This window comes from Schistocerca piceifrons, chromosome 6 (genome assembly GCF_021461385.2).
Source record: "Schistocerca piceifrons isolate TAMUIC-IGC-003096 chromosome 6, iqSchPice1.1, whole genome shotgun sequence".
Classification (NCBI taxonomy): domain Eukaryota; kingdom Metazoa; phylum Arthropoda; class Insecta; order Orthoptera; family Acrididae; genus Schistocerca; species Schistocerca piceifrons.
In genome coordinates this window covers 171427659-171499747 of record NC_060143.1, presented here as the reverse complement: position 1 = coordinate 171499747, position 72089 = coordinate 171427659, and positions in this window count along the sequence as shown.

Genomic DNA, 72089 nt, shown 5'->3' with positions numbered 1-72089 from the left:
AGACCGACACAGTAGAAAGGAACTATCACTTATCTCTGAAATCTCATGGGATGTTTGGAAATTGCTTTCCTCCTTTTTGCTGAATGTGCGATACTACAACTGTTTCCATGTGTTGAAACAAGCAAATTTTGGCAGATGTGATAAAACTTAGAGTATATGAAATAAAACGTGACAAGACATATTAATAACCATTCTTGCCTGGAATTTATTTTATAATTTAAAACATATTTTAAATCAACCAAACGAACGTTTATCGAGTTTTGCATAATAAGTTGGTACACGACGTAGACGCTAATGTGCGGCTCTAAATGAAGTGATCTCTGTAAGTTACATGAGAAACCAGTTTCACTCGTCTTGCTTAGCTGCTATCAGATTGTTAAACAATAATCTACTAAGAATCAAAACTATTTGAGAAACTGTCAGACAGGTGATAAGCTCACGTCGCGTAGGAGGTGAGATTACACGAATGGGCAAGAAACTGTGTTGCAATAGGAAGTAACAGAGAGTCTAAACTGCAGCTAAACCCAACGTCCTAATAGAGCATTACGCATAAGTAAAATGAATGATGTAAAAATAAAAATTTCTCCTAGAAATGGCACAGAAAATAAAGAAATTACGAGAAACCATAATAATTCACGCAATTTTTAGTAAAAATGCCAGTGATTATCTCAAGAACATGCTATACTGAATTCAAGGCGGGAGCCTACATTGGCCAAACCACGCACTGGAGGCTGACCACTTGATGTACAACACAACACAACACATGTTACGGGCTTCGTCGCTTTGCAGCGTGAAATAACCTTACGTAAGTACTCCACACAGAAGTATGTGCGGCTAGATATACTATTCAACTCTCATCCAGACACAGACTCGGTTTAAGCCATTGCTTTTTATGAGTGTTTGATGTACGTGTTTTCGAAATTAATTAGAGACAATGTTATACGAACCGTAGAGATTTCTAAATCTTGTCTTTTAAGATAAGAAAACAGTGGTCAGAAATAAATACTTAAGGAGGTACGAGGGCTTGAATGGACAGTGCGAGTGGGGCACATGTTTAGCCACGCGGTCTGAGGCGCCTTGTCACGGTCCGCGCTCCTCCCCCCGTCGGAAGTTGGAGTCCTCCCTCGGGCATGGGTATGTGTGTTGTCCTTAGAGTAACTTAGTTTAAGTTAGATTCAGTAGTGTGTAAGATTAGGGACCGATGACCTCAGGAGTTTGGTCCCACAGGATCTTACCACAAATTTCCAAAATAATTTCCAAATTACACATGTTTATAAACTGCTTATGTCTCCTGATAAAGAACACCTTAAACGCTGACATTCAACAGATCTTTGAAATCTGGCACACTGGGACCAAAATGCTTGTGCAATGAGCTGCACATGCTTTCGAACACTTATTCCTAAATCTTATACTGTAGCTGTGGCACGTCTGTGGTGATGATACACATTTCCATAGATGGCCGAGAAGGATTTATGTACCTATTTAATATTCACACTCTTTATCGTGAAATGGCTGAACTAAAAGTTATAAGACAAGGTGGTTAAACTGCAAATTTATAGTTAGCCATCTGTGTTCTAACAATATTCTTACTACTAACAAAAACAGTTGTTGTGACCACCAAATACACCTTGTGGCAAACATATAAGTGTGGCAGGAAGAGAAACCCCTACCATCGAAAGTACTTGCTATTATGACGTAGTTTGCTTGCAGGCAGCAACTGTACAACTTCGTCACATGACTAAATGGGATTAGGCAACAGATTAGGCAAATCGATGGAAACACGCGTAGCAACAGTTTACAATAATTTAGTAATAGAAACTTCATAATATTTAGCTGTGGTATGACGACAGTGTGTGGCAATGGTTCACTGTTCACCTGCACTGATCTATCTCCGGTCTAGTCCAGAATCCAGTGAATGACAACCACAATCCCTTCCAGCCTGTCCAGTTGGCTCTTCTTGGCTACTACTTAGACACGATGCTGTGTTGAGGAGCTGCTGATACTGTTTTGATAGTGTCTCGGGTAAAGCCGTGTGTCGTTTTGATCCACGTTTGGTGGATGGACGTTCACTAGGGGGGCTGTGTGTGTGATGTAAGGTGGAAACCTAAAAAAGGTCTTACCTTGTGTGGCTCTATTGCAGGCTAGCCATATCTCAACCTGATTAACAGGCAGCTGGGCGCTCTTTTGCGTGTAGCAGTATTCCATATCTTCAGTTGGACCTAGGTGAGACCTGTGTGCAATGAGCATAGGAACAAAGAGGGCAATTTGTTATAAATAAATATATATTTAAAAGTAGAGTAACGTAATTTCACTAAGGGAAGGAATTCATATGTTGGTAAGGCCAGCTGAATTTTCAAGCTCGCGGCTCGTCACACTTCCGGCAGAGCATAGCATGTGTGCTTGAACCTCGTTTGTCGCAATATTTCCATGAAATGAAAACATTTCTGCGGGAAGAACATATTGTCCAGGGAAGTCAAAAGCTATAAGCATGAATGTAGGAAGTTTGAAAATGGTATTGAACCATTGACATTTGATCATACATGTACTTGTAAGTATATTACGTATTAAGTTTTGCACATTATATGTAAGGGGGCACATTGGCTAATGGATGATAGGGGCACAGTGGGAATTATTCCCAATGTGCCCCGCTATCATTACAATTATTGTTCTGTAGTCTTATCCTCTTTTCTCTCTCATGTTTCAAGAAACATTGTTCGGAATAGGAAAAGGAAAATTAATATCGGCATAACACTTGACGGCAGCATGAAAGTGGCTGTCTAAGCTGTCCTAAAAGATGGTTATATTCTGCTTGCAGCATCTAAAGAATATGTGACGAGGAAACTGCAAGAAAGTGCTACACCCACCCCTTCAAGAGAAGATACCAGTAGAGCGTCATGCTTGTCTGTAGCCCTTCAAGAAATTAGTTCAGTCCCAAAGATACCGCCAAAGAAAAGTGTAACTGCCAGAAGGAAAATGGGCAAAACAGGAATCTTGATAGGCACCCGAGAAAAACATGTACATGTAGAACAAAATCAGGAGGGGGTAGAGACAACTGTGAACCAAACAGTCAGATTCTAAACGCAGCTTGCTTTTGGAAGTGGTGACTCTGATGCAGAAATGCAAGTTGAGATGGATGACACAGAGACGACACTGCTTTCTACAGTCGTAATGAAGCGCACGATGTATTCACATTGCTCACTGAAGATCTCAAAAAATATAATTATGTAGTGGTGAAAGTGAAGATGCTGCACTTAGTTACTACAGGGTGCACCGAATAAAAGTGGCCTAGACAATTGGATAGAATTGTAGGTGAATGCAAGCATGTAACTACATCCCTATAGTTACTTCCAAAAGGGGGAAGCAACTGTCCACACAACCGGCCGAATCCTCGAGAACATTTATACAATCCTCACCGCCGGCCTAAGTGGCCGAGCGGTTCTAGGCGCTACAGTCTGGAACCGCGCGACCGCTACGGTCGCAGGTTCAAATCCTGCCTCGGCCATGGATGTGTGTTATGTCCTTAAGTTAGTTAGGTTTAAGTAGTTCTAAGTTCTAGGGGCTGATGACCTCAGAGGTTAAGTCTCATAGTGCTCAGAGCCATTTTGAACCAATCCTCACCCCTGACACAGTATTTAGCAGAAGCCAGTCTGGTCGCGGCCCTACATGGCCACTCAAGTCATCGGATAAGTCAGTGTGTGATCACTCTGTGTGGGGAGCTCTCAGTGCTAAGGTATATCGCAACAATCCCCATAGTCTTCAAGATCTGCAGCAGATGAGATTGCAGCAATTCAAGCAGACCAGCTCCGATCCGCGTTCAGCAACTTGCTGACCAGGGCCCAGAAGTGCCAACAGATGAATGGTGGTCACTTTCAACGTCTTCTGTAGTCTGGTTAGTACCGCATTTCTTTTCCTCTACTTTGTTTCTCTATGGCGCTTTTATTTGCCCCACCCTTTCTAACCAGTTCTGCCGAATAAAAAAAAACCGAAGAAGTGGCGTATCTGAAGGAATCACGTAAAAATGAAAACCATTCCTTTACGCCGAATAATAAAAAGTGACCCCCACTTTTGTGACATGGTGTGCAAACTACCGAAGCTCCAGGCTGCTGGAGGCTCTAAGCGTTTGTACCGCGGACCGCTGAGGAACGTGCAGGAAGAGAGTCAGTGAGGTTCTGGAAGGTACCGACTGCGCCAGGTTTCTCTTTAGAGGATCCATGGCGCGGCCACGCTGATCGAGGTGGCCTCACAGATTCTCGATCTGATTTACATCCAGAGATTTTGGTGGCCAAGGGAGTACGGTAACCACGCCCGAACGCAGCGAGCTGTGTCACACACTGCATTGCCCTGCTCGTAGATGCCATCATATCGAGGAAAAGAAATGCATGTAGGGGTGGACTTGGTCCCAAAATACACGCACACTTGTGTGGATCTTTTGTGCCTTCCAGAATGACGAGGTCACGAAAACATTTCCCATACCATAAAGCCCATCTTGATTGTAGGGTGTTTGCTTTCGGACATTTCACGCTCTACACGCCAACGGCGATCTGTACAAGGGAGCATAGAACGTGAATCGTCTAAAAAAGCCACTCGATCGTCCCACAATGGACGTCCGGTTTCGGTACTGGGGTGACAATTTCAGCGTTTGTCGCTGATGGACAGCAGTCAGCATGGGTGCATGACCCAGTCGCCACCTGCGGAGGTCCAGACGAAGTAACGTTGGCTGATCGATCATTGAGGAAACACTTTTGGTAGGCCCTTGGTTCATCTAGGCGGTAAGTTGCTCAACAGATATATGACTGTTCAGCTGTACACATGTCCACAGTCGTCGTTGACCCTTGTCGTCTACGGTCCGAGGAGAACCACAGTTGCCTTCTATATCCTTATCTACATCTAAATCTACATCTACATGGATGCTCTGCAAATCACAGTTAAGTGCCTGGCAGAGGGTTCATCGAACCACCTTCACAATTCTCTATCATTCCAATCTCGTATAGCGTGCGGAAAGAATGAACACCTACATCTTTCCGCACGAGCTCTGATTTCCCTTATTTTATCGTGGTGATCGTTCCTCCCTATGTAGGTCGTTGTCAGCAAAATATTTTCGCATTCGGAGGAGAAAATTGGTGATTGGAATTTCGCAAAGAAAAACGCCTTTCTTGTAATGATTTCCAGCCCAAGTCCTGTATCATATCTGTGACACTCTCTCCCATATTTCGCCATAATACAAAACGTGATGCCTTGGTGCTAGTTTTGGATAGCGCCATTTTGTCAAGCGCAGTTCAGATTAACGACAGCGACACTTTAACAGTTTAAAAACTTAACGTTTTGGATATCCTTTCACCCTTAGCACAAAAGCGAATTTTCATGTCCATTTGGACGTCAGATAAATCTCTCCATTCCCACATTACGACAACAACTGCACATTTTTCCGCGTCGCCCGAAATGCTTTATATACCCTCCACTGCTAGTGCTGCCACATACTGCCTGTGCTTGGCTATTTCACTTTGATATAGAACATAGGCAGTGGTCACACCAATGTATCTGGACCGTGTATTATAAAAATCAACCCACTTTGTGCCTACAGCTAAATATGACACAGGCATTATAACGAAGACGACTGACAAGAGCCTGTGGGACCTAAAACTACAGAATACTGTTGTGTTGATCTCCTGCAGAGTATTTCCTCAGTCTCTCGTAAAATATTGATAACTCATAAGTGAGCCATTAGATAATAATAAGAACAAAATTTCTTCCATTCCGTCGTTACAGTTGATATAGCAACCAACGTGAAATTTGAAATAAAAATACAGTCTTGGTTGCGGAGGTTTTTATTTTCAAATTTAAATGACGCGTCTCGTCTGTGGCAGGCATCTCTAGATTATCTAAAATCCAAAAAATTACAAAAATAGATATTAGCAAACCACCAGATCTTATCTTGTGTGAGAACGTACTCTGTGGGAAAAGTTTTTATGCAAACTTACAGCTGGTCACGCCGCACACCGTCCATAAAGGAACCTACACGATGCGAATGCATTGGTAAAAACCGTTTAGGATATCAAAAAGTGCAAAATCACGAATGCCTGGCAAGTGGATTCCTGAAAAGGACCGGAACGATGAAAGACTGCGCGAAAATATTTTAAGATTTGATGTAATGGAATTAATGAAATTTGAAAATGGTGACTAAGTAGAGTGTGAAAATAAATGTCGAAAAACCCTTTGATTGCCTTACTCGTTGCGATGCGTAAAGGACGCTGGGCAAGTTAGGAACAAATGCGCAGCAGACCTTCATGGAGAGCACACGTGTGTGCGGGCCAACGGACAAACATGGAACGCCGAGAAGTATAGTAATCGGCCCTGGAGTGCAAGTAGTGCAGTGGAATTAAACCGATGGCGTTGGTTAGTCCGTACGTTATCCACTGCTCAAGACCGTATTCACACACAGAACATGAAACAGCCTTATAAATCAAAACGTACATAATTTCTACAATGACAGCCCTAAAAATAAGAGTAAAATTAACTGCTACCTATCGGATAAGTATACCTCATGAAAAGATTGCCACAAATATAAAATAACAATAGTTAAATTATGCCTGAAAGATAAGGGAGTAAAACGAATAACAAAGGAGATACAGCTTGTTTCACAGCAACGGTGCTAAGCTTATTTAAAAATTGACATCATGACATCAAAAAATTATTGACTTTTGCTGATCAACTTATCATTGAAGAGGCCATCAACACCAAAAAACGTGCGCCCAGCGATCTCAATTTCCCAAAGTAAACTGAGTTTCCGTCCCTCATGCGCGAAATGTAAAATTTGCGTATTATTGATAGTAGGCTGGCAATAGCCAGAGCCCTTCAAACGTTCTGCAAATGGCGAGTGTTGTTTTATGTGCCCTCTTTTTGCGATCAGGTGTTCCTGAAATATGTGGTTTTAAACATTCTTCCCGTTCGCCCAATATATTCAGCGCTGTATGAGGTGCATTCTAACCTGTAAACCCCTGACATCATAAATGCACTTCTGTGCCTGTTTGTTATGAAGAAGTTGCTGTACACTGGCACCGCCACTGGAAGCTATAGCTGCTTTTTTACGCCGAAAAAGCTTGGCTGGTTCATAAGACATGTTGTCTAGGAACAGAGGGTAGTCCATTTTACCTCAGTTTTAAGGTGTTCAGTTGTAGACGAAGCACTCAGTTTTCTTTTCTTTGTACAACTTCTGGATCTAGAAATATTGTAGCTGTTTCTGCTTGCTATCAATTCTAAGTTATCCAGTTATTGACTTACGGCATCTTCAACGACAGATAGACCAAGAATGCCATCAGACATTGGTCTGAAGAAACACAGTTTACAACGCTGTGGTCGACAAGATGGAGCAGTATGATTGAATAGCTACTGGTGGGCTCTCTGTAGACATAAAAAGTAACTTGATTATTAATCTACTGTATTTGGGTACATAAGTAATTTAGTTTACACGACTCATCCACGACCTCAGACATTTTCGGCATTAAATTCATTGTCAAGTGGCTGTAGAAGAGCTGCCACTGAAAAGAGTAAATGTGTCGTCAACGTAAAGTTTGTAAACAAAACTTTTCTTGCACAGGGTTGATATACTCCTGAAATAATTTTGTTCAATGTATTGGCGAAAACACCTACCTGGGATACAACTCCCCATTGCTAATCCGTCGTCTTCTTTGTAAAGAGAGTTATTGAAAGGGAAATAATTATAAGAAGTGACGTAAAAATTTAAGTTATTTCATTTTTATCTAGGCGGCCTTGCGTGAAAAAATTTTCTTGAATAATTGAAATAGTTTCCTCTAAAGGCACATTTGTGTAGAGATTCTTTATGTCCAGATATAGAAGAGAGGAACATTCCGGAAAAGAACGTCTATGTAATAGGTCTACTAGCTGCCTCCTATTACGAACAGACTAATTAATTTTAAAACAAATTCTTTTTTTTTCAAACTATGTAAATTAAATTTGACGCAAGGGTTAAAATTCATGGTGAAAGGTTATCAATGGTAAGATTCGCTGATGATATTGCTATCCTCAGTTAAATCGAAGAAGAATTGCAGGATCTGTTGAATGATATGAACAGCATAATGAGTATAGAATATGTACTAAGAGTAAATCGAAGAAAGACGAAAGTAATGAGCAGTAGCAGCAGTAACAACAGTGAGAAACGGAATTTATTGGTGAGGTTAAGAAATTCAGCAGCGTAGTCAGCAAGAAACCCCATGATGGACGGGGCAAGGAGGACAAGAAAAGAAGACTAGCACTGGCTAAACGGCCATTTATGACCAAGAAAAATCTTCTAGTATCAAACATGGGCCTCAATTTGAGAAAGAAATTTCTGGGAATGTGCATGTGGAGCACAGCACTGTGTGGTACGGAAACATGAACTCAGTCATTAAGCGGCCCCATTGTTCCTATATTGGATTTGCTGCTCTACTAATCAGCAAAGACAATAATAATAGAGTAATGACATCACTTCAGAAATGTCGATCTCAGAAGGAAAGTGTTAAACACCTCGTACAACCATCCAGCACAGCGACATCCAGCACAGCGACAGAACTGAAACCAATGTTTGTAAATAGGTAATCTCTGTTTTCGTCTTCTTGGTAATTGTACGTCCGTTACATGCATTAGATGGACTCTGTCGACGAATAATGCTTCTTATTACTTTTTTAAACTACCACTCGTATGTTATTTGTCACTGTCACTTATTCTGAAATGTGTTCACTCACTGCAGATTAAGCTAAATATCGTCTATACACAAATCAGATCGCTAATAGTTTACAGTGGTAAGAACATTAATTGTAAGGTACTGTGAGATTAATACAGATTTATCAGACTATTAGACCCTCTTACAGCAAGTTGACGTGTCACCACTGATTTCTCACGTGGAGCTGAACAGCTGCATGACAACACAGATTGCCTGAGGAATGTCGGACCTCTGAAAATGATTGACACAGCTTCAGGCGAAACGCCAGAAACGAGACAGTAACCCTTTGAATCACTGTTTTCTTAGAATGATATGTATGTCAATAATTTTGATTCTTGCTGTGAAAGCCATAAACCATCACTGAAGGAAATTTGATCAATACTAGAAATTTATACGACAATTGGTTTATATTTACAGAGTTATTCCTCTAAAGAGACAGTTGGGTCATTTCAAGTATAACAGCATGTGATTGAAATCCTTATTAATTACTACTGTGAAACAATGTTCGCTTCTGCTCATGGTGTGGGCAGCTAAAAATAACGGTAAAAATGCACTCAATCAGAGTCCTGATGTCGGCGAAATTTACCAGATAACACAATTGTTCTGCGTATCACTCGAATTCACGGGCTTGCTCTGTTTACGAGATTACATCTCACTCAATTTAACTGAAATACAGGACGCTAAAATCCGATGTTACATTTAATATGGCACTGCTCTCACCTCTGCCCATTTGATGCTCTCTTTTCACACACGTTAATTACATGTATACGTCGCCGCACGTATTGAAGCACGGTTAATCAAACTATAGGTTTGCGTGTCGTCGGTATTCAGTCGTTTAAAGCAAAATTAATGTAGGCAGCATCTGCGCGAAATTCGGAATACTGTACATTATTTATAAAGCCAGCTACTGGTGTCATTTCTTTTCGTTCCACTGCAGCACTGATTTTCTCAAATAAGAACTCATTAACAAACAGCAATAACTGCGGAAAAATAAAATGAGAGCATAGCGTGCTGTTACTACAGGGGACCAGCACGTATAAACCAACGACTTAGGACTTTGCAATGTATGTACGTAAAAGACGACTGGCTGACTGACAGCTAAAGAACAGCTGCTACCGCGACAATTCGATTAGTATCTACTATGAATGGCATCCAGGCATGATTCGTCAGCCCATTTTCTACGGAAAGTTATAAACTTCTTCTGGATAATTCCTACTATTTCATATGTGTACTTTATCTAAAAAGAGGTTGCTTGTAAAAACATAGTATTTAAGATCACTTTTACATGTCCATTAAAAGGATTCATTCAACCCCATTTCGATATAAAAACCGTTCAGATGAGCTATGGTCATGTAACTGCGTACCTAATCAACTAGCCGACTGATAGACACTCAGACTCAGCCAGCTGCTTATGTACTCGTTATTCTATTGTCCATAGATTGTAACAAAAAAATTTAAGCCTATTATATTCCTTCAGTAGGATGATCATGGACTATGATGCATGCCGAAGATGTTTATTCATGGTTATGTATTACAATCTGTGGTCTACCTAACGATTATGGTGTACGTATTGGCATGTTTCAGGAGTCCCTGAGCATGTAGAAACACTTTCGTTAACTTGGAACTGTCTATTTACTTTTGCTTCACTCCCTCATGAGAGCTTCCCTCAACATTGCTTCAGTGATTAGATCGAAACAATTACATTATGAGCCAATGAAAACGGTAATCTTCTCGCAATGGAATGGCGACTTGTAGGCAAACCGGTATTGGAAAGTAACTTAATGGAGGGCGTGTGGCATTCTGACATGCTGCACATAATTCACTTGCTACATGACTTACTATCCAACCTCACATATATTTTTTCGTGTCACAAGTTGTGATGTGAGGAAAATCTCGGAAATGTTCTGAACTTTGCGAATAAATGGAGAAATTCTTCCGTACTTTACAATGAAAATTTGTTACTTATGTCAAATGGTTCAGCGCCCATTTACTATAGAAACTGAATGGTTCTCTAACACGCAGTGGTTTAAAGTTCAGTTAAAATGTTAAAAAATGCACTGATGGAGAAGAACTGAGGTAATATTTCGTAATGAAAAACGATATTACTGTCTTCATTCAACGCAGATACTCATGGAAAGCATACCTTTCTGTTAATTACCGTTAATTACGGCAAAACAATGGTTGCAGATTGGGGAAATAGCACTGAGTAACTTGAAACTGAAAGCCTGCGAAATTATTACTACATCCAGGAATCAGTGTGAAATGGGATAACAATACAAAACGCATCACTGTCCTACGTGGGCTAAAGTAAACATAATCGAAAACGATAAAACACAAAACCAAAACGTTCTGATAACTTTTTCCAGAGACCAGATGATATTGCTCCAATGAGCGCATCTGCTCACTTACCCATTCGCTTCGTTGAATGGGATGTTTTTGCCCATCCAGCTAAACGACTCCTCCGTTCTTAAGAGTTGGGAGAGAAGATCGTTGATTCTGAAGTGGACAACCAAACTCTCTCGCTCCCATCCTAGGTTTCTCATCCTTGTCCGAGACTGTCTCCATCTCTGTTGTGTCTACAACCACACTATCCAAAGGGAGGTTCGTTGGTTTCGAAATGTACAACCTCATCTCCTCCTGCAGGCTTCACATTTTCATCCTTCTCATGGGATTTTCTGCTCTCTGTTGTAAGTGAAACAACGTTCTCTAGAGAAGGGTTCCTCTGCTTAAATGTAGAGAGAGAAGGGAAGGCGAGAGATTCGTGAAATTCCCGACCAAATATCTCACCCCATGCCTGTCATGGGCTGTTCCCTTCTTTGTCTCCATTCTGCATTAATTTTCAAACACCCGCACAATCACTCAACGTTAATCACTCAGGGGCATACAGGATACAAGAAATTAAAATAGCATTGAAATGAAAATGAAATAATCGTATGGGACTAATGGCTGTGAGTCCTCAACTAGGGAAGTCCGGCCGCCGGTTACAAGTCTTTTCTCTTGACACCAGAATGAGCAACTTGCGTGTCGATGATTAAGATATGATGGTGACAACAACCAGTTCCCGCACGAAGAAAATCTCCGACCCGACTGGGAATCGAGCCAGGATCCGCTGCATGAGAGTCACACGCGCCGACAGCTCAGTTAAGGTGGGGAACAATAGCATTCTTAGGAATAAATGAAATAAAACACCTCTTCCACAAAGGTTTAGTGTAGTGTTGCCCAGGGTAAAATTTTGCCTGACAGACTCGATTATGATGCGACAAACATGGGCACATTTCAATGTATGTACTATTTTGTATTAGTATTCTTGTTCATCAGTGGCTCACTTCTGTAAGTGTATTATATATATATATATATATATATATATATATATATATATATATATATATATATATATCCCGTCATTCGCCTCAAGCTCAAGTAATTAGTAATTTAGCGAAATCACGGATATAATAAATCAGACTGTACGTAAGGAGATTGGAACCGCATCCTTCTGTATATAAGGCCAGTCTGATCAATAAAGCGGTTTTCCTTAGTTTGCGATACTTTTCTGTTTATATGTATGTTTCCAGAGAAGTTATTTCATAATTTATAAAGCTTTCACTAAACAGCTCATTTATTTCTCAATCTCAGTCGCTGCAGTCTCTACAGACACAATACCCACTGTTGTCCGCTAGCATCAGCCCCATGACGTAGACTTTTTTTCAGTTTTGTATACTGTAGCTTCTTAAGCGTTTGCTTCAAAAACTATCTGATACTGAGATATAAAGCTAAGAAAGAAAATAACAGTATCTGAAATAAAAGTAAACGCTCTAGTATTACAGTGTGATGTGAAACAACACGGTTTTTCTATCATAGTTTAACTGTGATGCGTTTTTTTATGAATCCTTTGTCGTACAGAACACAAGAGTTATTCGGAAAATAAGATCCGATAGGTCGCTAAATGGAAACGACAGTGAAAATCCCATGAAGATTTCCACAGATGGGTTGAGCAATGTCTCTAGGATGCCTGTCGATCACTTCATGTCGTTGTTTTCAGTTCTGAGCACACAGTGACCACGTACAGATGTCTAGAACGATACTATCTCCCACCAAGTAAGGGTGTCCGCCGATTTCATGCAACCCCACATATCCTACATGTCACTCATTTCCTTGTTTATGACAGTTCTCGGCAGCACACCGTAGGGTAGTGAAGACGACCCTGTAGCTTTGTCGATGGGAATTGTTTCACCACCCGCCATACAGCCCGAACTTGGCTCCCTCTGACGTTCATCTCTGTTCACGGAAACAGCTGGCTATGAAGACAAAATTTTGGTACAGACAACGAACTGCACAGCGGGGCAGAGAAGTGGTGGAAAACACATGCATCTGCCTTCTATGACGAGGGTATTGGGAAGTTCGTACACCGCTACGACAAATCTCTAAGTTGGAGAGCCGAGAAGTAGCTGGAAAGCGTAGCAAACTGTTTAAAATAAAAGAAAAAAATGGCTCTGAGCACTATGGGACTTAACTTCTGAGGTCATCAGGGGTAGAACTTAGAACTACTTAAATCTAACTAACCTAAGGACATCACACACATCCATGCCCGAAGCAGGATTCCAACCTGTAACCGTAGCGGTCGCGCGGTTCCAGACTGAAGCGCCTAGAACCGCTCGGCCACCCCGGCTGGCACAAATAAAACATTTTTGATATTTAATGTGGTTTCCATTTTGCGACTGATCGGAATTAACAGATACTTTTACCTCCATTTTTAGCTAAGTTTGTATTAAAAATTCTAACTTCTTCAGGCAGTTTACTGTATCGGTTTAGACCTATGTCAATAGCAGAGACTGAGGTTCACGTCTTCCACTAAAGTCGTGAGGATTTTCTTTTTTCCTACGTTCGACGAGCAAGTAAACTGTTAAATTTTTGTATCACATGTTTTTTCATGTATCACTCCCAAACTGAGATAGATTCTTTGGCTGATATTGGCTATCAACAATAAACTCTCAATTACACAGACCATAATAAAGAACGTTGAAGTAAGATTATCTGTGTCACATCCACGCATAGTTTTTGTGGTTACACCATTCGCTTTAATCTTCTCTAATGCTGAATGAGATTTTCACTCTGCAGCGGAGTGTGCGCTGATATGAAACTTCCTGGCAGATTAAAACTGTGTGCCCGACCGAGACTCGAACTCGGGACCTTTGCCTTTCGCGGGCAAGTGCTCTACCATCTGAGCTACCGAAGCACGACTCACACCCGGTACTCACAGCTTTACGTCTGCCAGTATCTCGTCTCCTACCTTCCAAACTTTACAGAAGCTCTCCTGCGAACCTTGCAGAACTAGCGCTCCTGAAAGAAAGGATATTGCGGAGACATGGCTTAGCCACAGCCTGGGGGATGTTTCCAGAATGAGATTTTCACTCTGCAGCGGAGTGTGCGCTTCATGAAAGCGTGACTCTTTGACCTGTCCTGCAACTCCACGTACAATTTTGAAGCTTACAGAAACACACCAGCTACTAGATAAGCTAGACAAACAACATAATCGGTACACATGACACTCCACCTTTAATTCATACATATTGTTTCCACATGAGTTGAGGTAACTACATTCAAACTTGTGCCTTGCGCCTTCATAATTCGAACGTCAGGGGCGCTGTATATTATAAAGAAATGTCTCCGATTACAATTTCGGGTGACGGCCAATCTACTTTACTGTTCAGTGATTCACAGTGAAAAAAAATCCATCTGAAAGTGCCAGCTCAAAGCGCATTGGAAACGCACTGATTGAACTGACTTGCCGTGAGTGTGGTATAGTGTTAGAAACATAAAACATACACAGAAAGTTTACCATCTTACTAAATTAAAAATTAATTGCAGTCGATTTTGTGCTGTTTTGAGCTGTACTGGCTTATTAAAAAAGTCTTTCGAACTGGATACGAATCCGTCTACTTTCATTCCGCGCGCAATGCCTTTACCTACTTCGATTTCCAGGCACGAGTCAAGACCATTCTGCACAGTTTCAATCTGTCAGTATATCTCATCTGCTCTCGAAACTTCGCAGAAGCTATCCTGCATTCTATACAGAACGCTTCATGATAATGATATATGTGAGAAATGACCAGTTCACTAATTACCGCTCGCCAGAGCAGGACCTTATCGTTGTGCTCACAAACGTGTACAAATAACTGTAATCAATGGACAACCACAATTGAAACCTCCCCAGAACATGAAAAATGAAAGTAATGAATGACCAAAGTGCGCAAGGAAATAGTGGCTGTCATGTACGTATTTAGCAGGTACAATAAGCCACTATTTATACAAAGTGGTTCAGTTGTTACAAACAGTACAGTTGATAGGGTACCCAAAGTTTAGGGTCAAAATTATACAGGTCGTAGATAATTCCGAACTGCGTCTTTTGAGATAAGGAACCAGCGGTCAGAAATAAATACTTCAGATGGCACTCATTGTTCTCAGAGTAACAAATTCAATCCCTGTCACTGCCACTACACCTTCACGTATATGAAAAGGAACGCTCAGGACAATTTCGCGGAAGTGACCTGGACGCACCGGAAGAATACATCTCTTTCGCGTAGATTATTTTATGGTAAGACAGGTTTAGAAATCAGATTTTAAACTGCAAAACATTTTCAGGGGCTTATTAGGATTCTGATCATAATTTATTGGTTATGAACGGCAGATTAAAACTGAAGAAATTGTGAATGGCACGAAATTATGACGGTGCCTGGATGAACTGAAAGATTCAGAGATTGTTGAGAGTTTCAAAAGTAGCTTTAGGCAACGATTAGCTGAAATAGGGGAAAATAATAAAAGAGAGGACAAATGGGTAGCTCCGACGGATTAACGAGCCCCAGTGTACTATCCAGCCTGGACGTGGCTTTTAGGTGGCTTTTCACATTCCACTAGATGAATACCACGCTGGTGCCGATGTCCAATGTAAAATACACGATACGCAAATATTTGAAAAACTTTCTCACACTTCCATATAGATTGTACTCTCGACGCCGACTGATGGGGATCAGATAGAAAGGTAAGACACAATACAAATCCATCGACATGACACGAGACACTGAATTTCATTGACCAAAGAAAGAAAACATAGAAATATGAGTCTATTTGTTCAGGAAGAGTTTATTGACATTCATCTATGTAGTTAACACATATCTTCAGAAAATCCTTATTGCACGTTCCTCGTTGTCTGTGGAAGTCATTACATGTTTATAATAATATTTCACACCTCGCATCAATATACAGGGTTATTACAAATGATTGAAGCGGTTTCACAGCTCTACAATAACTTTTTTATTTGAGATATTTTCACAATGCTTTGCACACACATACAAAAACTCAAAAAGTTTTTTTAGGCATTCACAAATGTTCGATATGTGCCCCTTTAGTGATTCGGCAGACATCAAGCCGATAATCAAGTTCCTCCCACACTCGGCGCAGCATGTCCACATCAATGAATTCGAAAGCATCGTTGATGCGAGCTCGCAGTTCTGGCACGTTTCTTGGTAGAGGAGGTTTAAACACTGACTCTTTCATATAACCCCACAGAAAGAAATCGCATGGGGTTAAGTCGGGAGAGCGTGGAGGCCATGACATGAATTGCTGTTCATGATCTCCAGCACGACCGATCCATCGGTTTTCCAATCTCCTGTTTAAGAAATGCCGAACATCATGATGGAAGTGCGGTGGAGCACCATCCTGTTGAAAGATGAAGTCGGCGCTGTCGGTCTCCAGTTGTGGCATGAGCCAATTTTCCAGCATGTCCAGATACACGTGTCCTGTAACGTTTTTTTCGCAGAAGAAAAAGGGGCCGTAAACTTTAAACCGTGAGATTGAACAAAACACGTTAACTTTTGGTGAATTGCGAATTTGCTGCACGAATGCGTGAGGATTCTCTACCGCCCAGATACGCACATTGTGTCTGTTCACTTCACCATTAAGAAAAAATGTTGCTTCATCACTGAAAACAAGTTTCGCACTGAACGCATCCTCTTCCATGAGCTGTTGCAACCGCGCCGAAAATTCAAAGCGTTTGACTTTGTCATCGGGTGTCAGGGTTTGTAGCAATTCTAAACGGTAAGGCTTCTGCTTTAGCCTTTTCCGTAAGATTTTCCAAACCGTCGACTGTGGTACGTTTAGCTCCCTGCTTGCTTTATTCGTCGACTTCCGCGGGCTACGCGTGAAACTTGCCCGCACGCGTTCAACCGTTTCTTCGCTCACTGCAGGCCGACCCGTTGATTTCCACTTACAGTGGCATCCAGAAGCTTTAAACTGCGCTTACCATCGCCGAATGGAGTTAGCAGTTGGTGGATCTTTGTTGAACTTTGTCCTGAAGTGTCGTTGCACTGTTATGACTGACTGATGTGAGTGCATTTCAAGCACGACATACGCTTTCTCGGCTCCTGTCGCCATTTTGTCTCACTGCGCTCTCGAGCGCACTGGCGGCAGAAACCTGAAGTGCAGCTTCAGCCGAACAAAACTTTATGAGCTTTTCTACGTATCTGTAGTGTGTCGTGACCATATGTCAATGAATGGAGCTACAGTGAATTTATGAAATCGCTTCAATCATTTGTAATAGCCCTGTACAAGAAACGAGTACCAAAATACAAAGACAGAAAGATCAGGCAAAAATGCTTCTATAATTTTATGTAGTAATGTTAAAATTAAATTTCCTGGTCCCAGATTGAGGTTACTAGTAATATTTCAAGGTAGTGTATTTAGCTTGAAACATTAATCGCTCGTTTTCATCATCATCAGCCACGTGTGGGACAAACTGCACGTTTTTCAGGTGTATCGTCCTTTATGCTGCACTTCTTTGTTCAGTCCTCTATCCCGCAGAGAGGTTGCAAGAGCCTTGTGCCTTTAGCGCACATGATATGGCAGCACTTACTTCCCCAGCCGCATCCGCAAGAACATTGCTGTTGTTATCGAGGGCATCTCCGCGTCTATTACAGCCCTTGCCTCTGGCATCTCATATGTGAGTGGAGGGAGGACGACGAGGCAAAATTGCGGCTACAGACGAACGTCGCGTGCCTCCATGTCGCCTCGATGGGTAGGCTTCCTGCGAAACAAGGCTGCTACTGTAGCCCCCGGGTAAAATGTAGCCGAGGCCTACCGAAGGATTATTCAATCGCAATTGTGTGGCTGGTCTACGAGAAGGTCCTGATATCAGACACTGTTTATTTGTGCTATTATGCCAGGTATGTAATGTGGCAGTGACTACAATTATTACTTACGTACCAATAGTTTTATAAAATTTTATCGTTTATTTGCCACACCCGGGTCTCAGATAGGTCCAGGAGACGAACATGTTCGTAGTAGATTAAACTGATACTTTTGTATAATAATCACTGACACCATTGAATTCCATCAGTAAAGGTGAACAGATTATAGTTTTAACGTCCGCCACTCGTGGTCTCGCGGTAGCGTTCTCGCTTCTCGAGCACGGGGTCCCGGGTTCGATTCCCGGCGGGGTCAGGGATTTTCACCTGCCTCGAGATGACTGGGTGTTTGTGTTGTCTTCATCATTTCATCATCATCCAGGAAAGTGGCGACATTGGACTGAGCAAAGATTGGGTAATTGTACGGGCGCTGATAACCACGCAGTTGAGCGCCCCACAAACCAAACGTCATCATCATCATAGTTTTAACTTGAGTAATACTTCATCCGACTGTGGGTTGCGACTTTTCCACCTTCTTGTTTCATTTCCTAGCTGCTATAGCAGTGTCCTTGCTTCAGTGGTTTGCACAAGAAGGAGTAGGATTTCTTATTCATTTCCTAGAAGGAATGTAACATTACATCTCTTACTTTATATTTTAAAATGGATTTGATTCTGTCTGCTGTGAATTACTGACGTCTCTTGATCATATTTTAAGTTAAGCATTTTAGATGCAGGCACAAAATTTACCACAAAAAAAATGGCTCAAATGGCTCTGAGCACCATGGGACATCTTAGGTCATCAGTACCCTAGAACTTAGAACTACTTAAACCTAACTAACCTAAGGACCTCACACGCACCCATGCCCGAGGCAGGATTCGAACATGCGACCGTAGCAGTCCCGCGGTTCCCGACTGCAGCGCCTAGAACCGCACGGCCACCGCGGCTGGCAAAATTTACCACAAGAATAGTGTACCAACACTTATTCAATCTTCAAATTTCGTAAACTGTTTGATGGGCAGTTTAGTCATAGAAAAATCTTAAAATTCTACAAATTCCCTTGCCATCTCCAACCTCTACTCAAGGGTGCCCACACCTGTGGGACAAACCTAATATGCGCTGTACCTTATCACCTTATGTGATCAGGCTTAAATCTTATGAATAATCCCACTTATGAACACGACAAAAGGTAATGTTTCGATTCTTTACACAAGAGTTAAGATAACGATTTTTATTTTTAGCGCCCATTTAAAGTTTATTTTTCTTATTTTAAAATCGGGAAATGGTGTTCTGTTTTCTCTCTCTCTCTCTCTCTCTCTCTCTCTCTCTCTCTCTCTCTGAGACATCAGTCTGTTGACTGGTTTGATGTGGCCCACCACGAATTCCTCTCCTGCGTCAATCTTTTCATCTCAATTTCAATATAGCAATTTCAACGTACTTCCTCAATTATTCGCTGCACATACTCCCATCTCTGCTTTCCTCTACAGTTTTTACCCTCTATAGCTAACTCTCTTACCATGGAAGTCATTCCCTGATGTCTTAACACATGTCCTATCATCTTGTCCCTTTTTCTTGTCAGCGGTTTTCCTTTCCTCGCCAACTCTAAGAAGAACGTGCTGATTCCTTACCTTTTCACTGATTTTCAACATTATTCTGTAGCATCTCAAATGCTTCTATTCTCTTCTTTTCTAATTTCCCCACAGTCAAAGTTTCATTACTATACAATGATGTGCCCCAAACATACATTCTCAGAAATTTGCCCTCGAATTAAGGTCTATGTTTGATACTAGATAACTTCTCTTGGAAGGAACGCTCTTTTTGTCAGTACTAGTCTGCTTTCGATGTCCTTACTCCGCCCGTCATGGGTTATTTTGCAACTTAAGAATCACAATTTCTTAACTTCGTCTACTTCCTGATCCCAAATTCTGATAAGTTTCTCGCTGATCTCATTTCTGTAACGTCTCATTACTTTCGTCTTTCTTCAATTTATTCCTATTATGTTCTACATTCATTAGACTGTTCATTCCATTCAGCACATCCTGTAATTCTTCTTCACTTTCACTGAAGATAGCAATGTTATCTGCGAATCTTGTCATTAATATCTTTTCACCCTGAAATTTAATTCCACTCTTGAGCCTGTGTTTTACTTCCGTCATTACTCCTTCGAAGTATAGACTGAACAGTAGGAGCTAAAGACTGCACCGGCCAACAATACCATACGATCATTTCGTTTCCGCGTAACTGCCGGGATTGTTGTCTCCTTCCTTGGTTAGAATTCTAAGCCTCTCTTAATCTTAGCTGTGAACGGGACGTAAAACACCAACCATTCTTCTTTCTTCCTGTGTCAGAATATTAAATTAGCGCAATTAAACCGAATCGTTCTTGTGAACAGCTGCCAACTCCACAAATTATAATCGGATTGTGGCATGTTATGTGTTTACGTTATGCGCAGCCTGCTAATGCCACGCGACAGCAGGGTGGAGCGGTATAGACTTCCAGCCGCTCAATGGCACATGATATTGGTCATTTTCAACATTCAAAACAAAATACTGGCCAGCTTTTCAACTCTTATTTCATTCTCCACTGGTTGACTTTGACGACTAACGAGTGCAACGCATGATGCTCCCGATAATTTCCATCTGATCTTGGTCTATCGAGCTGCGTTCGCGGTCCACTGCCACGCTGCCAACAGCGACAGGTGGGTCGCTACTCATGTGTTGGGAAGGGCTGTATTATAATATACAATTTTGTCATTTACACAACTCGCCATAGAGAAACATCTTTAATCAATGGTTCGACATTTTGAAAGGTTCAACTGCCCAAAAACAAAAAAAAGAAAGAAAAGATCCACTGAGATCCACAGATCAAAACTGTATAGCTCAGTTCCGATCCGGCCACAAACGCAGCAGGACACGTGCGGCTGCGTTCACTCCCATGGATAAAGACTGCTGCGCGCTATCGGGGTCTGTGGTGCTTTAATGAATATATCTGATTCATCAAAGAACAATCATTGTCAAAGTCTGATATTCGCTGTGATAGGTAACGACCTAAAGTACCTGATTTAGATACCTGTTTCTAAGGGAAGTTACCTTCGAGTTATGGCACAGTTTCTTGGTTATGGCAGGACTGAACTGGTAATGCATTTTTATGTTGAAGACTAAGATAAAGGCGTTTGCACAAATTTTATTGAAATGACGGGCGGAACAAGTCACAGTGTAATATCTAGGGGAGAAACCGCGACTCATCATTATCCGTGTGCGCTTAGGACTACAAAGTACGTATTCGAAGTTTCCCTGAAATTAGTTTAGAATAAAACACAATCCATCCTTAATATGGAGATGTTTTGCAAATATAGGTGGACTATTGACACACAGAAACCTCTATAATGTGGATAATGATATTGGACAAGTCAGAATAGATCAATATATATATATATATATATTCATATACAATGAGTCAGATCTTTCAGTTTTTCATTGAGTGCAATGGTGAATCCCCGAATCCTGGAAGGGGCATACTAACGCACTCGACTAATTGGAGGGTGTACATTGTTCTGGCGTAACCACATGCTCCGGAACTAAGACGAACAGAACACCAAAGACGGCAATGAAGAAACATCAGCCAATGGTGCGCAGAATTAGACAGCGGACAATTGCGAGTGTAAACCACCCACTACCAACTGCTCCCGTTGCAACATCAAGTGAAAAATTAACTCGACATCCACGAAAAAATATAGGTGCATTAGGAATAACAGACTGTGCAGTGCCATTTCCTCCAAGTTTATTTTCCAAGCTAATAATATGTTTGTACACTGGCATGCGGTGGCGGCGATGACAATACACACGTCGACGAGGCATAGTGCTTCAATGCTGTTGCAGATAGAGCTCACAGCGGAATGATCCCGCTGGCGTGCACTGCCCGCTTATTTAGAGAACGCGTGACCTTCGTTACGTAATGCGCTGATAACGGACTTAGACTCTGCGGGCACCAGCGAGAAAGCAAAATAGCGTACGCGCGCTGTAGTCTTACTAACAGCGCGCGTCTGCTGGTGCGCCGGCCTAGCGCCGAGCCATGCGGGTTGCGTAACCAGCTGGCTAAGCGCCCAGCGGACAGTGCGGCACTATGCTTTGTTAATTTTTTAAAATTGTTGCATCCTTGAGCCCCCGATTACAGTACTAAAATCGTGTGTCTGGCCTTAACCTCATTACCAAGGATAAAAAATCTAAGATCTTAAATTAAGTCCAGTCCCGAGGCCTTTACTTCTAAGTTAACTGTCCAGTCACCTCACTAGCTTAATACCTTAGACTATCACTGGTTCCGTAATTAGTCTTCAGTCAACATCTACTAACTATCCAAAAGAAACTACACAACAGACTAAAACTACTGAAATGTCGAAATGGGGACTAAATTCCCAAACCATCCATTATATCTACCCCGAAAGTCATACATCCAATTGTGACCTATGTCAAACTTCTTTGGAACTCCCACCTTTCAAAATCTACCCATTTCTCCAAATCCTACATTGCCATGCAGTCCACCTTGCCTTTCTCTTTCTTATCCGTCTACCACTCCCTAACCTTCACCTTTACCACTTAACCAAATTTCCACGTCTCCAACACGTAGAACTACATCTTTCGTTCACAAACGTCCAACCTCCCCCTGGTTCACCCCATCCTTGACAACCTTGACTGGCTGCCGCGTCTCTGTCGACAGGTTCTACCTCACCTTCACCTCCTTGAACAGAATGTCCCTAAGGGAATGTCTATCACCTTCAACCTCCCAAATCGCTATTCTTGTTTCACTCTGACCTATGAAATCAAGGCTGAAGAGTGGCAAAATGTTTGGCGTGAACCCAACCGCCACTATCAGGGGAAATAACTTTAAAGATAAACAAATAGTTCAGCACATAATTGTGAGTGGTTGTTCACTGGACTAGCAAAGGATTTCTGCAACTTTATAACACACTCGATTGAAATACATTCCTAAATTAAATTTAAAAATTTTACCACATATGCTTCGACATTGGCTAAGAGAGGGCAGTTACACTTAGATTAGCTTCTTTTCTCCCATAAAAATATAAAACATCTTCGGTTAAAATGTAGTGTATGCTATTTATATACCAGTGATTGTGATCTAGAGGTAGCGTCCTTGAATAGTAACAAAAACGTCTTCAGTACAAGTTCAAAACCCGCCACTGCTTAAACTTTGAATCAGCAAAAGCGGTCGAAGACTTCCGCATAAGTCACCGTCGTTCCGCTAACGTCCTTGTCAAAGAGGGCGGACGAGCGGACAAGAGTTTAGGGCACTTTCTTGCCATTTGAGTGGGAAACTGCTGCTAAAGGCGATAAAATCAGCGCGACGGAATGTCATACGTAACGGCCCGGGTTCGATTCCCAGCTGGGTCGGATATTTTCTCCTCTCAGAGACTGGGTGTTTTGTTGTCCTTATCATTATTCCTGCTTAAGGGAAGTCTCTCTAACAAAGAAACCACTTTCTACAAAGATAGGGTATCCGATTAATGAGGGAATTAGTATATTTCATCAAAATATACAAGGTATTAGAGATAAAGTTAGTGAACTGCTTATAGATGTTGACTCTGAAATTATTGGTATATCTTAAATAAGGAGATAATTCAGAGGCTTCCTTTACCAGGATACAGGTTGGCTGGCAGCTTTTCTAGGAGCTCTTTGCGGTGTGGGGGAGTAGTCATGTATGTGAAAAACGGCATCCCATTTGAGTCAATTGATGTTTCAAAGTACTGCACTGAAAAGGTGTTTGAATGTTGTGCAGGTGTGGTTAAATTTAGTGGAGCTAAACTTCTTACTGTTGTTATTTGTAGATCCCCAGACTCCGATTTCACAACATTTTTGCTAAAGCTAGAGGAGATTCTTGGTTCACTTTATAGGAAATACAAAAAGTTAGTTATATGTGGTGACTTCAATATTAATTGTATAAGTGATTGTGCAAGGAAAAGGATGCTGGTAGACCTCCTTAATTCATATAATCTTATGCAAACCATATTCTTTCCAACGAGAGTGCAAGGGAACAGTAGAACAACCATAGACAATATTTTTGTTCATTCGTCATTATTAGAAGGGCATTCTGTTAGCAAAAAGGTGAATGGCCTTTCAGATCATGATGCACAAATTTTAAGTCTAAAAGATTTTTGTGCTGCAACACATGTTAAATATAGTTACCAACTTTTTAGGAAAGCTGATCCAGTTGCTGTACAGACTTTTGTAAACCTTATCAAGGAACAAGAGTGGCAAGATGTTTATAGTGCTGATACAGTAGACGATAAATATAATGCCTTCCCCAAGACTTTTCTCGTGCTCTTTGAAAGTTGCTTTCCGTTAGAACGTTCAAAACAGGGTACTAGCACAAACAGGCAGCCTGGGTGGCTGACTGAAGGGATAAGAATATCTTGTAGAACAAAGTGGCAATTATATCAAAACGTTAGAAACAGTCAAAATCTAAATGCAGCAGCCCATTACAAACAGTATTGTAAGGTGCTTAAAAAAGGTATTAGGAAGGCAAAAAGTATGTGGTATGCAGATAGAATAGCTAAGTCTCAGGATAAAATTAAAACCATATGGTCAGTCGTAAAGGAAGTGGCTGGTCTGCAGAGACAGGTCGAGAATATAGAATCAGTGCGTAGTGGGGATGTCCGTGTTACTGATAAGTCGCATATATGTACAGTACTTAATAATCACTTTCTGAATATAGCAGGTGAACTAAATAGAAACCTAGTCCCAACAGGGAATCATATAGCGCTCTTAGAAAAAAGTGTTCCGAGACTGTTACCTGAAATGCTCCTCCATGATACTGACAAGAGGGAGATTGAGTTAATAATTAAATCACTAAAGACCAAGAACTCTCATGGATATGACGGGGTATCTAGCAGAATACTGAAGTATTGTTCCACGTATGTTAGCTCAGTACTTAGCCATATCTGTAACTTTCCCTTTAGGAGTGGTCGGTTTCCTGACCGATTAAAGTACTCGGTAGTGAAGCCACTTTATAAAAAGGGAGACAGGGATAATGTTGATAATTATAGACCTATTTCTATGCCATCGGTGTTTGCTAAAGTTATTGAGAGGGTTGTATATACAAGGTTACTGCAGCATTTAAATTCACATAATTTGCTGTCAAATATACAGTTTGGTTTTAGAAATGGCTTAACAACTGAAAATGCTATAGTCTCTTTTATCTGTGAGGTTTTGGACGGATTAAATAAAAGGTTGCGAACGTTAGGTGTTTTCTTTGATTTAACGAAGGCTTTTGACTGTGTTGACCACAAAATATTACTGCAGAAGTTGGAACATTATGGAGTAAGGGGAGTAGCTTACAATTGGTTCGCCTCCTACTTTAAGAACAGAAAGCAGAAGGTAATCCTCCGCAATATTGAGAGTGGTAATGATGTTCAGTCCCAATGGGGCACTGTTAAATGGGGCGTTCCCCAAGGGTCGGTGCTGGGGCCACTGCTGTTTCTTATTTATGTAAATGATATGCCTTCTAGTATTACAGGTGATTCAAAAATATTTCTGTTTGCTGACGACACCACCTTGGTAGTGAAGGATCTTGTGTGTAATATTGAAACATTATCAAATAATGTAGTTCATGATATAAGTTCGTGGCTTGTGGAAAATAATTTGATGCTAAATCACAGTAAGACTCAGTTTTTATAGTTTCTAACCCACAATTCAACAAGAACTGACATTTTAATCAGACAGAATGGGCATGTTATAAGCGAGACGGAACAGTTCAAGTTCCTAGGCGTACCGATAGATAGTAAGCTGTTGTGGAAAGCCCATGTTCAGGATCTTGTTCAGAAACTAAATGCCGCTTTATTTACCAGTATCTGAAATAAGTGACATTTCAACACGAAAAGTAGTATACTTCGCATATTTTCATACGCTTATGTCATATGGTATTATTTTTTGGGGTAATTCTTCTGATTCAAAAAGGGTATTTTTGGCTCAAAAACGGGCTGTTCGAGCTATGTATAGTGTAAGTTCGAAAACCTCTTGTCGACCCCTATTCAATAGTCTGGGAATTTTGACATTGCCCTCACAGTATGTATTTTCTTTAATATCGTTTGTTGTTAGCAATATTAGCTTATTCCCAAGAGTTAGCAGCTTTCACTCAGTTAATACTAGGCAGAAATCAAATCTGCATGTGGAATGCACTTCCTTGACTCTTGTGCAGAAAGGAGTGCACTATTCTGCTGCATCCATTTTCAATAAGCTACCACAAGAACTCAAAAATCTTAGCAGTAGCCCAAACACTTTTAAGTCTAAACTGAAGAGTTTCCTCATGGCTCACTCCTTCTATTCTGTCGAGGAGCTCCTGGAAGAGCTAAAAAATTAAGCAAATTCCTGTGTTACATTCTTGATTTTCTTTATTTAAACAAACGACTTGTCGCCTGAATATGTTTCTTATATTTCATTTTATCTGTTTCTACAATCGTGTTATAATTTCATGTATTGACTCGTTCCATGACCATGGAGACTTCTCCTAAATGTGGTCCCACGGAACAATAAATAAATAAATAAAAATAAAAAATACACCCGGGTTTATGGTCTGAGGTGTGATTTTGCAAGACAGCGGGAGCACTGTCGAGGCTATCCCACGCACCATTGGTGCAAATTTGTACTTCTGTCTGATGATTCGACTGGTGACGCTAGCTAGTGTGACACCGTCTGTCAGCAGCTGGTGTTACTTTGGAGTCACCACTGGTTCTCCCTTCATGGGAACAACCTCCGGCTTATTAAGACTCTTCCAGCGGCTTGGACGCGAGGAAGTCTTTTTAACTTGTTTGCTTATTGGGCACTGTCTTTCTTAGCCATCACTATTTTTTACGTGGTGCCCCCCCCCCCCCCCCGCCTCCCCCTTTGTGCACACTGCGCCCAAGTTTTAACTGTCCACCATTTCCTTTTTTGAACTGCTTTTGTGTTTGCCATCTGAGTTACCGGTCGTGTTGGTGAACGGTCCGCGTTTTACTTTTTATACGTCGTAGCAGTGTGTCGAAGGCCAGTTTTTAGTTCTGGACTTCCGTTTCTCTATGGAGTATTTTATAAACGCTTCTCCACGTTCCTGTTTTTAGTTGTCTTCTCTTCTGTCGATTAGAATTGACGTGCTGTCATTTTTAACTACTCTCTTTGTCTTTGTGTTTTACAGTTTTGATACTAGCACATATGACCCTAGTTGCTTTTGCGCCCTAAAACAGAAACAAATAAAACAAAAACAAAAATCTCTTGTGCTGCCATTCATGAACAAAATTCCAAGGAGTGTTTTCAAGCAGGATAACGCTCACCCACATGCCGCTGTTGTAACCCAACATGCTCTACAGATCACCAGCTCTGTCTTCAATCGAGCACTTTTGGAACATCGTCTGACAACTCGAGCTTCATCAACAAACAGCATTAGCCATTCCTGTACTTACGGATCAAGTGCAATGGAACTCCATCCCATAAACTGACATCCTGTACCTGTACAACACAATGCAAGAGCGTTTGCACGTTTGCATTCAACATTCTGGCGTTACACTAGTTAGTAATATACCAGCATTTCACGTTTTCAGTGGCTTATCTCGCTGTTACATTAACCTGTGATCTTACAATGTGTATCATTTAAATAGGTTTCCTGGACAAATATATTCCCCAAATTTCGTTATTCTACGTTAATTATTTTTTGTTGTTGCGATGTTTCTTTTCCGTCAGTGTATAACAGTGACATCCTTCTATTCAAGTACAAACATTAGGCCATAAACGTAATTTCCCCGCTGAGTAGTCTTCCGCAGCTCCATTACTGCAGCTACTGGTGTGAATCGCTCGGCAGTAACTTTCCCTCGCGGCTCGGCCGCCCATTTACACAGGGGAATTCCCGGCCGGCTCGGGTTAATCGCTGCGGCTGCCGGCAGGCTTCACCTGTTACTTGCCATACCGGCTGGCTGCTCGCCGTAATGGGCGCGGTAAAGCTAGGGCCGACTGCGTCTGGAAATAGCCACAACTGGCAGCTGCCACCAGTCGATAAACCATTACGGAAGATAAACGGCGAGTTCCGCCGGATTACCGGCCAAAATAATCGCATCGCGCGCAGTGACCTGTGAACGGGCCGTGCTGTCTCTCCAACCGCGATGACGCTGACAGCGACGATAATAGCGCTGACCCGGACACTGTACAGTTATTTCAGGAACTGTAACGATTCCAGGGAGGTACGCTTTCCAACGAACACCGTAATCTGCGGGCACGCGCGCTGTATTATGCACGACAGGTCTAACGTAGGAATAAAACATCAACACGACTTTTCAGATTTTCGATCACGTAAAATATCCTGCTCGGTGGTTAAACTGACCGTCCCACCTTCGAGCAACATACAGCCACCACATACTGGAAGTATTTTCGCCTGCCACGGTATCGTGAGGTATTCAAAAATGGTTCAAATGGCTCTAAGCACTATGGGACTTAACATCTGAGATCATCAGTCCCAGCTGGCCAGGGTGGCCGAGCGGCTCAAGGATATTGATGACCTCAGAAGTTAAGTCTCATAGTGCACAGAGCCATCTGAAACATCATCAGTCCCCTAGACTTTGAACTACTTAAACCTATCTAACCTAAGGACATCACACACAACCATGCCCGAGGCAGGATTCGAACCTGCGACCGTAGCATCAGCGCGGTTCCGGACTGAAGCGCCTAGAACTGCTCGGCCACAGCGGTCAGGGTGACGTATTCGCTAATATGTAAAGCTTCTATTTCGTCATCAAAGCACCGGTTGAGTTAACTGATCCTCGTGGAATTCTCGTCATGCTCCCATTTCAGGCGCAGTGTTACACAGTTTATTCTTGTGGCCCTGTTCCGCCTCTCTTTTTCCTTCTTTTTATTATTATAGTAGCAATTTGTAAGGTTTCAAAAACATAAATAAAATGAAAGGAAAAAATAATTAAAAGAATAAAACAATCTCAGAATCATGTGAGGGTCCAGCACAGTGACAGTCGGCGGGGAGGTGAGGCGGAGGGGGGGGAGTCATCTCGGCCAGACCTCATCGTCGGAATTCCACCCCTGCCCACATTGTTTCCACCCACCCTGAAGCTGGTTGTGTCCGTTCTTTCCTGCCGGTACAATCATTTTCTCTATCGTAAAAGTAAATAAATAAATAAAGCGGTGACCAACAGACTGGTAATTCGGTGACTTGAGTTCGATTCCTGCTGTTTCTAATTTTTTTTTACTTATTTCGTTTCACGCATTATTGAACTTCTAATTACGAAATGTAAATATGTTTAGACAGTTCCAGCTATAGACATAATATTAATATATTCGAATTACTTACGATCAGTGCCTTTGTAAATCAGAAGGCTACACTGTTGGTAAAACAAGGGATTATATGAGGAAATTAATTATGAAACAAGAAAAAGGTTGTAATGTGCCAAAACGCGAATCCATAGGTCTATAGTTCGATCCCCAGTGAGTCCCATAATTTTCATCTATAACTTTTCATTAATTCCACTTCGGGGAGTGTCTGTAATGTGATAAAGGACAAGCTGTAACGCGATTCGAAATTCACGTCAAACAGTAAGTCCCACTATAACTTCTTGTGTAAATCACCAAGTCACTTCACAAGTCGGAGAAAGACAGTACCGCACTACCTCCTTTACGACCAATGTGGCGTTCAAACCAACCTTTGAGTTGATACAGCTTTACTTAGTTTGAAGTTTACCTCAACAGGAAGGGCTGGTTTAAGATCCACAGTTTTTTGTTGGCATCGTCCATTGTAGGACATATGACTTATCCTGCGTCAGTATACCCAATCTTCTTACCCTGACACTTACCTGGGGTACCTTCAGTTAAACGCTACATACGAATCACGATGCATTTAGCACTTTTTTCATTTCCATGACTAAATTATATTTTCGTGAGTATGAAAGGGAAAGGCCTTCTTGATCATCTGCAACTTGACAATTCACTCGTGTCCCAAGAAACTAACTGATGCAACACACTTATGTTTTGCAGATTGTTAAAGTCACCTTAAATATAACTTTAGCATTCATCATATCCAGGCAGAAGCGCGTCGGAGATACGTAGAAAGGAACGACCACATTGCGTTGCTCTAGGTTTACGTGTTTCTTGCGCTGATAGCACGACGTGATGCTTAGATAGATATGTAGTAGTGTGTCCCCAGAAGTGATACTGTACAGTGGTGAAAAGATGTCAAAGACGATGTCATCCTTAGTGAAAGTGCAGAATACTTTCAGGGCCTGGAACGAACAGCCTAATGAGTACAGAATATGGATTCAGATGAAACCGAAGAAAGACAAAAGTAACTAGGAGTAGCGGAAACGAGATACCAAAATTGGTGACCATGCTGTAGACGACGTCAAGAATGTAACACTTGACGGACAAAGTAAGGAGGAAATAAAAAGCATATTAGCACAGGACAAGAGAGAATTCCCGTCCAATAGAAATCTACTAGCATCAAACAAGTGCCTTAATTTCAGAAAGAAACTTCTCAGAACGTACGATTCAGCATAGCATCGTAATGCAATGTAGCATGGAAAAGAAGGGGATCGAAGCGTTTGAGATGTGGTACTATAGAGGAATGTTGAAAATTAGGTGAATGGATAAGAAATGAGGAGCTTGTCCACGGAAACAGTGAAGAGAGTAAAATGGCTCTGAGCACTATGGGACTTAACTACTATGGTCATCAGTCCCCTAGAACATAGAACTACTTAAACCTAACTAACATAAGGACATCACACACATCCATGCCCGAGGCAGGATTCGAACCTGCGACCGTAGCAGTCGCGCGGTTCCGGACTGCGCGCCTAGAACCGCTAGACCACCGCGGCCGGCTGAAGAGTGTAACATATGGAAAGAGCTGACCACAAAAAAAGAGCTACGTTGATAGGATGTGTGTTAAGACAACGGGTAATATCTTCCATGGTACCCTAGAAAGAGGTGCAGTGGAGGAAAACAGTAGGGGAAGACAGAATTACAATACATTCCTCAAATGATAATGTATTAAGGATGGGTCTTACTTTTTGCAAGTACATGAGTAATTATTTTGCCTTAAGAAGCAAACGTATTTCACCACAGTTGTGGCATCCTCAGAGTTTTTTATCCGTTTTATTTACCTGAAAGACATACATACTGATTATGTTAAGGTTAGGAAATACACTCCTGGAAATTGAAATAAGAACACCGTGAATTCATTGTCCCAGGAAGGGGAAACTTTATTGACACATTCCTGGGGTCAGATACATCACATGATCACACTGACAGAACCACAGGCACATAGACACAGGCAACAGAGCATGCACAATGTCGGCACTAGTACAGTGTATATCCACCTTTCGCAGCAATGCAGGCTGCTATTCTCCCATGGAGACGATCGTAGAGATGCTGGATGTAGTCCTGTGGAACGGCTTGCCATGCCATTTCCACCTGGCGCCTCAGTTGGACCAGCGTTCGTGCTGGACATGCAGACCGCGTGAGACGACGCTTCATCCAGTCCCAAACATGCTCAATGGGGGACAGATCCGGAGATCTTGCTGGCCAGGGTAGTTGACTTACACCTTCTAGAGCACGTTGGGTGGCACGGGATACATGCGGACGTGCATTGTCCTGTTGGAACAGCAAGTTCCCTTGCCGGTCTAGGAATGGTAGAACGATGGGTTCGATGACGGTTTGGATGTACCGTGCACTATTCAGTGTCCCCTCGACGATCACCAGTGGTGTACGGCCAGTGTAGGAGATCGCTCCCCACACCATGATGCCGGGTGTTGGCCCTGTGTGCCTCGGTCGTATGCAGTCCTGATTGTGGCGCTCACCTGCACGGCGCCAAACACGCATACGACCATCATTGGCACCAAGGCAGAAGCGACTCTCATCGCTGAAGACGACAGGTCTCCATTCGTCCCTCCATTCGCGCCTGTCCCGACACCACTGGAGGCGGGCTGCACGATGTTGGGGCGTGAGCGGAAGACGGCCTAACGGTGTGCGGGACCGTAGCCCAGCTTCATGGAGACGGTTGCGAATGGTCCTCGCCGATACCCCAGGAGCAACAGCGTCCCTAATTTGCTGGGAAGTGGCGGTGCGGTCCCCTACGGCACTGCGTAGGATCCTACGGTCTTGGCGTGCATCCGTGCGTCGCTGCGGTCCGGTCCCAGGTCGACGGGCACGTGCACCTTCCGCCGACCACTGGCGACAACATCGATGTACTGTGGAGACCTCACGCCCCACGTGTTGAGCAATTCGGCGGTACGTCCACCCGGCCTCCCGCATGCCCACTATACACCCTCGCTCAAAGTCCGTCAAACTGCACATACGGTTCACGTCCACGCTGTCGCGGCATGCTACCAGTGTTAAAGACTGCGATGGAACTCCGTATGCCACGGCAAACTGGCTGACACTGACGGCGGCGGTGCACAAATGCTGCGCAGCTAGCGCCATTCGACGGCCAACACCGCGGTTCCTGGTGTGTCCGCTGTGCCGTGCGTGTGATCATTGCTTGTACAGCCCTCTCGCAGTGTCCGGAGCAAGTATGGTGGGTCTGACACACCGGTGTCAATGTGTTCTTTTTTCCATTTCCAGGAGTGTATGTAACATCGGATGTTTTTGATGTTTACGTTGTATATGGACTTTACCTTTATTTTATGTTGTGTGTGTCCTGTGGCAGCCAACCGAAATGAGTCACAGGTCTAAACTAATACACCTTATCATGATGACATGGCTTATTAATTTACTAATTTAGATCTGTGATTGATTTTGGTTGTCAGCCACAGGACACACCCAATGTAAAATTAACGTGCATATATAATTTCAATAACAAAAAATACAATGTAACATATTTCCTAACCTAGTTACAATCTGTATGTATATATTTCAGAAAAATAAAAGGAAAAAACCCGCTCAGGGTGCAACGATTGTGGTGAAACATGTTTTGTGTCATAGCAAAACAATAGTTTATGTACTTACGAAAAGGCAGACCCTTCCTTTATTCATTATTATTTTCTGCAAGCACGGGAACTGAGCTCAAATCACCAATACGATGCCATCGATCAAATTATTTAGGTCATCTGGTACATGTGCTACTCCTAGTGAAGTGGTTAGCACAAGGTAGTAATTCGTTTCGGGCTGTATCAGACCTGCCAGGAGATTGAGAATTCAAAAGAAAGTCCAAAAAAAAAACCTACACAGTGGACCATATTTAGGTAGTATATGTGATAGAAAGGACTAATACATAATTATTAGGACTGTCCCTGGCATTCATAGATTTTGTGGAAGCTTAGCAGTAGAACAATATCTGGTCTGCTAACCCTTAATGAAAATGGCATCTGCTACCAAAGATGTAGTGATCCATCAAACGCTCTCAACTGTAAAAAGGCTGCTCACAGGTCCCTCCTTTACTGAGTCCACACAGTTCTTCTCTCAGGTGAAGCCTTTAACCGAGAAATGAACTGTATTAAGTATATTGCTTAGGATAACGGCTACAGCTCTGATTACGTTATTAAGATTAACAAGGACATCCAAAAGAATGTCAACCACGCTCTCTCCTGCCCGGCAGCAAATTACGCTCGCACCGGTAAAACAGTCTAACGAAAACCATCTTTGTGTAGGATAGACTATTACGCGAATATTTACGAAAACATAGGAAAATAATGAAAAGCAAAAGGCATTTCCCGGCCTTTCTATTCAGAATAATATTGCTTTGAAACTTCTTCATAATAAGCAGCGCAATTTCAATAAATTTGTTCTACAAGTACAGCAGTTTTTAATGATTGTCCAGTCCCCTACATTGTGCAAACGGGCATAGTATCCAAATTCAGTTTAAGGAACATTAGAGCCTCAAGGGTCCTGAATTCGCGCTCCGTTCACCTATATGAAAATGGACGTACTACTTCCGATATGGCCACCATTTTAAAGATTTTATGTGATGCTAATAATGCCAATATCCTTAACGTTCTGTTGGAGGTGCAAAACTGAAAACAGTTTGTCAACCACTCTTTCAATGGCCAGTTAGAACTCTGGCATTATGCCATTCTTTCAAATTTCGATTGCCTATACCCTCCTCTCTGTCCCAATTTGCCATCAGGTGCCGTTTCTCTCTGTCTTTTTGGATAGTGGTTCTTGCAGTTTATGACCCCTTTACCAGCCCACCTCTGTTTGTATTTGTACAACCTATGTCTAGTATGTTTTTATGAATATAGGACGTTTCTTCTCTTCAAGTAATATGTCTCCCTAGTTCGTTTTGTTGCAATTTTAACTATTTTTACACATCGTTCAGGAATCCTTTTGTATTGATAATGTCTTTTTTTTCATACGAAGTTTTTGTAGGGTACTTTTAACATTATCTTTGCTGCTCTTACCGTGAACCCTGTAATTCCCATAAGAGTATTTGTTATATTACTCACTGTCTTTCTCCTCTTTTATTTATTTTGTAAGTGTTCCCAGCTTAGTTCGGTGCGTAAGCACGTCTCATCCGATTCATCTTTGCTCCGTCTACCGGCATATTTCCATACGTCTTGTAGGCCGCTTCTGTCTTGCACACGGCGGGCCGGTAGTTTCAGTAACACTACGTCATACTGGGCTGATTGGTGGCCTCGCCTTCCTGCTTTAGGCATAGTCACGTCTCCAACATGTGGCTTTTGTCTTCATCTTTTGATTTTCCATCACTGATGAATCTTCATATTTTTCGATCCAAATTCAAGTTCATTCCGTGTAGTTTTCTTCTGGGGTCTTATCTGAACTCCTTTATAGATCCAAACTCACGGCTCCCAGTGCTCAGTATACTGCCTGCGCCTGCTACCCATCGGAATTTTGAATGCTTCATTTTGTAACGATGCAATTTAAGCGGTTCTGACAATTCGAACGTTGGGAGACCGTTTCTCTTTAATGACCCACTGTTAAATTAGTTACACGTTTCTCCCACTACCTTCCTGTTTGAACCGCCTTATTTTTTACCATTATTGCACACTACTGGCAGTTAAAATTGCTACACCAAGAATAAATACGGGTGATAAACGGGTATTCATTGGACGATAATATTATACTAGAACTGACATGTGATTACATTTTGACGCAATTTGGGTACATTGATGACGCGAAATCAGTACCCAGAACAACCACATCTGGCCGTAATAACGAACTTGATACGCCTGGGCATTGAGTCAAATAGAGCTTGGATGGCGTGTACAAGTACAACTGCCCATGCGGCTTCAACACGATACCACAGTTCATCAAGAGTAGTGACTGGCTTACTGTAACGAGCTAGTTGCTCGGCCACCAATGACCAGACGTTTCCAGTTGGTGAGAGATATGGAGAATGTGCTGGCCAGGGCAGCAGTCGAACGTTTTCTGTATCCAGAAAGGCTCGTACAAGACCTGCAACATGCGGTCGTACATTATCCTGCTGAAATGTAGGGTTTTGCAGGGATCGAATGAAGGGTAGAGCCACGGGTCGTAACACATCTGAAATGTAACGTCCACTGTTCAAAGTTCCGTCAATGCGAACAAGAGGTGACCGAGACGTGTAACCAATGGCACCCCATACCATCACGCTGGATGATACCCTAGTATGGCGATGACGAATACACGCTTCCAATGTGCGTTCACCGCGATGTCGCCAAACACGGATGCGACGATCATGATGCTGTAAACATAACCTGGGTTCATCCGAAAAATGACTTTCTGCCATTCGTGCATCCAGGTTCGTCGTTGACTACACCATCATAGGCGCTCCTGTGTGTGAGGCAGCGTCAAGGGTAACCGCAGCCATTGTCTCCGAGCTGATAGTCCATGCAGCTGCAGACGTCGTCGAACTGTTCGGGCAGATGGTTGTTGTCTTGCAAACGTCCCCATCTGTTGACTCAGGCATCGAGACGTGGCTGCACGATCCCTTACAGCCATGCGGATAAGATGCCTGTCATCTCGACTGCTAGTGATACGGGGCTGTTTGGATCCAGCACGGCATTCCGTAGTACCCTCCTGAACCCACCGATTCTATATTCTGCTAACAGTCATTGGATCTCGACCAACGCGAGCAGCAATGTCGCGATACGATAAACCGCAATCGCGATATACTACAGTCCGATGGCACGCGTCGTTATTGGGATTTGGAGATCTAACTTCTACAAATTTACCTTGTCGAGAGGGCCCTGCCCTGTTTGAGTCCCGCCAGTTTTGATGAAATTCGGGTCTGTCGTTACGATTATAGCGTCTGTCGTCATGTCGGTAGATTCCATAGTTTCTTTCTTGTCGGTCACATGGTGGAGAATTTCTCCCTGAATCGTAACTGCGTGCTGGACTGTTGCATCTGAAGTTATTCTGTCTCCCTTGATAATAATTGTTTTGGTTCCCATATTGTTTGTTTCTATGGTTATCTCTGTCATATTCATTACTACGGAAATGCGATCTTTCTCTGTAACTATTATTCCGCCAATGGTTGTCATACCCGTGGTGTCTGTTTTGGTCACGATTTGCGTTGTAACATACCCTTGTTGTGTCCAGTTATTATTTCTGTCATCGCGGAATTGTGACAGATGTGACCTGTAACTGCTGTGTTCCTGTTTTCGCGTCCCGCGATTGTCAGTGTCAATTTCTAATTTTTATAACAGTCCCTGAAAAGCTTCACTGTCGTCTTTGCAACGTCCTGACAAAATAATATGTCGTAAATGTTCAGGAAATTTGATTAAGCAAATGCGGATGAGTTCTGAGGGGCTGTATGGGTTTGGCAGATACTGATTCTTATGCAACATTTCTTCAAAATATTTCACAAGACTGGAAAATTCAGATTGTTCGGAATGTTTCATCGTTATGATGCTATGTTTTACTCGGTCTTGTGTAGCTTGAGACCAATATGCTGAGAGGAAGTCATGATAAAATTCTCCCTCACTGTGACAATCGTTAATGACTGATCGCATTCTTACAGCTGGTACATTCTCTAAGTAGCCACACATAAATTCTAATCTGTGCTCCAGTGACCAGTTGTGAGGAAAACAATGAGAGAATTGATGAAGACATGCTTGTGGATGAATGTCGTTGCCAGAATTCTTAGATGTTTTGAATTTACGTGTAGTAATGAACAGCTTATAGCCAAAGTCATCGTGTCGGCGAGTCCCATATCGGTCATTGTTACGTCGTGTCGACGGTTCCATCTCAAAATTCAGTGCACCTTGCCAATTTCTTTCATAATTTTCGAAATCCCCTGTGTTATTATATTGTGGATTTTCCGTATTTCTAAGTCCCTCTTCCCTTGTTGGAGCGCGAGTCCTCTCTGAAACATGTAATTCTTGTATTACTTGTGCCAACTGATCTACTTCCCAGATTTCTCTTTTGTGTTGCGTATTAATTTGATACTGGTTTCGTTTGAATTTCCTAATTTGTTCGTACTCCCATGTGTCATTAAAGACTATCGGTCTTTTCTCATTCAGATTATCATCTACCTTCGTAGATAAGTTAGAGAACCGATCCGAAAGTTCGCCTACTTTGTCCGGTAATGAACTGCTTTCCTCAGTGTGTTTTTCTGAACGAAGTTTCAGAGTGTCCATCTGTGTTGAAAACGTATCTACTGCTTCCTTTAAGTTTTCCTGAGTTTCTCCAAGTTGCGTACCGAATCGGTAGATGCAACTGAGTCAATTTTAGCTTGCAAGGTGTCGCGATTTTCATGAGCAATAGTTTGCAGTTCCTTTATGGCTGCTTCGTGATTCTGTAATGCATTTTCATGACGCGAAAAAATAGGTTGGAAATGCTCACAAATTTGTGATTTTACGTCATTACTTTTTGGCATTTCGATTCGATTTTAAGTAACTCAGTAGTTAAACCTTCACGTGTTTGTTCAAGCGTTTGTTCCATTGAGTCTAACTATTGAAGCTGTTGCTGTGTTTGTCTCTGATTTTGTTCCATTGTGTCTAACTTTTGAAGCTCTTGTCCCATTTGTTGCGTTAATTGTAATATCAATGCACTGGTGTCCGGAATATGTTCCTCTGTAATTTTCGGCAGTGCATTTGCACCGACAACATTCGCATTTTGAAAAGCAGAAAATGTGTCTTGATTTGATTGAGGAACGGGTAATGATGCAAAACCTGAATCTACGGTATTTGCAAAATTGTGTCCTGTCATTTCTGATTCCTGTGGCGTGCTGTTGCCGACCGACCTATCGACAATACTACCCTCTTCACAACCTGTTTCACTGTCTACACGATTATTTATTGCCTGATCCATATCCCTATGCACAATTACCAAATTACTATGTTTAACATTAATTAATTCATTACACGGTGGCGCTAACACACAACCTCGTCTTCACTGTCATTTCTCAGTTTACTTTGGAGCCTAGTATTACGTTTTTCACACGCCATTATTGTCACAATATATCCCGCGATAACACAGAAAAGCACAATTTGAAGAGCAAAATAAGAAAACACATTAACATAGCACTGAAAATAATATCTAATTAATTGCAATTGCAGCTGCGAAATACTTGGAGCAAATCTACATGCATGCCACAACTGTTTCACTGTACAACAATGAAAAACTAAAACTACAAAGGAGATTCTCTCTACAATTACGCTCTACCAATAAACAATAGCTACACGAATTATATAAACTACAAGAAAACATCAGAAAATTCCAGTGAGGTATCCTCAGCTAAGGGTCGACATATGAAACGTCCCCTTAGAAAAATTTATGACTTACTGTGCTGATAAACCTCTTACGTTATTTGTTTTTCAAACAGCTTGGCAGAACTGAACGTACTCAGACATTTCGTTCTTTACTTATTTTGATCAACACTAAACTGACACAATATTTTTAGCACAACGCAATCTGCCTTTCAAAAATCCCTACAAAAGAATGGCCCTGACTGACAATAACCTATACCTTTCATGAATCACTTACCTCACAAAAATCTTCGTTACTCGAACTACTGCAATACAGGGAGCGCCAATACTGCCAGCTAAATAAAGATTCTAACTACTGAAGGCACTAGCTGCTGATAGGCATAGTTAGCAAATGAAAGATTTTGATAGAGAACAAACAATGTATTTACCTTAATAATGTTCAAACGTCGTCATATATATATATATATATCAGTTCATGATATCCAGTAATACAAATTTACTCTTTCTGATGGACACACGTCCAGAACGTCCGCTCTCAAAATACTGCCATCTCTCTCCCCACATCCACCACTGCTGGCGGCATACCTCCAACTGCGCAACGCTGCGCGCTGTTCACAAAAAAAATGTTCAAATGTGTGTGAAATGTTATGGGACTTAACTGCGAAGGTCATCGGTCCCTAAGCTTACACACTACTTAACCTAAATTATCCTAAGGACAAACTCACACACCCATGCCCGAGGGAGGTCTCGAACCTCCGCCGGGACCAGCCGCACAGCCCATCGCTGTTCACATTCAACTGCCCACCACTACTATAGCGAATATTACAACAATGCAAACTAGCCACAGACTTCACACAGCACAGTCAGTTATTTTCATATAGAGCGCTACGTGGCGTTACCAACATAAAAATCTAAACAGCTTACTTACAAGCTTAGCAGTAGAACAATATCTGGTCTGCTAACCCTTAACAAAAAGGGCATCTCCTGCCAAAGATGTAGTGATCTATCAAACGCTCTCAACGATAAAAAGGCTGCTTTCAGGTCCCTCCTTTATAGAGTCCACACAGTTCCTCTCTCAGGTGATGTCTTTAACCGAGAACTGAACTCTATTAAGTATATTGCTTAGGATAACGTCTACAGCTCTCATTACGTTATTAAGATTAACAAGGACATCGAGAAGAACGTCAACCCCGCTCTCTCCTGCCTGGCAACAAATTACGCTCGCACCGGTAAAACAGTCTAACGAAAACCATCTTTCCGCAGGATATCCTATTACGCGAATATTCACGAAAAAATTGGTAAATAATTAAAAGCAAAAGGCATTTCCCTGCCTTTTTATTGAGAACAGTATTGCTTCGAAAGTTCTTCATAATGAGCAGCACAATTTCAATAAATTTGATTCTACAAGTACACCAATCTTTAATGATTGTCCAGTCCCCTACATTGCGCAAACGGGACGTTGTTTCCAAATTCAGTTTAAAGAACATTAGAGCCTCAAATGTCCTGAATCCGTGCTCCATTCACCTATGTGAAACTGGACGTACTATGTCCGTTCTGGCGACCATTTTAAAGATTTTGTCTAATGCTAACAAAGGCAATATCCTTAACGTTCTGGTGGAGGTGCATAGTTGAAAACAGTTTGTCGACCATACATTGAATGGCCAGTTAGAACTCTGGCATAATGCCAGTCTCTCAAATTTCGATTGCCTATACCGTCCTCTCTGTCCCAATTTTCCATCAGGTGCCGCTTATCTTTGTGTTTTTGCATAGTGATTCTTGCAGTTTATGACCCCTTTATCAGCCCACCTCTGTTTGTATTTGTACTACCTATGTCTAGTATTGTTTTATGACTATGGGACGTTTCCTCGTCTTCATGTAATATATCTCCCTAGTTGGTTTTGTTGCAGTTTTAACCATTTTTACGGATCGCTCAAATCCTTTTATGTGGTTAATGTTTCTTTTTCATACGAAGTTTTTGTAGGGTACTTTTAACATTATCTTAGCTGCTCTTACCGTGAACTCTGTAATTCCTGTAAGAGCATTGTTCTCCTCTTTAATTTATTTTGTGATTGCTCCCAGCATTTGGTCGATGCGTAATCGCGTCTCATCCGTCTCGATCTTTGCTCCGTCTAGCGGCATATTTCCATACGTCTTGTTGGACGCTTATGTCTTGCACACGGCGGGCCGGTAGTTTCAGTAACACTACGTCATACTGGGCTGATTTTTGGCCACGCCTTCCTGCTTTAGGCATAGTCACGTCTCCAACATGTGGCTTTTGTCTTCATCTTTTGATTTTTCACCACTGATGAATCTTCATACTTTTCGATCTAAAATGGTTCAAATGGCTCTGAGCACTATGGGACTTAACATCCGAGGTCATCAGTCCCCTAGAACTTAGAACTACTTAAACCTAACTAACCTAAGGACATCACACACATCCATGTCCGAGGCAGGATCCGAACCTGTGACCGTAGCGGCCGCGCGATTCCAGACTGTAGCGCCTTGAACCGCTCGGCCACCTCGGCCGGCAAGCGGCGAAAAGGTTCACCTTCTACACAGTACACAGTACACAAGGTTGGTATCTAGCGTGAACTGAACTTCGGGGCTGGTTCTAGCCCCTAAATAGCTGTCTCGAGTCCATCAGGTTTTTGCGTAGTGATACTTCCTGCAGGCCATGGCTCGAGTTCCTCCTGCAGGAAGTAGTGCTCAGAATGTCTGTTTCCATGATCGTGTATGTAAATAGTCGGTGTTTACCATGGTGGTTTTGGTACGCCTAGAGCAATGACAACCTCGTCCTCCGTGGTGTGATATGGGTTGCCGACCCTGAGGGGCTACCTTGGCTCCGGTTTAACAGGAATATTGCAGAACGAAATAATACAGTCTAGACAGCCTCCAGCCCTGCTCCTTTCGAAACGTGTGAGGTACTCGTTCTTTCAACAGCCATAACAAGATCTCCTCACAAACAAGTAATAAATGAAGCTTCTGTATTACACACCCGCTGCGTAATCTTTTCTCATCTACAGAATATACAGAGTTATTGATAATTACCTTTGGGGTTTCAGAGGGTTTCTATGAGGGGTGTACGAGACACTGAAAGATGACACACATCAGTGGAGAGATGGTGGTGTCCAAGTCTTGATGCATAACACGCCCGTGCCGAGGCGTAGTTTTACTTGGTTGGAGGAGGAGGTGGGGTTGCAGCCGTATAGAAACACGAACAGAAGTGATCTGATTCTTAGTTTACAAACGAATAAATGAAAATTTAGTTGTATGTGTATCTTATTGTCTCATAGAACTAGTTCGCATTTGAGGATAGGCTACCCAGTGAACAAACAGTGAACAAAAGGCACGCTGATGTGGCGTCTACCTGGACATTTCGTCTTAGCGACTGCAGGAACATATCGACTTCGTCACGTAAAAAACAGTGCACCTGTTGACCACTTGTAATGTGAGCTAAAAATGTGGAGAGATCCTCTGTCCGCTATCATATGTCTAATTTCTGTACGTCTTGCACTTTTCATACAGTCACCATTGAAACCACAAGGCATTTTTGAATATCCCTGTGGTTAGCGTTAGTCGTGCCTACTTTGTGTTGCATATCGAGCACATAGTACATTTCGTGTTAATCGTCACTTATTGCAAGCTGTGTTCATAGTGCTGCTATGTCAGAGACCAGCAGTGAACAATAAGTAAGAAATAACATACACTCAACACAGAAAGAATTACGCACCGCGAAGGAAATATCCAAGTCGGACGGAAACGGCAGATGCGATGTGCATGTACAGACAAGTCTTCCCCTCATAGAGGCCTTCAATGAACTATTTCCACATATCCGCTCTCTGGTCTGCATTTTACAGTCGAGTTCCCATTGCACACGTAATGTTAACATATTCGCTTTTAGCTTCATCTATGGTTGTTTTAATTTTACTACATGCTAAGACAGTCCTCCCACCAATCATTTCTTTTTTCGATTGATTCCCATTTTTAATCAGCCTGTTCTTTCTTATTTCATTCCTAAGTGACTTCGTATTCTTGAATCTCCCTAAAGATTTTTGTACTTATTTCTTACATCGATCAACTGAAGTTATTCTTATGTTACCCATAGTTTCTTCGCAGTTTCCTTCCCTGTACCTACGGATTCTTTCCAGCTTTTTTGATGCCTTTTCAGAGATGTCGATTCAACTTAACTGCCTACTGAGCTATTCCTTATAGCAGAAACTACGGTCTTTGTGAAATTCTAGCGTAGACTTTCTTTCCTTAGTACGTCCCCTTTTTTGCGCACTGATTCTTGCCGACTAGTTTCTTAAACTTCAGCCTACTCTTCACTAATACTTGAGTGTGGTCTGAGTCTGTATCTGCTCCTGGGTACGCCTTACTATCCAGATTTCGAAACCTCTGTTCTCCCATAATGTAATGTAATTGAAATCTTCCCATATCTTCCGGCCTTTGTCAAGTCTACCTCCCTCTTTCGTGATTCTTTAACAGAGTATTCGAATATTCGCTAATACTAGCTGAAATTTACTGCAGAACTCGCTTAGTCTACCTCCTCTCTCATTTCTAGTACCAAGCCCTTATTCCTCCGTAACCTTTTCCTCTATTCCGTCCCCTACAACCGGATTCCAGTCCCCCATAACCATTAGATTTTCATCTCCCTTTACATACGGAATTACCCGTTCAATATTATCACACACTTTCTCTATCTCTTCGTGTTCAGCTTGCGACTATCGTTGTCGGCGATCGTTTGCTGTTGATTCTGATGATAACAGTTCTGTCAATTGTTCAGAGTAACGCTCTCTCTGCCCTACCTTCCTAGTCATAACGAATCCAAATCCCGTTACATCATTTTCTGCTGCTGTTGCTATTACCCTCTCTGACTAGAAGTCCTCCCACTGCACTCCACTGAGCCCTACTATATCTAGATTGAGCCTTTGCACGGCCCTTTTCAGATTTCCTGGCTTCCCTACCTCGTTCAAACTTCTAGCATTCCACACCCCGAGTAGTGGAACGTTACCCTTTCGCTTCTTGGTCAATCTTTTCTCATAGTCACTTTACCCTTGGCAACCCCTCAGAGATCCGAATGGGTCACTAGTCCGGAATGTTTTTTCAAAAAGAGATATCATAGTGACGCTTTTCAGTTCCAGACCGCATGTCCTGTTATTACACATTAAGTGTATTTAATGTAGTGATTTCCAGTGCTTTTTGCATCTTTATTCCGTTGATCGTTGGCAATTCTTCCACCTTTAGAGGTAGTCTCTAACTCCAAGGGCAAAAGAGTGTCCTGGACCTATGTCCGCTCCTCTGCCCTCTTTGACGAGGCCGTTGGCTGAATAATGGTGACGTCTTATGATGAAAGTCTTCGGCTGTCATTGCTAGTTTTTTTTTCAGGTTTTAAGTGGTGCAGGTTTCATACGCGGGACTGAGGAGGTTTTTATTACTGATCAAAGACGCTACCCCTTGTTTTCCACTGGCCCGCATGTGTTACATGTTAATGGATATTAAAGTTCTTATGTATTTACACCGCAGACAGAAGAAATAGACTAACATATGAGCATGGGAGAAAATGTGTGTTGAATAGAGCTAACTTAGATATTTACGTGAAAGAAATGTACTGTTTGCGACTCACATAAAGCCGCCACCTGCCACTGTAGAGCGCTAAGAGCGCAAAATCACGTTAAACAGATTGTCCCATATGCCGACGGCTCTGTCTCTCGTGACGTTGAATATCTGTCGGCGAGTACATCAGCGTTAACTGTCTCATCCCGTGTGCCGACTGCCTAAGGTGTAAAATATTTAAGTTTCTAAGTCAATGCTATCAAAAGATACTGGCATTTATGTCACATACTTTGCCAGTCTCAAACTCACCCATTTCGGATACTCACCGTTGCCCTAATATCATTCAATTAAGCAAGAAGTAATATTTCACAGTCCAAAAAAGGGAAATCCAAAAATTGTTAATTTGTAACTATGTCACTTTTATTGTCCGTCTGTTCGCCTGATAAAACCACTTTTTCTCAAGAACGTGTAGAGGTAGAAAACTGAAAATTATGTCAAATGGTGTCTACAATCCCATGGCAGTGTCAAAAATTTGAAGTTCTGTGTCAATGCAGTTAAAAGATAGCAGCCGGCCGCGGTGGTCTAGCGGTTCTAGGCGCTCAGTCCGGAACCGCGCGACTGCTACAATCGCAGGTTCGAATCATGCCTCGGGCATGGATGTGTGTGATGTCCTTAGGTTAGTTAGGTTTAAGTAGTTCTCAGTTCTAGGGGGCTGATGACCACAGATGTTAAGTCCCATAGTGCTCAGAGCCATTTGAACCATTTTTTTGAAAAGATAGCAAATTTGTGCAATATATTTTGATTGAAACTAACCCGCAAAAACCTGTAGATGAACTATCTAGACTTAATTAAGTTTGTAGAGAACCCTCAAAGCGCAAGTACTAGTCACGCTTGTCCGGTGTTTCTTGTAAAATGCTCAGCTTCGTATCACGATACGTGCGAAGAAAAAATTTTTGCAATGATACAGGCATAGCTTTAGAAGTCTGTCGTTACAGCGCCACCATGTTCTTCGGTAGAAGCAATCAAACCACTGTCTGACATTAAATCAGATAAAAACATGTGTGCCGCGCAGAGTAGACCCGTGGTTTGAGGCATCATGTCACGGATTGGGCGGCCCCTTCTACCGGATGTTCGAGACTTCCCTCGGGCATGGGTGTGTGTGTGTTGTTCTTAGCATAAATTAGTTTAAGTCAGTTTGAGTAATGTGTAAGTCTAGGGACCGATGACCTCAAAAGTTTGGTCCCTTAGGAATTCACACACATTTGAACATTAGAAGAACATGTGTGTCACTCAGTTTGCCTTTAGTCGGTCAGATGTTCAGCATACTTCTTACCATTGATGCAGACCTCTACGATGTAATGTGACGTATTGTATTTTCCTCCACTAAATTAAATATAAAAGACGTTCTAAATAACGTCTATACTTTTGTGAACGAGAAAATCTCACGATTATTCTCGTACGTTAGGGGACAAAGTATGTTCAAGAAATCCTCGCTGCCGTCTGACAATGAGTTCACACTCGACTCTAGTTACGGCAAAATAAACATATTGCTCTGATGCATTTACATTTTCCTGGAGACACACTGAGTTTCACCGTTATCTCCGATAAAAGTGGAAGCTGAAGTAATGAATTAAAGTTGTGCCGAGACCGAGCGTAAAAGCCACTTTTCCTGCTTACTAGACAAATATGCTATCCAGAACCCCACTCTGGCTGTGCGGTTGACATGGCTGCATGGACTGCCCTAGTCTAATGCCCTTGCTAACACAAAGTTCAGATCACACCTCTGCCCACCTGGGGTGCTATTCCAGCATCAGAGAGGCTCTGCAATACTGACGATTTAACAAGGAGAAAACCCAGATGAGCTGAGTTACGAATTCGTATAAGTAAGGGCATTGGAGTAAGGTATTCCGCGCAGCTATGTCAGCCGCACTGCCCTGGTGCCGTTCTAGTTAGTACGTCTGTCTGGTAAGCGGAAGACGTGTGTTCAACTCCCACAGTTGGTAAGAATTTTTATTCATTACTTCAGTTTCAGCCGACCGGTGTGGCTGAGAGGTTCTAGACGCTTCAGTCTGGAACCGCGCGACCGCTATGATCGCAGGTTCCAATCCTGCCTCGGGCATGGATGTGTGTGCTGTCCTTAGTTAGGTTTAAGTAGTTCTAAGTTCTAGGGGACTGATGACCTCCGATGTTAAGTCCCACAGTGCTCAGAGCCATTTGAACTATTTTGAACTTCAGCTTCTACCCTTAACAAGATCAATCGTTCGTAAAATATTTAGCTGGTTGCATTTTACTTCAGTGATTCTCTAGCTGTTAGTCTATAAACTATTCGGCTCTCTTTGCATCAGTTCCTTAAATCTGTAATCTGTCGTACCCTTAGGTGAAGTTAGTGGCTGGCTACCCGTGCTGTAGACGGAGCTGGCAGCTCGCACAGTGGATACCCCGTGCCCATATGTGACTCGCCATTCAATTAGCTGCGTCAGTGGCGTGACGGGACCGCGCCGCCGGCTACCGGGAAGGCTCGCGACCGCAGATAAGCAGATTCCGGGAAAGCCGCGATTAGCGCTCCGTGTGCAACATGGCGTATACTGCTTCTCAGGAAGGCTGGCGACTGCACGCAGCCTGTGACGTCCAGCATCACGCAGTCTGCGGTAAGGTCAGTTTCGAAATGCGTCATTCAGCGGATGTCGAACTTCATCTGCTGATGACGTTTTCGCTGACGTATTAGATGTATCTCAAAAGTAAAGAGGTAAGTAAACACAATAGGATCATCGTGAAAGCTCCTGTAATACAAGCTGCACTTCTGGTATTTATATCACTATTGGATTGGTTTTATGAACATTAGTTTGCTGTCCAAGCCTGAAGTATTCTTCAGCGGTTGCTGGGGAAATATACTGAAAGGTATTTTCGTCTACCTAAAATAAAAATGGTTCAAATGGCTCTAAGCACTATGGGACATAGCATCTGAGGCCATCAGTCCCCTAGACTTAGAACTACTTAAACCTAACTAACCTAATGACATCACGCACTTCCATGCCCGAGGCAGGATTCGAACCTGCGACCGTAGCAGCCGCGTGGTTATGGACTGAAGCGCCTAGAACCGCTCGGCTACCGCGGCCGGCCCTACCTAAAATAGTTTTCGTTTGAAAATTAACTATGTCTTTATAATCTCCGAGAACGCTTCCCTCAGGAGAAGACTGCAAGGTTTGTGTGTGTGTGTGTGTGTGTGTGTGTGTGTGTGTGTGTGTGTGTGTAGAAAGCTGAAATACAACCGCAAGCCGTTATTTGAAACCATGATGAACGATTAAGTTATGCAGTCAAACATGAATCTTTATGCCCCAGAAAACCAACTCGAATTGCTGTCCAACAACGAATTCTCAATAGAATAGTCACAGACAACCGATGTTACATAATTTAAGAGCAATTTAAAATGAAGCTTTTATACCCGTTTTTGAATGTTAAATAACCAACGATTAATCAAGAACTTGTCCGCGAAGTGAATATTCACATTTGATGACGAACTAAAACTTCAAATTTTGAAATATTTTCCTGAAATTCAAGTCAGCATTAATAGGTAGAGATGTACTAAGTAAAGCGACATATGAAAATTTGTGCCCGACTCCAAGCTGGATTTCCTGCTTATCGCGAGCAGGCACCTTTCCATTAGACCATCTGAGAACGTTCCTAAAAGACTCAAAATTTTTCATACGTCACACTACTATATATTTCTTCTTATAGGTCGTCAATTCCTTTACCCACACTGCGTAGTACCAGAATGATCAGAATGTGAATCAGTGTATAAATACAGCGCCGGAAAAATAAATTAGAATACACCTGGAAAGACGACGTCAATTCTGATCCGATGTTGGCATGTGTCACCTGGGAAATTGTAAATTTACTGATAATGCTATCAACGTCATCCACCAACAGTTAGTGTATTGGTCTACCCTCTAATAGGGAATTTTCACAGCCACAGGCAAAGTGTGTTGCAAACATTTGAGGCAAGCAGGCAACCATGCCACGAAGATGCGCTCATACGTCCAACAGCCAGCTGATCGAGTTTGAAAGGGGTCAAATTGTGGCCTTCCAAGTTGCAAAAAATGGTTCAAATGGCTCTGAGCACTATGGGACTCAACTACTGAGGTCATCAGTCCCCTAGAACTTAGAACTACTTAAACCTACCTAACTTAAGGACATCACACACATCCATGCCCGAGGCAGGACTCGAACCTGCGAACGTAGCGGTCACGCGGTTCCAAACTGAAGCGCTTAGAACCGCACGGCCACACCGGCCGGCCTTCCAAGTTGCAGCACGGTGCTTTCGGAGAGATGCAAATAAAGTTGGGGAGGTCCGTTATTTTTTCAGCGCTGTAGCAAAGAGAAGAGGGCTTGTAAACCCAGAGGTATCAACACGAACTGTTGAAGACTGGTTATTAGCAGTGGAACTAGCTCAGACAGGGATCTAACCCGTCTTCCACGAAACCCACAGCATCAACGCACCTGGCTAGAATGATACCGTAGGAGGAGCACTTAGATGGAATGGCGCGCCGTGGTCTTGAGCGATGAAAGCAGATTCTGCCTGCGCGCAAGTTATGGTATTTTTCGGGTGTGACGCAGACGTGCTGAGCACTTTCTTGTAGACTGCATTCATCCTACTCCGGGCCTTATGTTGCGGGTTACGATAAGCTACGAGCCTCGTTCACCTTTGGTGATTCTGAGATGGTCGATAGCCGCTGCTTGGTAAATGCAGAATGTCGCCCTTATGCCATTCTGACAACAGGAAGATGCGTTGTTGTTCTAACCGTATAACGCTCACTCCCACACTGCCCGTGATACTCACCGTGTTCTGGTAGACGTGGGCGGCCGGGGTGGCCTAGCGGTTCTAGGCGCTTCAGTATGGAACCGCGCGACCGTTATGGTCGCAGATTCGAATCCTGCCTCGGGCATGGATGTGAATGATGTCCTTAGGTTAGTTAGGTTTAAGTAGTTCTAAGTTCTAGGGGACTATGACCTCAGAAGGTAAGTCCCATAGTGCTCAGAGCCATTTGAACCATTTTTTTTTTCTAGGGGACTGATGACCTTAGAAGTTAAGTCCCATAGCGCTCAAAGCCATTTTTGGCAGACGTGCAGCAACTTTCCTGGCCAGCACGATCTCTGAACTTGTCTCCCGTCATGGCATGAAGTATCCGAGGACGGAATTCGCCACCTGTACGAATGACTGGATACCATATTCAGCGCCTAAATTACCACCGTGGAGACTACACCACGTACTAGTATGGATGTTTCAGCATGAGTCGATACTTGCTTGTGCTATTGATCTGTAAACGTACCCATTTCGTATACTACAGTAACAATAAATCTTGAGTGAATTGGAAACCTCTAAAAGGGTGTACTATTTTTCCGACAGCGTATATATAAGGCTAAGGCGGGTCTGTGATGAAAATGACAGTGATAGGCTATGACTTCTCGTTGTCCCCTGCACGGGAATCACAACACGTGCAAGTAAGGGTAAATGAAGTAACAATCTATGAGAAGAAATAGACAGGTGTTTGACACAGGCAAGTTTCGGTCGGTCCATGGAATGTGCTCGGATACCCTAATGGTAAGGCGGCCAGTCGTAATAAGCGGGAAATCCGGGTTCAGGTCCCACTGCGACACAAATTTTGGCTCTGAGCACTATGGGAGGTCATCAGTCCCCTAGAACTTAGAACTACTTGAACCTAACTAACCTAAGGACATCACACACATCCATGCCCGAGGCAGGATTCGAACCTGCGACCGTAGCGGTCGCGCGGTTCCAGACTGTAGCGCCTAGAACCGCTCGACCACCCTGGCCGGGGACACAAATTTTCACATGTCGCTTCAAGTAGTTGGTCGTTCGGTTGGTCCTCTCATGGGCCGACGTATACTCATTCCTTTCACCGCTTTCGTTTCTGGGGAGTCGGTCGGTTGGCGTGGAGCAGCGAGGAATTCTCCGCGGGACTTAGTTTGGCCGGGGCCGCTGGCGGTCTCTACACGTGTCAGAGTGTGTGGGGCTGTTCCCATTGCTACGAGGTCCGTGGCTCACCGACCCTGGACATGAAAGTTGAGGAACAACGTGGTTTTCAAGTTGAAATATTCTAGCTACACTCCAGTGAAGTTTCACTGTATTTGGTTATTTGAATTGAAGTGCACCAGCGGAATGTTCTACCATGTGGCCGTAAACCTTCCGGTTACCTGTCCTGGCTGTTGATGTAAACTTTAGACACTCTAGTTTCCTCACAGTGGTGTTGCTCTCCAGCACGGTGTGCAGTTTGACAGTTGCAGGTGCGATTGGTTGTGTGCGCCAATATCTTCTACGTTGTTCAGTTGAACTGCCTGTTGTGCCCTGGTTGAGTGAGGTGGAGGTTATCCTGTCGGTAGGTCCGTTGACTGTCGGTCGGTTGGGTTGTCGTCGGATCGTGAATGGTTGGCCCGACTGCCTGTCTCACCTAAGCGAGCGTTAGTGTTTGAATTCCAGGCCGACCCTCGAACATTTGAGCGCCCTTGGGTGTACTGCCTTTTTTATTTGTTCTTGTTGTTTGTACTTGTATGGCTTCTAGCCGATTTTTTTAAAAATTAAGGGAGTTTTGCCCTTAAGGCGTAAGATTCTTTAGGCCTTCAGCCTAATTCAAAGAACTGTTTCAAGTAAAACCTTTGGCATTTTAAAGGTTTTAATGTTGTTGAATTTTAGGTGTTGGCCTTCAGCCGATTTTGAGTTTGAGTTGTTTTGCTCCTAAGGTCTAGACTAGTTCAAAGAACTGTTTCACGTAAGGCCTTTGATATTTAAAAAAAAATGATGTTATGGAATTCAGCCGATTTGAGTTTAACTTGTTTGTTCCTGCAGTGTCTGACACTTTGGGCCTCCTGCCTAACTAAAGAACTGTTTTAAGATAAGGCTTTGCTTTTTAAATTTCTGTTTTGGTTGAATTTTGCCTAATTAAGAACTATTTTATGCAAGGCCCTTACTTTTTTTTAAAAAAAATTGATGTTGTTTAGCCTTAAGTGTTGGGCTTTCAGCCGATTTTGAATTCAAACTGTTTGCTCTGAAAATCTCAGGTTCTTTGGACCTTCAGCCTAAGTAAAGAACTGTTCCAACATAAGACATGCCTTTTAAATTTCTGATTATGCTTGCGTTTTAAGTTAACGGTCTTCAGCAGTTTTTAAACTAAATTGGCTTTCAGCTGGTAATTAAGTTCCAAAGATTAAAACTGTGTGGTTAAAAAAAACTTTTTTGGGACTCTTGTAACATTTGATCAAATAATAAAGTTGTATGTTCGAGTGTAACTGACAGCCACTTATTTTCGTCCCTTTCCACAATTTAAACTACCTGTCCTGTCCTGGGGTTATAAAGGGCGTCTCAACCTCTAAAATACGATGTCTGTAAATAGGCACTGAACAATTTCTTAAAAAATACGTTGTGTATTCAAGCTTAACTATGATCATAGACTAAAAAATTCATTTTGGTAGAAATGTACTACATGGTGGGAAAAGTGTTAAACAGTTTTCCAAGATAAATGCGGTGAAATGTGTTCCAAAGCAGTAAATACCTTTATCACCAGTTGTGCAAAATCAGCAATAATTTAAGAACTTCATGGTAAAATTAATTAATTTCTCTTTAGTAGAATATGATTCAATCACATAAAACCTTTGTTGCTTATAGAACAGCAGCATTTGAATATATTCTGTCACTAAATCTCTATCTCGGTTACTATTCACCTGATTCCATGACATACTGCTTAAAATGTGTACCTAATAGCTATCCTAAACACTGCTGATATTTCTTTGAAACATGTACACCGATTCTGAATTCTACGATAAAAGCTTGACATACGAGGTGCGTTCACTTATTAACTTCTATTTTTTGGTAAAAACATTATTTGTTAACTTACAGCAATATTATCCTCTTCAACATATTCCCCATTACATAACACACACTTATGCCAGTGCTTCTTCCGATTCCCGAGACTCATTTCAAACTGTTTCTTCAGTATATGCATTGTTAATCTCATCTACGCTTCTAAGACCTCTGTCCTTCAAGACCACCTTTCAAATGTTTATACCACTTGTAAACCCTTGTTTTACTACTAGCAGTCATACGAAAAGCAATATATAATATTTCTAAAAAATTGATACACTTTATTCCATTCTCACAACAAAATTGAATTCGGATTCTCTTTCTACACTACTGGCCCTTAAAATTGCTAAGCCAAGAAGAAATGCAGATCATAAACGGGTATTCATTGGACAAATATATTATACTAGAACTGACATGTGATTACATTTTCACGCAATTTGGGTGCATAGACACTGAGAAATCAGTACCCAGAACAACCACCTCTGGCCGTAATAACGGCCTTGATACGCCTGGGCATTGAGTCAAACAGAGCTTGAATGGCGTGTACAGGTACAGCTGCCCACGCAGCTTCAACACGATACCACAGTTCATCAAGAGTAGTGACTGGCGTATTGTGACGAGCCAGTTCCTTGGCCACCACTGAACAGACCTTTCCAATTGGTCAGAGATCTGGAGAATGTGCTGGCCAGGACAACAGTCGACCATTTTCTGTATCCAGAAAGGCCCGTACGGTACCTGCAACATGCGGTCGTGCATTATCCTGCTGAAATGTAGGGTTTCGCAGGGATCGAATTAAGGGTAGAGTCACGGATCGTAACACATCTGAAATGTAGCGTCCACTGTTAAATGTGCCGGCACTGCGAACAAGAGCTGACCGAGACGTGTAACCAATGGCACCCCATACCATCACGTTGGCTGATACGCCAGTATGACGATGACGACTACACGCTGCCAATGTGCTTTCAACGCGATGTCGGCAAGCACGGATGCGACGATCATGATGCTGTAAACATAACCTGGATTCATCTGAAAAAATGACGTTTTGCCATTCGTGAACCCAGGTTCGTCGTTGAGTACACCATCGCAGGCGCTCCTGTCTGTGATGCAGCGTCAAGGGTAACCGCAGCCATGGTCTCCGAGCTGATATTCCATGCTGCTGCAAACGTCGTCGAACTGTTCGTGCAGATGGTTGTTGTCTTGCAAACGTCCCCATCTGTTGACTCAGGGATCGAGATGTGGCTGCACGATCCCTTACAGCCATGCGGATAAGATTCATGTCATCTCAACTGCTAGTAATACGAGGGCGTTGGGATCTAGCACGGCGTTCAGTATTACCCTCCTGAACCCACCGATTCCATATTATGGAAACAGTCATTGGATCTCGGTCAACGCGAGCAGCAATGGTGCTATACGATAAACCGCGATAGGCTACAATTCGACCTTTATCAACGTCGGAAACGTGATGGTACGCATTTCTCCTCCTTACACGAGGCATCACAACAACGTTTCCCCAGGCAAAGCCGGTCAACTGCTGTTTGTGTATGAGAAATTGGTTGGAATCTTTCCTCATGTCAGCACGTTGTAGGTGTCGCCACCGGCGCCAAGCTTGTGTGAATGCTCTGAAAAGCTAATCATTTGCATATCACAGCATCTTCTTCCTGTCGGTTAAATTTCGCGTCTGTAGCACGTCATCTTCGTGGTATAGCAATTTTAATGGCCAGTAGTGTATTTAGATTCAAAACAGATAATCGTTGATACTACCGAAACACGTGTAACCTTCTTGACAGCTAATAATAGATGAAATATCTAATATCCATAACATTGTACACATACTTTTCAGACATGTTTACGAAGACAGTGACAAAAAAAGTAGTGTGAATCGTACTAACACAACACGGGAAATTATAAATGTATCGTCATTTTTTTTAAACACTCTTCGTGTTTCAAAGCCGCCCTTCAAAGAAAATTTCTACCTTTCAGTAGAAACACAGAGTGAGAACAAGCCTTAAATTTTACAGATTGGATGCACTATGTGAGATTCGTTTTACGATCAGCAATAGAGGAACATCCTCATGAAAATGCATTCCGTTCTGTGTCTGTACTAGATTCCTGACTTCTGTTCCGGTGTTAATATTACTTACTCCATAATGTTGTGTTCCAGAAGAAGGTATCGCCTTTTGTATTCCTTATGTTCTTAACGCATTTGTGTAAAAAGAAACAAATGGTTCAAATGGCTCTAAGCACTATGGGACTTCACATCGGAGGTCATCAGTCCCCTAGACTTAGAACTACTTAAACCTAACTAACCTAAGGACATCACACACATCCATGCCCGAGGCAGGATTAGAACCTGCAACCGTAGGAGCAGCGCGGTTCTGGACAAAAGCGCCTAGAACTGGTCGGCCACAGAGGCCGGCTAAAAATAAACACTGGTGGGACGTACATGGCGTCGCCACAGACTTGATGGGCGCTCCGCGGAAGGGCCGGTACGCGTTGCGAAACAGCCTGTAGAAGCGCCTTGTGAAGCAGCTGTGTAGGCAGGATGGGGACTCGCTCGCTCGCTCTTGAGTTTACCGGCGGACTAGGTGTTCTTCGTTCTTCAAATTGTTAATCCTTGTGATCCTCTCCAGCATATCTCTTCGCATTCAAAACGTCCTCCGAAGCACTGTTTACACATTTAAATACTGTTGTTTCTATCATCGGCAGGTGAAAATTTTGGGGTTCTGCAGATGAAAAGGACAGACTGTATGCAATTCCAGTAGTGTATCAGTTCTGTGTACACAGGTGATAAAAGTCATGGTATACCTCCTAGCATCGTGTCGGACTTCATTCTGCCCGGCGTAGTGTATCAACTTGACATGGCCGGGACTCAACAAATTGTTGGAAGTCCCATTCAGTGATAGTGACCAATGATGAGGCTAACTCGTCCGTAATCAATAAAGTGCTGCCGGTGGAGGATTTTTACACGAACTTACTTCTCCTGTATGTCCTGTAGATGGTCGATGGGTTTGCTTCGGGAATTGTCCAGAATGTTCTTCAAACCAGCCGCGAACACTTGTGGCCCAGTGACATGGCGCAATGCCATCCGTAACATAAAGTCCATGCCTGACTGCAAATGGTCTCCAAGGACCCGAACATAACCATTTCCAGTTAAGGATCAGTTCAGTTTCATCAGAGGACCCAGTTCACTCCATATAAACATACCCACCATCATCTTGCTCATTGCCATGTTGTCAACGTGGCCCCATGGCTTCGTGAAGTCTCAGCTACACTCGAACCCTTCCATTAGCTCTCTCCAACTGAACTCGAGACTTATCTGACTGGGCCACGGTTTTTCTGTCGTCTAGGATCCGACCGATATGGACCTATAGAGGCGCTGCAGAAGCTGTCGTGCTGTTACCAAAGGCACTCGAGCCTGTCGTCTGCTGCCAAAGCCCATTAACGCCATATTTCGCTGCACTTTCCTAACGGATATGTTTGCCCTACGTCCTACATTGATTTCTGCGGTTATTTCACGCAGTGTTGCTTGTCTGTTAACACTGACATACCGTGCAAACGCCGCTGCTCTCGGCCATTAAGTGAAGGCCGTCGGCCACTGCGTTGTCTGTTGTGCGTGGTAATATCTGAAATTTAGTATCTCGGCACATTCTTGGCATTGTGGATCTTAAAATGCCGAATTCCCTAATTATTTCCAAAATGTAGTGTCCCATTCGTCTAGGTCCAACTACCATTTCACGTCCAAAGTCTGTTAATTCCCGTTGCGCGGCCTTAATCAAGTCGGACATCTTTTCACATAAATTACCTAAGTACAAATGATAGCTCGGCCGATGCACCGCTCTTGCATACCATGTGTTCGCGATGCTATCGCTTCCTGTGTGTGCATTTGCTATCCCATGAGTTTTATCACCGCATTGTAATAATAGTGCTTGCCAGGCACTATTATAACTTAAAGGCTGCTACGTGAGTAGCGGTAATTGCGCTTTGTTTCCGAGTGCTAGTAATCAGTACGACAATAACAGCGGAAACTGCCGTTGGACAAACTTCCTAACTATTGTAGGCCTTAACCTGAATAACATACATGCTTTAATTTGACACGTGCGGCAAGTTCATCGATCTACAAAATAAAAACTAGTCTGAATAACTACTCTGCAGTTCTAGCTTTCCAGATAAGGCCAGTAAATTTGTACTTATATTTTGAATTAATCACCGTCGGATGACTATTAGTATTCCTTAAGTGCTTCAATGATGAGGATCTGTATAATAGTTCACATATATAAATACACTACCGATTTTTTGTTCATTTCGCAGTTACATTACCGTACAGTGCATTCAGCATAATAACGTTCTAGTTCCCTCAGAAGGCAACAAGCAGCTATCCGAGAATGGAAGAAAATTAATGACCCCTCTGTCTCTGAAGATATGCCTATCCGAAAAATATTGGACCATGTACCAACTACCCGCCTAAAATCCAGGAAACCTATATGGGAAGACGAAGTCCTCAAATTCCCAGAAAGGTACGACATAGCAAGGGAATGGGCGCAATACTGGTCGCTGAATAATCACCATCCTCTCACCACTGATTTTGATCCTTCGGTACCGGTGGAAGGAATGCAAATTCCCAGAAGAACTTGGTGCAGACTTAATCGTGTGAGGACAAACCACGGCAGGTGTAAGGCCATTCTCCACAAATGCAAACTCACTGATGACCCACGTTGCGACTGTGGTTCAGAAGAACAAACAATCCCTCACCTGATTTTCGAATTCCTGCGAGGAGGTTTGAAGGAGAATGGAGGGATATCATGAATGCTACTCCACGTGCTGTTCAGTGGGTGACCTGCTTAGATGTGGACTTGAAATAGCTGCAGTGGCTGTTCCCATAATCTTTCGGATATTGTTGTTTGCAATCAATCATTTAATAATCTTTTTGTAATTCATTTTTTATATTAATTAATAGCATGTGTGCAATTTTACTCTGTAGATACCATACGCTAAATAAATAAATAATAACATTCACAATTAGAGGTTGTAACATTATCGTGAAATAATTCTCCTCATTATTTACTTTATAAATCATCTCACTAAGCGATACTGCTGAAGCGAAGCCTTAACAAGATCTGTCGCAATAGAGAGCTATCTCAGAAATGGGAATTATAAAATGGCCGTTACGTCTTTTATAATTTCTAATAGTCTAAGAGTAGAATGAAATTACTGCAGAGCGGTTTGAGCCACGAGCTCGTCTACAGAATCTAAATCGATCGACAATAAATCGAAGAAACGGAAATCACGAAAAAAGGACTCGAAATAAAATTATCTGTTATATCCGCAAATGCAACAAATTCTTGGCATGGTACGACTAACTTTAAGCAGATAGCAAAAAAGGTAGATTACAGTATGTCTTATATATGCCTTGCATAATTGTCTCAATGCATGGCTACTTACAAAATTATTCCAAATGATTGTTGAAACACATTTACAGATTTTCGTATTCCTCCGTATGATTTCACTGTTTGAATCATATTCGTCTGCCTGTGACGCGTTACATCCGTCGATATTGAAACACAAATGTGTCGGCTAAATTAATTATCTGTAATTGAGTACAAATACCGGATCAAAAAAGCAATAAAACAATTACATCTATCGACCTCATTTCGCTCTGAACTCCACTCCCAAAGCGCTTGTCAAGTCACTTCATGCTCGCATCGGAGAAGCAGGAAATTAATTACTTCATTATTACGAGCCAGTAGCATGTAAACTGCACGTGTACATAGCGTACATACTTCTGCTATACTATTTACGTTCTTTAAACCGAAACACTTATACTAATTTTTCTTTTTAACAGTTTCTCGAAGTAATATATTGTTTTATCCACTATTTTAGAGAACACCACAGCTGCTTTCGTAAATGACACTGTAGGAAATATCACAACCAGCTTTTAAAAATTATTTGATTTTCCCAGTAGTAGTTTTAGCTGTGAACCTATTATCGGCCGGTTGTTTCGATTTTTTATAAAGGTTCACATTTCTGTTGTGAAACGTAACAAAACTTTCATGATTACAAAGTTCACAAAAGATTTTACACTGTACATAAGCTCTATACTTTGTACCTGACCCATGAAAAGCCTTTCTTGACACACTCTAAGGCAGAGGTTTGATTTTCCTTATCGGTCCATGGTGAGCTATAATTTAACTTAAATACAAGATAGTGGATACATTTGTTTACATTGGCTACTGATTTGATGTGTCGAAGAACAACATGATATGTGTACAAATATGACATACTTCCTTTTCCTAGTACGGATAATTTTATAATGTTGTGAATTTCATTACTTAGGTTAGAAAACTGCCGGTAATGCTCACTGAAGAATGTTCTTTCTGTTATTATTTCTATGATTTCAAATTATAAGAGTTGCATGATATTTTGGAGATACATGTGGTTTTTAATTCTGTTTAGTCATTCAGAATGCAGTCAGATTGTCTTTGAATGTGGTTGTCTATTTCTAATTCTTCTAACAAAATCAATTGCACTCCTTTTTCCACAAAATGTGATTTCTCTAAGTTTTCTTCGATGCATGGCTCATGGATTTATTTAGGTTGTTGAACCTGAGAGCATTCACATGCTCACGGTATCGTCGTTGAAACTCTTAATATACCAACTTTCGCTGGTCTCTTGACCCTACATGGAATCACAGAATAAGCATAGAAGAAAACTTAGATATATTACAATTTTGCGGAAGAAAGGTGCCCTCTGATATGCATTTCGCAGGGGTTTCGATAGTGTGCATATAAATTTAGGTGTATAATGTCTGAGGAACCGCACGAACGGAAAGCAGTCTTCTAATAAGTGCTCTGTTGGAGAGGCTTTGAAGCAGCCAATCACAGCTCAAGTCTCAGGACGATTGGTATATTTTACACTTCCCCGGCAACCGTGTGCAGGGCCATGGTACGGAGAGCCAAAAGGCACATTTCAAATCCACGCTGCACGCGCCGTAGACGTCTTAACGGCAGGCGGCAGCCGAGGAGCAACCGGGCACTCAAGTTGTTGTGGACGCTACAATGTTGTTCTCTCACTAAAGGACGTGCTGGCTGGGGCCTAGTAAAAATTGGCGCCTTGACGGCTGTGAAGCAAAGCAAGGCACAGTGATCTTCGAAGCAATATAGTAGGCATCGGCTCGTTCATTCTACTGTAAATTGACGTTTTTTTTTTGGCTTCGTAATTTTCGCGAAAAGACAACCTACGGTCTAGGGATAGCGTCGTTGATTATGATCGAAACAACTTAGGTCCCGGTTCAGACCATGAATCTGCTTAAATTCTGAATAAAAATCATCAGTACTGGCGGCCGAAGACTTCCGGCATAAGAAGTCACTCTCATTCTGCCAACGGCCTTGACAAGGAGGGAGGAAGAGCGGACAGAGGTTCAGAGCACTCTCTTGCTCTTAGGGTGGGAAATTGCCCCTTAAGGCAGAGGAATCAGTAGTGATCAATAGTATGAGGATGCAGGAGGCAATCTAAAACACTGGATTAAAGACACACAATGTGTATTCACAAAACATGTGGCCTGCAACTGTAAAAGTGTTACAATGATCTCTCCATTGACAAAAGATTTCGGAATAGTCCCCCATTCGGATCTCCGGGAAGAGCCTGCGAAGGGGGAGGTTACCACGAGAAAAGACTGAATAACCAATGAAAGGATAACTTTCTACGAGTCGGGAGTGGTAGAGAAGCTACAAAAGCAGAGAAGGGCAACGCAAGACAAAGATTTCTTATCAGATAAGTAAAGGATAGTATCAACAGCATCAGAAAAAGGTATTACAGAAGTACGATTAGCTGTGAATAGGACAGAGAGTATGTTAGTGTGAACAGCTCATTAATAGGGTTGTTCTCATCAGAACTGATAGCAAACCAATATCGACAGTCATAGTTCAGGTATACACGCCGACGTCACAAGCTGAGTATGAAGAGATAGAGGAAGTATATGAGTATGACGAGCGCTTAATTGAGAACGTTAAGGGAGATGACAATAGTCACGGCGGACTGGAATGAAGTTGTAGGGGAAAGAGTAGAAGAAAGGGTTACTGGACAATATGGGATCGGTACTAGGAATGAGATACGAGAAAGACTGACGTTCGCACAAATTTCGTCTAGTAATAGTGAATACTTCGTTCAAGAACACAAGAGGAGGAGGTATACTCGGAAGAGGCCGGAAGATATTGGAAGATTCCAGATAGGTTACATCATGGTCAGGCAGATATTCCAAAAACAGATACTAGACTGTAAGGAGTACCCAAGGGCAGATACACACTCAGATTACAATTCAGTAGTGATGAAGAGCAGACTGATGTTTAAGGGACTAATCAGTGCTCAATGGAGCGAGATACGCAAGTACCAAGGAATGAGGATACACGTTGGAAGTTCTCTGACGCTATAGATACTGCGATAAGCAGTAACTCAGTAGGCAGATCGGTTGAAGAGGAATGGGCATCTCTGAAATAGGTAAACACAGAAGTTGGAAAAAAACATAGGTACAAAGAAAGTAACTGTGAAGAAACCATGTGTAACAGAAGAAATACTGCAGAAGGAAGTACAATCATCTTCAGAGAAATTCAAGAATACAGAGATACAGGTCGCTGAGGGATGAAATAAGTACGAAGATCAAGGAAGCTAAGACGGAATGGCTTCATGAGAAACAAAAGGGAATGATTGACAGAAGGACTGAGTCAGTGTCAACATTAAGAATTCAACGGGAATTCCACTGTTATATGTAGAGAAGAGAGCAGACAGGTGGAAAGTGTACTCTGAAGGTCTGTATGAGTGGGAAGACATGTCTGATGACGTGGTAGAAGAACAAACATGAGCTGATGAGAAGAGATAGGGAATCCAGAATTAGAACCATAATCAGCTTTGGAAGGCTTAAGATCAAATAAGGCAGAAGGGAATGATAACATTCCATCAGAATTTTCAGAATCATTGGGAGAAGTGGGCACAAAATGACTATTCGCTTTGGTGTGTAGAATGTATGAGTCTGCCGATATATGGCCTGACTTCCGGAAAATATCATCCACATAATATCGAACACTGCAAGAACTGCCAAGTGCGAGAATTATCGCGCAATCAGCTTAACAGCTCACAAAACCAAGATGCTGCCAAGAATAATGTACAGTAGAATGGAAAACAAAATTGAGGGTGTATTAAGTGACTATAATTTTGGCTTTAGGAAAGGTAAAGGCACCAGAGAGACGGTTCTGACGTTGTGGTTGATAATGGGAGCAAGATTAAGGAAAAATCAAGACACTTTCATAGGATTTGTCGACATGGAAAAAGAGTTACATGATATAAAACTCTGAGGAAAAAGGGGTAAGCTATAGGGAGAAATGGGTTAGACACAACATCCACAAGAGCCAAAAAGGGAATAATGAGAGTGGAAGACCAATAACGAAGTTTTATGATTAAAATAGGTGTTTGACAGAAATGCAGTCTTTCACCCCTATTGTTCATTCTGTGCATCGAAGAAACAATGATGGAAATGAAAGAAAGGTTCAGAAGTGGAATTAAAAATCAACGTGAAAGTATATCAACTATAAGATTCACTGACGACATTGCTTGCCTTGGTGAAAATGAAGAAGAATTACAGGGTCTGTTGAATGGAATGAACAGTCTAATGAGTAGAGAATATGTACTGAGAGTAAATCAAAGAAAGAGGAAAGTAATGAGAAGTAGCAGAAATGAGAAAAGCGAGAAACTTAACATCACGTTTTATGGTCATGAAGTAGATGAAGTTAAGGAATTCTGCTGTCTAGGCAGAAAAATAACCAAGGAAGGACGGAGCAAGAAGGATATCAAAATCAGACTCACACTGGCAAAAAAGGGCATTCCTGGCCAAGATGAGTCTACTAGTGTCAAACATGGGCCTTATTTTAGGGACGAAATTTCTGAGAATGTACGTTTGGAGTACAGCATTGTATGCTAGTGAAACATGGACAGTGGAAACAGAGGAGAATCGAAGCATTTGAGGTGAGGTACTGTGGATGAATGTTGAAATTTAGGTGGACTGATGAAGTAAGGAATGAGAAGGTTTTCCGCAGAATCTTAAAAATCACTGAAAACAAGAAGGGATAGGATGACGTCTATGAAGACATTACGGATTAAGTTCTCTGGTTCTAGAGGGAACTATGGAGAGTAAAAACAGTAGAGAAAGACAGAAATTAGAATAGATCCCAGAAATAATTGAGGACGTAAGTTGCAAGTGCTATTCTGAGATGAAGAGATCGGCACAAGAGATGAATTCCTGGCGGTTGCATCAAACCATCAGGAGACTTCTGGACAAAACTCTAAAAAAATACATGAATAGAATAAGAAAATGCGTGGACTGATGTATTCAAAAAATTCAGTTGATCATTTTGAAACATGAACTACAAAGAAAAAAATAAATATGGCAGGTGGTTATCCAAACACTTAAAGTTGTTTTATTGCACCGGGACTGAATGAAGTAATAAGGATATTTCCAAAAACTATACTTCAGAAAACTGTCAGTTTATAGACCTCGTTGGAGTCTAAAAGTAATTCTACCATATGATCATCACAGCATTTGCTCAAATTCATCCGTGTATGTGTCGCACACCAAGTCATTTGAATCGACAAAGGCTTTTACAACATCTACAAAAAAATCAGTATCCAAGTCCAAAGGTCTTTGAAAAAATTCTCCATTTTCCGCTCAATAAACTGAAGGCGCGTCATATGTACCTTCGGGTTCTGGGAAGAAGGTAACTGAAAATTCTCTTGACAAATGTCAACGTATTCTCTCTGTGTATTCGAAGAAAGAATCCGTGGATTCCGAAAGCCTCACCCCCAAGAAAAAGTAAGACATCTGACTTTCAAAATCGCCATATTCTCCTTGAACTGGTAACCTGAATCTGCCACCGCCATCAACAGTGTGGACGAATATCCTTTATGGCTGAAATACTTCGAAGCAGGTGGGTTCACAGTTCGAATGTATTTACGATCAGTAGCTCCAGTGTAGTGTGGAAAGCTTTCCTTCAGTAAGAAATTATGAGCATTTGTTTCCAACTGCCAATTGCACTTTCATAGAGGTAGGGATGTATTCTCAATGCAGAGACCAAATGCCTTTACGGACATCCCTGGTTATATTGCTTACAGTATTTTACGGTCGCGAAAGTCTGTAAATGTGCAACTGTTGGCAAGTATAACGGCTCTTCTTCTTGATGATTTGGTTTGATTTGTACTTGGCCTCGGCTAAAACTCGGCTACAGTCGGTAGAGTGTTGAGATCGTTATCAAGTTACGAAGACGACGTTACACAAAATAACAGTGCTGAACCGAAATGTCGGCGTGCGTGAGATATTTACTTCACCAAGAATCGTAATTAATCGTTCGTAATCGATGTTTAACTGATTAATGATGAAATATTAATGATAAAACCAATATAGTCACATCCACAACAAATTCCCTACAAGCTGGTCGTAATTTCAATTATCTAAGAAATCGTAACAGTGGGCTTGTTATTTGAGTCAAAGATTCTACATAAGCGCCGAGCGCTACAGTCAAATATTATCGCTGCACGTAATTATTAGAATTTTAAATCACAAATGGACGACTTGGCACGAGAGGGTGTTTTATTGCACAATATCAGTCACTTCCTAACCGAGCCTTGACAAGAAAACTTTCCAAGGTGTTGGGGGAATTCAAATTATATGCTTCGGACCTATCACTGAAGTTCCATAAACCACTGGGTATTATGAATGAAAATTGTCTATCAGTGTTCGTTGCCTAAATCACTGTCTAAGTAATGTTTAGTTCAACTATCTAGTTAGAAGTTCACTTTATTCTAGCAGGTAAAAGTCCTCCATTCGAATTCTAATGCCGTGATATTTGAAGTAAGAAGATCGTATTACTGCGTCATAATAGATCGCAATTATTCAATCTCAAAAACAATCTAAGCGCGCCTACATGTACGAGCATTCAAATACATGACCTGCTTCGGCTAACTCTCGTAATGTAGTGACGATGCATTGAATTATACTTAGCCATTACTCACGATTCCCAACGAGTACTCACACGGAGTATTCTTTGGGTTCGTTGGTTCTACTTTGCGAATGTTAATTTATGCTAATTTTGCGATTTATTATGATTTTGATTTTAATTTTACTGAAATTTAATCGTTCTTTCGTAGATTGCTAAATTGTCAAGTCTTAGATTCCTGATTTAACTATTTGTTATTGTCCTAATAATAGTGATAAATGGAACTTCGTTCGATTATTTACGTTTCTGGGAATTTGGGACTTAGGGGGGAAATCTTTGGGGTATTGGGAGCTAATTTTTGATTTTTATTTCTCTTCCGAGGAAGTGGCATTACACAAGGTATACGAAAAGATAAAAACAAAAGAAAGTTACAAATGAGAGATGAAACTAGGCGGACGGAGAAAAAGTCGCAACACCAAGAGGGAGCTCTGTAATATAAACAAAAGTTAGTAGGCACGTTTCTACGTCTGAAAGATGAAGTCTATTCACATATCGTGCCAGTCGCATAGGATTGGTGCTAGTATTGCCACTATGCGAATGCATATCAGGTATGCTTTAAATACACGCTTTAATGGTCGTGAGGGTTAGTTACCTTTGAAACTGGACGTGGTGAGTTGATGTTAATCAAGAATTCCTGTAAGGCTACAAAGACGGCATTATCAACACCTCACGGAGTTTGAACGAGAGAGTGTATTATGGCTACGCGAAGCTGGATGTTCCTTCTGCTATACTGCAGAAAGATTTGGCAAAAAGGTAGCCACTGTGCATGACTGCAGGCGTCGGTGGTCACGAGAATGTACGGTCGCAAGAGGACCGGGCTCCGGGCGCCCACGTGGCACTACCAAAAGGGAAGACCATCGTGTGCGGCGTATGGCTCTGGCGCATCGTACTACACCTGCAGCAGCAATTTGAGTAGCTGTTGTCACCATCGTGACACGACGCAGTTTTACGGAACGATTACTTCAAGGACAGCTCCGAAACATACGACATGTAGCGCACATTCCACGACTACAGACGTTAAAGTAACCTCTGGCGTACCACAGGGGAGTGTTATGGGGCCATTGCTTTTCACAATATATATAAATGACCTAGTAGATAGTGTCGGAAGTTCCATGCAGCATCTCGCGGATGATGCTGTAGTATACAGAGAAGTTGCAGCATTAGAAAATTGGAGCGAAATGCAGGAAGATCTGCAGCGGATAGGCACTTGGTGCAGGGAGTGGCAACTGACCCTTAACATAGACAAATGTAATGTATTTCGAATACATAGAAAGAAGGATCCTTTATTGTATGATTATACGATAGCGGAACAAACACTGGTAGCAGTTACTTCTGTAAAATATCTGGGAGTGTGCGTGCGGAACGATTTGAAGTGGAATGATCATATAAAATTAATGGTTGGTAAGGCGGGTGCTAGGTTGAGATTCATTAGGAGAATCCTTAGAAAATGTAGTCTATCAACAAAGGAGGTGGCTTACAAAACACTCGTTCGACCTATACTTGAGTATTGCTCATCAGTGTGGGATCCGTACCAGGTCTGGTTGACGGAGGAGATACAGAAGATCCAAAGAAGAGCGGCGCGTTTCGTAGCAGGATTATTTGGTAAGCGTGATAGCGTTACGGAGATGTTTAGCAAACTCAAGTGGCAGATTCTGCAAGAGAGGCGCTCTGCATCGCGGTGTAGCTTGCTGTCCAGGTTTCGAGAGGGTGCGTGTCTGGATGAGGTATCGAATATATTGCTTCCCCCTACTTATACCTCCCGAGGAGATCACAAATTTAAAATTAGAGAGATTCGAGCGCGCACGGAGGCTTTCCGGCAGTCGTTCTTCCCGCGACCATAAGCGAGTGGGACAGGAAAGGGAGGTAATGACAGTGGCACGTAAGGTACCCTCCGCCACACACCGTTGGGTGGCTTGCGGAGTATAACTGTAGATGTGGAACCCAAAGCACCGCCACTTGCGACTTCAGTGGAGTCAAGCGAGAACTCGTTGGAGAGCAGGGTAGAGATCTGTTGTGTTTTCTGGTGAAAGCTGGTTGTACCTGGGTGTCAGCCGTGTGTTAGCTACAGTGAGACTAGTTGAGAGCCTGCAACCAACCTGTCTGTATGCTAGACACACTGGACCTACACCGGGAATTATGGTCTAGGGTACCACTCCGTATGACAGCAGGAGCACTCTCGCTATTATCCCACGCACCCTTACTGAAAATTTGTACGACGGTCACGTGATTCGACCTGCTGTGCTGCCATTCAGGAACACCTTTCGAGGGAGTATTTCCCAACATGATAAGACTCGCCTATGTACTGCTGTTGTGAGCCAACATGCTAAACAGAGTTTCAACATGTTTCCTTGGCCTACTAGAACATCAGCACGGACAGCAAATCCAGCCGCATCCACAAACCGTCCGGGTGCACTGATCGACCAAGTGGCATGGAACGCCATTCCACAAACTGACATCCACACAACACAATGTATACACATTTGCAAGCTTGTATGCAAATTCTGGGGGCTACACAGGTTGTTAATGTAATAGCTTTTGACATTTTCAGTCGCTTATCCCGCCCTTACGTCAGCCAGTGATCTTGCAATATTAATCACTTAAATATGTTACGTAGACAAATGTGTTACCGAAATTTCGATACAATACATTAGTTACTTTTTGGCCTTGCGATTTTTTTCATCAGAGTATTTTTGTATCTGAATAACTTTTTGCATTCACCTACGTGCCGCCGCGCGGGATTAGCCGAGCAGTCTCAGGCGCTGCAGTCGTGGACTGTGCGGTTGGTCCCGGCGGAGGTTCGAGTCCTCCCTCGGGCATAGGTGTGTGTGTCTGTCCTTAGGATAATTTAGGTTAAGTGGTGTGTAAGCTTAGGGACTGATGACCTTAGCAGTTAAGTCCCATAAGATTTCACACACATTTGAAAATTTTCACCTACGTGCCAAATTTGTTTCTTTGCCTTTACGGAGCTAGTGAAGTGTCCGAGAACATATTCGCTTCTGTCCCTTTCAGTTAAAAGTGTTGTGGAGAAATGGGAAAATGTTAGTGTCGTTTAACAAAAGCGAATGTAAGTATTAGTCATCCTTTAAATGAGGGAATAGTAGACAGGCAACTCCAAAACATATTTACAGACAACAATTTTTTGAAGAAAGTAAGTAGTGGCACCCTACAGAAGATAGCATGTAATGAAGAATCTGTTGATGTCAATTGTGACAGTGACTCTCGCAGAGAAATACGTATCTTCATGCAACAAAGAACCGTTCCTAAATGTCGGTCAAGATTTATGATTAATCGAAACCTTATATACGTAACGAGAACATTTTTTATTTTATTTTAATCGGTTTAGACATGGAAACATTTATAAATTCACTTCTGTTTTAGGTATCTGTCGTTTCTTTTATCTTCAGCTAGAAAGCAATTAAACAGAATATCGCAACTTTTTATTATAATTCATTCAAACCAAAGTTAATTTAATTTATTCTCCTCTTCCTGCACATTCCACTTAATTGTGAGACAGGGTTTAATAATTAATTTCTTGCCTTTTATGACGTAATGCATGGGCTTCTGTTAGAGCATAGCAGATGGTTGTCCAGCGTAACTGGTTGTGGCCAAGTGAAAATTAGTATGTAGTATGTTTGGAGTTTTCTGAACACGGGCGCTTAAAACCACAAACGGGTCCAGTACTTGGCCTACATTGACAGCTAGTAATGCGCTTTTATTCTTTTTTTCAATCCTGCAGTGTTTGACAGTACGCTGAACAAGTGCGAATCCATCGGCTAGTGATGGCTGGATAGAAGCCATTCAGTTACTCTCATTTACTTGTCAAAGTAAACAGATGCCAGTGTTATTACTGTTTCAGACACTATTTCTTACTTTTAGCTATTTTTCACTTGCAGTAATGTATGGTGTAAAACGTATCGAACGCTAGGCTACACACTGTCACACTTTTTCAGTGAAATGCATGTAAATCAAGTGCTCTAGCTGACAAATATCAACATTTCAGAATGATTGTTACGAATTATGAAAAGATATATAGTTTACTAAGAAGCTAACATTCCGCACTTCACGTTAAACGAATACTTCCTTCAAAGTCGACTGAGGAACGGTGCGAAACTAAAAACATCACGCGACATGAAAAGTAGGCATTTTCATTTTCCAAAAGAAAAGGAAAGATTTTAGTGAAAAAATAAATTCATTTAAGGGTACAGTGTAGATTTACATACGGTCAAGTTATTGAAAACAGCCACAAGTCGCAATATGTATTTTTTTATTATTTACCGGTTTCGCTCTTCAAATGAACAAGAGCATCATCAGAATATACAGTTGAAAGTTCACTGACAGCATTACCGATTGCGTTTAAAGTTGGCTGACAGCTCTAAGGATTAAACTGCCTGTATGACAGTACTTAAACTTAACGTTTAAAGTGCCTTTGAAGTACAGCAGTAAATTATGACATTTACGCGCTGTCAATGTTATCAGTTACTACTGTAATTTAAACGTAAGTTTAAGTACTATAGTAAAGCCAGTTTAATGTTTAGAGCTTTCAGCCAACTTTAAATGAAATCGTTAATGATGTCAGTGAACTTTCAACTGTATATTCTCATGATGCTCTTGTTCATTTGAAGAGCGAACCCGGTAAACAAAAAATACAAAGTGCGACTTGTGGCTGTACTTTAATTGGTAGCAGTGATATTTACAGTTCTAGTTGCAACTAAAGTATACATTTTTCAGTTTTTATTTGAAATGTACGTTATTATAAACTGAAATTCAGTTTACAGATGTGTTAGACAAGAAATAGAAAACCTGCCTCATTTGTGTGCATCTCTGATTCCTTAAAATAACTACAGCCTGTCGGGTCTATCGGGCCCATTAGCATCATTTGCTGCAGTAGGAAATGTAGCTGTGCTGTTTCGGTCTAGAAGTAGATTTTGAGAAAAACTTCCTTATGCCAGATAGTAAAATGTGCTTTGTCTGGGGTACAAAGTGTTGGTTGAGGCGTGGTGGCTCAGTTCATTTTACATGTGATTTCTCAGTGCCTTCTTTCACTGGCGCCCCGATAGATAGCGAGAATTTAACTTGCAGTTTCGGTAGATGATCTCTGGCTCTGTGGGTTATGAAGTGGGGGAGTGGCAGGAGGGGTGCAGCGTAAGGGTACCACGCAAGGATTTTCGCGCACAACGGTTCCTTCGGCCATTACTTCTGTTTATGCCAAGATCGACTTGTCACTTCTTTGGGTAGTCGCAATCACATTGCTGTATCAATGGTGTCCTCCTACGGCCTTTAGTGAATTTGAACTTCTCCATTTATCCATGTGCGGACGTGGACGCTTACAGCTTTGACCTTTCAGAGTATGCAAGGACCCTTACTAGAAAATTTTGCGGTCGGTATTGCTCGCGCTCTTATATCTGTGCCTCTTCTGTTCGTGCGTAACGTATCACCGGAATATTTCAATTAATTGTGACTAATCTTGGCCGCAATAGTGCCAAACGTTTAGATTTATTTCATTGGTGTAATTCTCGGTGTAAATTAGTGATCGTCTATGCCTTGGCGATAAAGTGACCCACTGGCATCTTTACTTGCTGTCGATTACCAAGGTAATAACCAATGTGAAACGTCCTCTTTGTAAAATTATGAATTATTGTACTGGTAAACTTCTACGTTATTTGATTTTTAAACAGCTGAGCAAAACTGAACGTACTCAGACATTTCTCTCTTTACCTATTCTGATCAACACTACACTGACACACAATATTTTTAGCGCATCGCAGTCTGACTTTCAATAATCCCCACAAAAGAATGGCCCTGACTAAAAATAAACTATACCTTTCATGATGGTTCAAATGGCTCTGAGCACTATGGGACTTAACTTCTAAGGTCATCAGTCCCCTAGAACTTAGAACTACTTAAACCTAACTAACCTAAGGACATGACACACATCCATGCCCGAGGCAGGATTCGAACCTGCGACCGTAGCGGCCACGCGGTTCCAGACTGTAGCGCCTTTAACCGCTTGGCCACACCGGCCGGCACCTTTCATGAATCACTTAACTCACAAAAATCTTCGTTACTCGAACTACCGCGGGCCGTAGTGGCCATGCGGTTCTAGGGGTTTCAGTCTGGAACCACGCGACCGCTACGGTCGCAGGTTCGAATCCTACCTCGGGCATGGATGTGTGTGATGTCCTTAGGTTTAATTAGTTCTAAGTTCTAGGGGACTGATGATCGTAGAAGTTAAGTCCCGTAGTGCTCAGAGCCATTTGAACCATTTGAACCATACTCGAACTACTGCAATACAGCAAGCGCCAATACTGCCAACTAAATAAAAGATTATAACTACTGAAGGCAGGTTAGCAAATGAAAGATTTTGATGGAGAACAAGCAATGTATTTACCTTAAGTGTTCAAATGTCATAATATATATAGCAGTTCATGACATCCAGTATTACAAATTTCCTTTTTCTGACGGAGACACGTCCAGATCGTCCGCTCTCAAAATTCTGCCATCTCTCTCCCCACATCCACCACTGCTGGTGGCTCACCTCCAACTGCGCAACGCTACGCGGTGTACATCCAACTGCCCAACACAAAAGTAGAAAATATTCCAATAATGCAAACCAGCCACAAACTGCACACAGCACAGTCAGTGTTTTTCATACAGAGCGCTACGTGGTGTTACCAACATAAAAACCTAAACAGCCTACTTACAATGCAGCACTTTGAAATTCAATGATTTACTGGTTAAACTTAACTGTCGCCTTACTTTTATCTCAGTTTGCTGTTTCACCTTTAGTGTTTAATGAAGACATTTACTCAGTTTTATTAACTTGATTATGAGCCGCGTGGCATCATTCCTGTTCGATCAGTTTGCAATTTTTTTTTCCTTTCATAAGGTTTGTAATTTATCTTGTTATTTTAAAGAGAATGCCATGTATTAAGGTTTGTATTTTGAAACAAGCTTGTAGATGATTGTCAAGCCTGAGGACTGATTCAAGGAGTCACAGTTTGTAGTGTCTAGTCAGTAGGCATTCCCTTAAAACTAAACTATTCTCCGCTCGAACAGGCCGTGTAGGCCCAACGGTTACCAACCGGCCGCCGTGTCCTCCTCAATCCACAGGCGTCACCGGATGCCGGTATGGAGGACATGTGGTCAGCACACCGTTCTCCCGGCCGTATGCCAGTTTCCGAGACCGGAGCCGCTACTTCTCAATCAAGTAATTCCTCAGTTTGCCTCACAAGGGCTGAGTGCACCCCGCTTGGCAACAGCGATCGGCGGACCGGATGGTCACCCACCCAAGTGCTAGCCCAGCCCGACAGCGCTTAACTTCGATGCTCTGACGGCACCTGTGTTACCACTGCGGCAAGGCTGTTGGCAAGTATTCCCTTGGAGAGGTAAAATTACTTCATCTATTTATTCTACTTTTTTGATTCAAGTAGGCACATGGCCGTGCAATTTTGATCTAAAGTTTACCTAAATTGTTCTGGTAGATGTTAAATATTATATTTTAAATATTATATTTTATACTCCTTTACCAGTGATTTACGATCTATTTCCTTAGGGCGGGCTCCTTAGATTTTTATTTTTAATTATAACTCATTATTCTTGCTTCATTTGTTATTGTTTCCATTCTACAGATGTAAGATCTGCCATGCATGGGTGTTTATATTACCAGTTCTTAACTTAAGAACCGTGACTCTCTAAGAAGACTGTTCCAAAGTTGACTTACGTATTGTTTAAGAGACGTTTTATTATGATTTATTTTATTATTTGTTGCTGGCACTAATTTTTTGGGGTAGTATGAATTGAAATTGCAGTTATTTCAGTCTACAGTTAAAATTTTGAGGCTTGTTTTCATTTAAAAGCCTCTTATGTTCAGATATACTTGGTGATTATTGTATTTTATTTGGTTCTATTGTGTGCACTGTAAATAGATGTCATCATTCGAAGGATAAATGTTGCAAGAATTCTGGGCCCATCCTCCCATGTGATTCTTTTCCTATCCCAACCTGTATCTTCAGGCTCCACTTGTGACTGGTATGAAGCATTAGGAACAAGCTATGAGGAAATTGAGGATCGATATCTTCCACGATCTCCAGCCAGTCACTCTCCAGTAAGTGCGTTATTATAAGC